Raw genomic sequence first — 72089 nt, 5'->3', positions numbered from 1 at the left:
GTGTTAAAGGACACTGTGTTGTGTTAAGGGAGCTGTGTTATGTTAGGGGCGCTGTGTTTAAAGGGGGGCAGTGATGTGAAGGGGAACTGAGGGCACTGTGGGATTTCTTTAAAGAAGGGACTGTAATGAAGGGGGACTACAGTGTGAAAGGTACGCTAAAGATGATAATGTACCGGGAGACTGTGATATGTTATATTGCTAATGAGATTCAGACCTCTGCTGGAAGGAAATTTTGTTGACCAGACCTCTGTAAATTTTGATTCAAGACCCCTGGCTTATACCATAGTGACTGATTATATTTATGATTGATAAACTGGCACTGAGTATATTTTCTATATTTTTACTATCCTGATTTACCATTACCAACATAAAGGATTTTTTTCATATATGGATGATACAACGTTTAAGTGCTGTTTGTCTGATTAAGGTGATTATTTTATCTCTCTGGGACACAATAAGGGGCTGAGGGCTGAGAGATCATTTTTGATACATATACAGACATGCTGTAATTTCTTTACTTTTTAGGCACTTTAATTGCAGAGGCCTTTATTACTATTATTATACATGATTTATATAGCGATAACAGTTTGCGCAGCGCTTTACAAAATGAAGGTAGACATTACAGTTACAATACAATTTGGTACAAGAGGAAACAGAGGGCCCTGCTGGTTAGAGCTTACAGTCTAGGCCTTTGATGGTTATTGTGTTTTTTGACACATAGCAAGATTCTGACAGTCAACTTCTTCTGTGGCCTGAGAGAGTTGATACCAGTAATCTATATATTGGCCTGAATGCAGAGATTATTAATATTTCAACTAGTTGGTTCTCATCTCTATACACAAATATACTCCATTTCCCTTGCACAGATGTGGGACTCCTTTGCCTCCCGATGTGGTTCACCTGGTGGCCATCTGCAGTTCCGGTACTATGTCTGTTCTTCTTTTCTTTGGTAGTCAATATTCCGTAATGGATGGTAATTCTCCCCAAGTGTAATTTTGTTTTATATGTTAATACATAATAGTGTTGATCTAACATGTATGTGTTCTCTAGTTCAGATAATTCCTGATCCCCCTGAGGAAGATTGTAAAGCTGTACATGAAAACTCGTTGGGGTTCCTATAGAGGCAAAAATATTATATGTGAATTTCTTTTGTGAAATTGTTATTTGTTCTCTGCTGAACAGGGTGTCTCTGTAATAATGACATTTTTTATGTACCAGAGCTCATATTTTAAGCATTTTCTATGTTTGGTGTACAAATAAAGATGTAATTTCTTTTAATACTATTTTGTGATTTTTTTTTTAAATACATATGCTGCAGTAAAAAGTCCAAGGGGAATTTATTCTTGTGTAGTTAAACATACCAGGACGTGCAGCGCATTGGTTGTCATGTGATTCCTTTCTCCAATTCTTACTAGCCACAATGATCCCCTGCTCCCCCATCTGATGTAACATTTGTCTTAGCTCATCCACATCTTTTGGTGCTATCCTCTGGGGTCTCTCTCAAAAGGGAGTAGTATCAGTTGAGTAATTTGAGAACTCTTATCACAGCCTACATCTATATCATCTGTAGAGAACACTTCTGGCAGATTTTTTGTGTCAGGTTCTTGTTCCTTCGAGTCACTCAAATCGAATTCAAGAGTAGAAGCTGTATTTCTCACTGGGACTCTGCACACTTCGGAATAGGGGTTAACATCCAGCACAGGAGCAGTGAGCTACAACTTGATGATAACCAATTAAGATGAAGAGAACATATTTTTACAGTCACCATTGTGGATCATTCCATTCTGGCTCTCTTGTCCTTTCTCTCAGGAATCAATTTTTATTCATGATAACTGCTGTGATAATCCACTGTTAGGTATCAAAGTAATCTTTAAACATTATGTCACTAATAATGACAGTGTCACTAACCTGGCAGCCAAGGCGAAATAATGCCTATGGGTTTATTTGCAGTTAGCCCAGTCACTGGATAAAGGGGTTTATCTACCCCTTCCTTAAAAGAGTTCATATACAAATAAATAAAACATGTCTTACCCTAGGTTCACACCTAAGCGTTTTCTGCAGCATTTTGCTTTTTACAGAAACACAGTACAGTCCATTTAACATGATTTCCTATGGGACAATTTCAAATCTCCGCGTTTTCACCGTGTGCGTTTTTTGGAAAGGGTCAGGGACTTTTTTTGAATGCAAAACATTGCTTCTTGGTTCTGTAGACTTCAAAAGGAATGCTGCAGAAAAACATTGCGTTTTTGCTGTGTTTTTTATGCATTTTGCGTTTAAAACCTGCCTAGCAACAAGAAAAATAAAAAAAATAAAAAAAATGCAGAAACCTGGAAAAAATGCATCAAAAATGCAAGTGCAAAAACGCAACACAATATGCAATGCAGAAACGCCTCAAACGCAACCTGCATAGGTGTGAACCTAGACTTATAGTTGCTAGCAAATATTTGCTAAGAGAGTTAACATTAGCATAGGAATCGGATGTTCTAAATGTTGCAATTTATATAAGTTGCATTACTACTTTGTTGCCAGGTTCCTTATTTGCAGATTTCTGTATAAAGGCTGCTTGTAACTGACTGCTGTACCATCTGCCAATTATATAGAGCTGCAGCATCTGTTCAGATCTATTGTTCAAAACAATTTGAGAGATCTGCCATGACTGCTTGTTGTGGGCCAAACCCAAAATTGGCCAATACCTCAAATTGTGTGCAATAAAAGAAAACTACACTACACTTTTTTTCCTAAATGCAAATCAGAAAGTAAGCATTAAGTATTTTTTATTTAAAATGATCAAAGGATGATATATTATTTTTATATGAGTTCTGCTCTTCTTTTGTAAAGGCAATATTGTGCATTTGTAACAATTATCTTCAGGTGAGACACAGTTATTTATATATGACCCAAATCAAATAATGCAGCTTGAAACATAAAGAAAATTAGCCATGGTCTCCTGAGAATATTTTGTGCTATTTTATTAATTAGACAAATGATATACAGTACTGCATACAATGGCTATACAAACAACCACATACAAAAACTAGAATGGCTTATTTTCTAATATTGAATATTGCATTTGGATCCAGGCAGAGAAAAGTGCATATCTGGTCTTGAATGTGATTCAGTGTACAAATCCACACATGCAACCTGCTTTTAAATCTTGTAACTATGACCTCAGAGGGAGCTGCTGGATTGTTGTGGACTCTCCTGCTTTCTTTACTGGTGACCTGCCTTATAGCTGCACCCAGACATTCACCGACCCTTCAGTAATGACAAACAGACTTTGAGCCTGCAATCTTCTTTTACAATATTTATTGGCTCACATATCTAGGAAGAAAGGGTTAGGTGTAAAGGATGCTGTTTTACTTCAGTTAACCACTTGCCCTCCAGAGGATTTACCCCCCTTCCTGACCAGACCATTTTTTGTGATACGGCGCTGCGTTACTTTAACTGACAATTGTGCGGTCATGCAATGCTGCACCCAAATAAAATCTGTGTCCTTTTTTCCCCACAAATAGAGCTTTCTTTTGGTGGTATTTGACTGTCTCTGTGTTTTTTTGTGTGCTGTAAATGAGAAAAAGACCAACAATTTTGAAAAAAAAAAGCAATTTTTTTACTTTTTGCTATAAAACATATCCAGTAAAAAAATGTCTAAATCAAATTTCTTCATACATTTAGGCCAAAATGTGTTCTGCTACATGTCTTTGCTAAAAAAAAAAATTCCCAATACTTGTAAATAATTGGTCTAAGTGAAAGTTATAGCGTCTACAAATGGCGGTATATATATTGGAATTTTTAAAAGAAAATTTTATACTTCATATCCTTTTTTATACATAGTGATCAGCGACTTATAGCGGGACTGCGGTGGGCATTCTAACACTTGTTGGGTTACTAACTGCCACTGACATCCCAATGAAATTAATACAGTGATCAGTGCTAATAAAAAGCACTGATACTGTACTAACGACACTGGGCAGGAAGGAGCTAACATCTGGGGCGATCAAAAGGTTAACTGTGTGCTGTGTGCTGTTTTACTGTGTGTGCTGTGTGTGATTTACTAGGGAAACATATGCTGTGTATTTCTCTGCTGTGCTGTGCAGAGAAATACACAGCAGCATGTTATTGCTGGAAGGAAAGAGACCTGTGTTGTTTACACACAGGTCTCTCCTCTGTCACTGTTCCTCGGTGATCTCGGGGTGCCAGTGAGGAATCTCTGGCCGGGACCCGGTAATCAACATCTGTAGCTGCCAATGGCAGTTGCGGGTACGGCGGTGGGGGTGACCCCTACCAGGAAATGCCAAATCATGTATATATACATGATTTTGCGGGCATTGGGGAAGCAGTTAAACATATGTCTAATATTATACGGCAAACATTAAAGAAGTAATTTACACAAAATAGCAATGGTGTAAAAAGAGTGTCTTTACTGGATTAAAGATACAAACTAGGTAAACTAAGTAAAACAGGTGCTCAAAAACAGAAAACGATCCCAGGTCTTCTATGGTCAACAATACAAAAATGGCTGGTGGCCCTAAGTAGTAGCCTCCCAGTAATCTCAAAGTTGACAATTGCTCTAGAAATGTATTGGCAGCAAGTGGATTCTTTAAAGTATATGTCAACCCTCACCTGAACAACCCATTCAGTTTAAAAAAAACAATTAAAGGCAAAACATTTGTGTATACATAAAAATAATATTACAACTAGCTTATTTCCCTTTATAAGTGATCACATACCCACTGTTCTCACCTGCATAAGCAGCTCAGTGAGCTAGGGGAAGAGAAACAGCAGCACACTGTCTTCCCAGTGAATGACTATGCAAGGGGAGCATGTCAGCAAAAGTATAATCATGGGAGGAGAGCAGGCTGGGTTTCCAGCAAAGCCAGAAAACTGACCACCCTGTGCTCTCATGCCTAGTGTGGTCACTTTTTAATAGAAAAGCAGAGAGACTAACAGGAACACCAGGGGTTTCACACAAATGAAGCAATACAAAGAGAATAGGATACTTTTTCATACAAGTACATGGTGCAATTGGCACATATCAGGGATATGACCTGTTGGATTTACATATTCTTTAAAGTTGAACTCCAGGAATGATCTGTATTCAGTGCTTTTTTTCTCAGAGAATAGGTGCAGGTCCCCCCTCCCCCCTCCCTGAGTCACACATTGTCTCTTCCCCCTACTCACCTCCCAGTACCGCCCCTTTTAAAGATTACAGAAACAAGCATCATTTTGTAGTGCCAAATAATTTGTATGGAATTTCCTAATGATAACAAGAAAAACAGTTAAACAGATCTTCTTCAGCCAGCAACAATAGATTCCCCACCAACCAGCAAAAATTGTTTCCCCAGCAACAACCGATTATCCTAGCAACAATAGTCCCCCCAGCAACAATTCATCCCCCCAGTAACAGTAGATCCCCCAACAACCATAGACCCTTACAGCAACAACAGGGTCCTAGTAGATGACAGACTCAGCAATAGCATACAATGCCAAGCTGCAACAAGCAGGGCCAGCAGACTATTATCTTACAATATATTGCCAAAGGTATAGGGACACCCCTCCAAATCATTGAATTCAGGTGTTTCAATCACCTCCATGGCAACAGGTATATAAAATCAAGCACCTAGGCATCCAGACTGCTTCTACAAACATTTGTGAAAAAATGGGTCAGGAGCTCAGTGAATTCAAGCATGGTACTGTGATAGGTTGCCACCTGTGCAATAAGTCCATCCGGGAAATTTCCTTGCTACTAAATATTCCATGGTGAACTGTTAGTGGTATTATAACAAAGTGGAAACAACTGGGAACAACTGCAACTCAACCATGAAGTGGTAGTCCACGTAAAAGTGGGGTCAGCGCATGCTGAAGTGCACAGTGCACAGAAGTCAACAACTGTCTGCAGAGTCAATAGCTAAAGTACTCCAAACTTCATGTGGCCTTCAGATTAGCACAACAACAGTGAGTAGAGAGCTTCATGGAATGGGTTTTGATGGCCGAGCAGCTGCATTCAAGCCTTATAACACCAAGTGCAATGCAAAGCGTCAGATGCAGTGGTGTAAAGCATGCAGCCACTGGACTCCAGAGCAGTGGAGATGTGTTCTCTGGAGTGACGAATCATGCTTCTCTGTCTGGCAATCCGATAGACGTGTCTGGATTTGGTGGTTGCCAGGAGAACGCTACTTGTCTGACTGCATTGTGCCAAGTGTAAAGTTTGGTGGAGGAGGGATTTTGGTGTGTGGTTGTTTTGCAGGGGCTGGACTTGGCCCTTTAGTTCCAGAGAAGGGAACTTTTGATGCATCAGCATACCAAGACATTTTGGACAATTTCATGCTCCCAACTTTGTGGGAACAGTTTGGGGATGACCTCTTCCTGTTCCAACATGACTGCACACCAGTGCACAAAGCAAGGTCCATAAAGACATGGATGAGTGAGTTTGGGGTGGAAGAACTTGACTGGCCTGCACAGAGTCCTGACCTCAACCCGATAGAACACCTTTGGGATACATTAGTGCGGAGACTGAGAGCCAGGCCTTCTCGTCCGACATCAGTGCCTGACCTTACAAATGCGCTTCTGGAAGAATGGTCAAACATTCCCATAGACACACTCCTAAACCTTGTGGACAGCCTTCCCAGAAGAGTTGAAGCTGTAAAAGCTGAAAGGGTGGGCCAACTCAATATTGAACCCTACAGACTAAGACTGGATGCCATTAAATTTCATGTGCGTGTAAAGGCAGGCGTCCCAATACTTTTGGCAATATGGTGTGTTTATATATATATAATTATCAGTGCTGTGTCTGAGCACACCCATGTGTCAGCAAATGCTGACCATTTAACCATTTCAACAGCATCTCAAAAAATGAATCAAAATCCATGAACAAAAGTTTGTATTGCAGTTCCCCGATAGATGTCTACTGGTGATCCTATCAGTATCACACTTCCTGCCGTAGGGGGACAATGTTTAAAAACAGTACTGTATCTATGGAGGAGCATCATTGTCACCTTAGGGCAGAACATGTGTTACTGGTAGGATCATGTTATATGATATGACTACAGAACACATCCCTGCTCCTCATTCCCATAACAGGGAAAGGCGTTCTTTAGTCCACAGAGAGGATAATAATGTTAATAGGTAATCCAGCAGCAGAGGTAGAGTGATACCTGTTCACTAGATTCACAGGAGGATCAACAGATATTTTTGGCACTTGTCAAATATATAGAACAAAATCCTTTCAATGATATAGTTAACAGATCAAAAGAGAGCAACTAAGGTAGGTTCATTGTTACAGTTTTGTTAACAGAGAATTAATCAATGCGACTCTTTGTTCATTTACAGACTGGCCTTTGTTGCTGATCTTCCTTGTCCTACCATTACCTGTACTTCTAGTGGTCTAACCCTATGTATAAGAGAAGTGCTGCCATGTTTAGAAATATCTCATCTAGTACCCATCCTTTAGACCAGGGGTTCCTAACCTGGGGTCCATGGACCCCTAGTTCATCCATGGATGGGTATCATGAGGGTCCATGAGGGGAAGATAAACATATACATTGCAGTATACACCCCCTTCCTTGTCCCATTGAAAGAAATTACAGAAAGTGCACCCTGCCACTGTCTATAGTGCCAACCGCTAAGCAGCTCTTGATTGGTTGTTGGTTCATGTTTACCATTTACATTTGTATCATTGTTCTCTGCACAACTGCCATCTTGTACCACTTCATTATATAGGAGAGTTTTTTGTTAAGATTGTTTACTTTATTTACGTTTTCTGTATGTCATATGTTGTATGATGCAAGCAAATTTCAATCAAATAAAGTACATACTGTATATTAATTACAGGCAAATTGTGTTCATATGAATATTTCTGGGGAGGGGGTCCATAGCTTTCTTTAGTTTCTTAAAAGGGTCCGTGACTCAAAAAAGGTTAAGAACCAATTCTGTCGACCCTTTTATAAAGTAGATAACTTGGGGGAAGAAAGCTAACCAGGCCAGTACACCTTTATCTATGTTCTATATTCTCAAGTGGACAAGGCATACTCCAACTAAGATTTTTTTATGTTTACTTTGGGACCTGTGTGTTTGAAAGAGCCATACAAATTGTAAGAACCTCAATAGGACATCCAAAAAAGATTAAAAAAACACCTGAAATGGCACTTTTCAGTATGCTGACTTTATCTATTTTCTTAATGTCTCCTCAGCCTGATTGCTTTGGGAAAAAACGGTTTTCTGGTTTGGCAATCCATTAGTAAATCAACCCCTGAACTTCTACTGTAAGATTGACTGTTGTAGTTTTGCAATACATCTGGTATATTTCATGGGGCAAATGTTGTTCAAGAACTATTTACATTTTTATAGATTTTTGTTTTTTTTTATCACTTGTAAGCTTTTAACACAGACATAAGTCAATTTTCTCACATAAAACAAGCAGAAGAAAAGCAATACACCATATAAATGGAGTGCAATTTGTAGGAACATAGTTGCAGAGTGAATCAAGCTTCATAAATATGTACCGAAGTGTAATCGTGCACATTGATCACAGGATGTACTGAATTCTAATTTGCCTATGAATGTAAATTGCTGTTATTACAAATAACCTACAAGCATTGCTCCAAAGAGAACACTTAATAGGAAGGTGTGTGCACATCATCTTGAACATTTAGTGGAAAATACTTGAAACCTGCCAAATTCTGGTTGCCTAATGACATGGAAAAGGAAGAAAATCGTTCTGAGAAATAAAAAAAAGGAGTGTGAAAGATGCTTGTTTCTAAATATTGTTTTAAATGTATAATATTTGGCAGGAACAATTGAACGATTCATTTCCATATGTAAAATGGTGCAGATAAATGCTAACCATAGCAAAATAAAAGTTATGTGGACTGATACTTAAACTAAAGGAGAACTATCTCAAAATCAATGATTCTTGATAATATTGGCAATCAGAAGTAAAATTATGTTAAACATTAAAGTGTAACTAAAGGCAAAACTATTTTTTGTTTAGTTTTGACAGAGTGAAGAAGGATTAGAACACCTATTAGGTTTTTATTGCTGTCTGTGCCCCCCAGGTGCACAATCTCTATTTGTCCTGTTTACCATTGTCATTGAAAGTGAAAGTAAAAGAAAATGCCAAATTTTGTGTTGTCCCCAGAAAAGTAAAGAATAGAAACCTTCTGTTGAGGATACTAGTTCGGGTGACATGGAGGTCCCCGAGGTAATCCCTTTTAATTTGTAGGGATTTCCTTTCAAAATGAAAAAAAAAAACCTTCCCTTACTCTATTCAAAATGAAAAAAAAAAAAGTTTTGCCTTTTATTCTACTTTAAAGTAATTTTTTTTATTCATTTTTAGATATTGTAAGGCAGGGTTACAATCCTTGTTAGGTTTTTGTGTCCATCCCATAGCCATGACAGGAAGTGGAAGGAAATCTCTCCACAGTGAGTGAAACCCTAAAAGTCACTAGGTCCCCATAAATAGTGTCCATATTAGAAAACAATTATCTCTATTCTTCTTCTGGTGACAACTTGTGGTTTTCTTCTACTTTCACTATTGATATACTGGTAAACTGGATACATAGAGAGGGTGGATCCTCCTAACATGGGGACAGCTGGCAATAAAAACTGACTGGTGTTCTAACACTGCTCTACTCTATCCAAAGCTTTAAAAAACTTAAACAAATGCCTTGATTTCACATCAGATGTGTGGTTGTGCATTAATCAACACATGTCAGCACATATACATTGTGAAAGCAATATATTTAAATAGTAGCAGTTCACACCAATGTGTTATGCTTCTGCGCACTGCCCTGAACTGAAAAAAAGAGTAGACTAGGCCCTACTTTTTAGAAAGTCCAGCACAACACAACTCATGTAAATGCATATAAGTGTGCTGCAATGTGCATAAACAGCAGTCAAAACAGTCAGTTGAAGTTTCCTTTACAGCTAATGCTTAGTGAAGTTAAAAAAAGTTAAAAAGTATTACAGCGCATGTTAAAAAGCAACACAGCATGCAAATTCATGTCAATGCCTGTACATTTACATGCTCTCAATGCACACATTGCGATTTTATTTGGACCCTAAATCTCAACTTTCATGTTTTTTTTCTGGCTACTGATGCAGTCCAATTGTAAAGTAGAACAAAATGGGGGGATAAACCTAAATTAAGGTGATCAGGAACCCATCACAAAGCCTAACAAAATACAGAACTCCACAAAAAATATTCTCCCAGAGAAAGCATTTCAAAATAATGCAACAGTGAAACTTAATCCATTTCAAATCCATACACATATGAAATAAAAGCTCCAGTACATTTTCATATACAGAGCAATATTGTTTGTCTCCCCTAAATTCAATGAGCCACTAATTTCTTGAAGTGATCTGACAACAAAATTCCTAAGCTGCAGTAAAATATCAAGCAGTGTTGTCAGTCCTGCCCAGTTCTCCTATGCTGGACTACAAAACACCTCCATCTCTCCCCATCTCCTTGACAAGGAAGGGTGCGGGTTAAGTTCTGTATTTCAGGCGTGAGAAGCTCAGGCAATCCTGGTAATGCAGCTTGGGATTTCAGTGCAGCAGAGGTAGAGTTTTCAGCTCAAACAGGAAAATTAGGAGCTCTCTGGATTTCTTTCTGGATCAACAAATATTTTTCTTTAGTTGTAGTATTTTTGCAAAAACAAAATACTATATGTGCATCTATGTGTAGTACCCTCCTAGGTAGGTGCTAGGATTAGGTAGAAAGGATTAGTTATGTTTTGGTAGGTAAATCTAGTTGTCACTCTATAGGAAGAGTGGCTGTAATTCCTGCTAGGTAAATGTATAGTTATCTCACTGTACTGGGAGAGCTGAGATCATCTAGTGAGGTCTGCTCTGTGTGCTCAAGTGCTGCTAGTCTTCCTAGCTTCCTCGTTATCCAGGAGACTGCAGAAGTTTCTGAATAATAGTTGTGGAGCTATGCAAATAGCAACATGAATATTGATACACTGGGGAGAATTACGGGCTGGTCCTTCTCCTTGAAGTCCTCTCAGCCGCTGGAGAGAAGACAGGGTGGCTGGGCCGACTCCATCATACTGTTGGGGATCTGGGACGACTGCCCAGCATCCCTGGGGTATCCAGGTGGTGACTGTAGTCTCATCCACTTTGACTTGATGGACATCCCCCAGTGTTCGCAAAGTAAGGCTGACATCCTCCTGTCCCAATGCCAGACCCTTTTCTGGGGTTATGTCAGTGGAGATCGAAGTCCCATTCACGGACATCAGCTCAAGCTGCAGTTGTGAGGTGCCGATTGCATCCTCTTCCTGTAGCTCCTGCGGTGTTGATTGTTGTGGGCAGAGGTCAACAATGCCATGCCCTGATGCCAGCTCTTCTGCTGGAAGCGCACCAGCTGGTTTCTCCTCAGCAGAAAAGTCAATCAAATCCCCAGTCTCTGGAACTGGTGTCTGGGGATAGGGGTTCACCATTTCCTGTCCGTGGAACCCAGAAGATGTTACCAGTGCTGGACAGAGTTCAGCAATATTTGGCCCTGTTGCCAGCTTCTCTGCTGGAGGCTCACCAGGTTGTTTTTCCTCAGCAGAGAAATCTATCAAATCCCCAGTCTCTGGAACTGGTGTCAGGGTAACTGTACTGTATATATTCTATGAGCACACGCTGCTCTGGGTCTTTCCTGGCTTGGATTGCCCAAGCCTGGGAGAGGGCACATTGTCCTCCCAGGCAGCTGCTGCCATAGGTCTCAGGTAGGCTACCTGAGGGCCTGAATTTCTGAGACCCAGTTTCTGTTAGGGTCCTTTCACATGGGGTGGATCCGTTTAGTGGATCTGTTTGCTCAGAGGGACTCTCACCCCACTGAGCAAGCAGAACACAGATCTGTGTCCGCTCCGCTGCTGCAGAGTGGACACAGAGCATCTCGTTCTCCTCAATGGACGGTCAGATGAAAATGAACCGCCTGTCTGTTTCCATCCGACCCAATCTGATGGATGGAAGGGAAATTGGATCCCCATCTGTCCCTTTTGTGTGGGTCAGATTGGATGTCGGCAGGTGTAAACGGACACTCCATAGAGGAGAATGGAGAATGAAAAACAGCAGGTGGACCCGATCAGCATGTCCATGTAAAAGAGGCTTTACGCTGACTAAGGGGCCATCTACCGAAGATCTGCTCTGGTATCACTGAGTAAGGTGTCCAGTTGCTCTTCGGCCTTGTGAGTATAGACATCCCTAAGGCTGCTTTCACACTGATCCGCTTTACTTTCGCTTGAGAAAAAAGCATAAGAAAAACATGGGACCATGTATTCCTATAGAACTCTTTACAATGATCAGTTGCGATATGTATTTCAAAAGTCCTGCTTGCTGCATTTTTGGTGTAGGTTTTTGTGTGGTAAAAAAACCCAAAATGCACCTCCCACTTGAAATCTATGGAAAATGCGGTAAAAATGCATCAAAATGCACCTGCTTTACGTTTTTGGTGCAGTTTTTGAGTTAAACGTCCTTTAAAAAAAATGCACCGCAAATGCAATAAAAACACAACTGTGCTAAAAGTATATCTAAACAAATGTAATATATTGGAGCTTACCAGTTCTTAGCTGTGTTGGCTGCATTAGTTTTCTTTTATCAGGCTTTTAATTTTTAATGTTCAACTGGTGATCCTGTGAGTACCCCACTTCCTCTCCTGTTGACAATGCTCACTCATTGTATTGTATCTATGAAATAGCAGCCTTGTTACCCTAGGTCAGGAAGTGTGTTAGAACTACAGAGCACCTACACCTCTTCTCCTTTCCATAAAAGTGGGGAAGTGTTCTGTAGTCCACAGAGGCATTTGGCAACACTGTAACAATTCTGTTGTTTATGTGACAGACCCACATGGAGTAATAAAATAAAAATAAAAAAAAGAGCATTATAAGGTTCACACACTTAAAGTAAAACTGTGTTTTCTTCAAGCATCTGGTCCTGACCTCAAAACATTCCTGTTTTTTGTTAACTCTTATGTACATGATATATTTGATTACATTTGATGCAAATAGAGTTTATCATCACTTATCAATTATGCAGTATATAATAACATCTCATTCCCATTTGCAAAGCTTTACTCATATCGTAGCTATCATTTGAAATGCTCTGTTCATCTTCACAAGCCTTTCCAACAACATCTCAGCATTTTAGCAATCACAGCTAAACATTTAGACAAAGAAGCCCATCATTTTCTTTCAACTTGTTCTACCAACGCTCCAATTTCGTTTTTGGCCTTGGTATGGCTAGTTCGCCACTTTACCATGGCACTTTCTTCTTCTCCATCATCTTCTCTGCCCTAAAACAAGAGGGTAAATCTGGTAAGCAACAACTACAATGTGTCTGGATTGTGGCCGAGTATTTTCTGCAGGTTTAGCTGTTCATGATTGCATAGAATATACAGGTATATGTGCATTAGAAGCATTACAACAACTCTTGTTTTTTTTTTTTTGCAGGGGGCATTATTCTTCATAAAACAACAAGGACTGCAAACAGACTGATGAACATTGACACATTGGAGTGGACAGAGCTTGTCCTGCCAGTGGCCATAGCTTACTACAATGATGTCCAAAGCTGCATTTGACAGGTTCACAAGATGCAGGAGTTGTTCAGTACTTATAGGTGGTGGTATATGATGATTAATATGATGAGAACAACAAAAACAGTTTCAAAAATATTGCACCCACCCAGTCCCTGATAAAACAAAAATTGAAATGAATATTATCTATATATGACATTGGAGCCTGTACATGGCTCCAATGTCATATATAGATAATATTCATATTTAGATAATATAGAAGTGACATCAATATGTATTTCACTACATAGAAAGGAACCCAAGTATTTTACTTGGTTGCAAGTAAAATCTGTCTCTGATCTTCTAAGGCTATCATTGTCAGCACTGTTGTGTTCAATGCAGTGGAATTAAATTTAATGAATGCCTGACATGTCAGCTATAGTTATATCTCAATTACATTGGCTACACCAGAGCCAATACTAGAAAATACATGCAAAAAGAGGCTAAAAAAAAAATTATATATATATATATATATACTGCTCAAAAAAATTAAAGGAATACTGTGAACACACATCAGATCTCAATGGGGAAAAATATCAAGCTGGATATCTATACTGATATAGACAGGGTAATGTGTTAGGAACATAAGGGTGCCCCATCATTTGATGGAAATTGAGCAGGCTAGAACTTTTGCTGAAATTTAATTGCAGCAACTCAAAATGGTCCTCAGTACTCTGTATGGTCCCCACATGCTTGTATGCATGCCTGACAATATTGGAGCATGCTCCTAATGAGACAACAGATGGTGTCCTGAGGAATTTCCTCCCAGATCTAGACCAAGGCATCACTGAGCTCCTGGACAGTCTGAGGTACAACCTGATGGCATTGGATGGACTGAAACATGATATCCCAGAGGTGTTCCACTGGATTTAGCTTAGGCGAGCGTGAGGGCCATTCAATGGCATCAATTCCTTCATCCTCCAGGAACTGCCTGCATACTCTCGCCACGTGAGGCCGGTCATTGTTATTCACCAGGAGGAACCCAGGACCCACTGCACCAGTGTAGGGTCTGACAATAGGTCCAAGGATATCATTGTGATACCTAATGGCGGTCAGGGTGCCATTGTCAAGCCTGTAGAGGTCTGTGCATCCCTCCATAGATATGCCTCCCCAGACTATCACTGACCCACCACCAAAACAGGCATGATGAATGATGTTACAGGCAACATAACATTCTCCATGGCTTCTCCAGACCCTTTCATGTTTGTCACATATGCTCAGGGTGAACCTGCTCTCACCTGTGAAAAGCACAGGGCATGCCAGTTGCGGACCTGCCAATTCTGCTGTTCAATGGCAAATCAAGCTCTATGGTGCCGTCCAGTGAGCACAGGGCTTACTAAAGGATGTTGGACCCTCAGGACACCCTCATGAAGTCTGTTTCTGATTGTTTGGTCAGAGACATTCACACCAGTGGCCTGCTGGAGGTCATTTTGTAGGGCTCTGGTAGTGCTCATCCTGTCCCTTGCACAAAGGAGCAGATACCGATCCTGCTGATGGATTAAGGACCTTCTACAGCCCTGTCCAGCTCTCCTAGAGTAACTGCCTGTCTCCTGGAATCTTTTCCATGCTCTTGAGACTGTGCTGGGAGACACAGCTAACCTTCTGGCAATGGCACATATTGATGTGCCATCCTGGAGGAGCTGGACTGCGTGTGCAACCTCTGTAGGGTCCAGTTATCGCCACATGCTACCAGTAGTAACACTGACCCTAGCCAGATGCAAAACTAGTGAAAAACAGTCCGAAAAGATGAGTAGGGAAAAAAATGTCAGTGGCCTCCACTTGTAAAACCATTCCTGTTTTAGGGGTCATCTCATTGTTGCCCATCTAGTGCACCTGTGGTTAATTTCATTACCACCAAAGCATCTGAAACTGATTTGCCCTCTGCTACTTAATTGACCGGATCAAAATCCCAGGAGTTTAACCACTTGCCTACCGGGCACTTATACCCCCTTCTTTATCAGGCCAATTTTCAGCTTTCAGCGCTGTTGCACTTTGAATGACAATTGCACGTCATGCAACATTGTACCCATATGAAATTTTTTTTCTCACAAATAGAGCTTTCTTTTGGTGGTATTTAATCGCCACTGGGCATTTTACTTTTTGCGCTATAAACAAAAAAAAAGTGCTAAAAATTTGAAAAAAAAAAAGTTTCTTTGTTTATATTATAACATTTTTCAAACAGGTAATTTTTCTCCCCACTGATGTGTGTTGATGAGGCAGCACTGATGGGCACTAATAGGCGGCACTGATAGTCCATAGGACACAGCGATCACGGAGATCGCCGGGTGCGCTCCCCCGGGGGAGCGCAGGATTGCGCGTTCTGGGAGGACATCATATGACGCCCTCCCAGAACTGGCCAGCCGCAGTGTAGCCGTCATTCAGCTATCTGCGGTCGGCAGGTGGTTAATTGACTTGATGCTATACTCTGATTAAAAAGTGTTCCTTTAATTTTTTTGAGCAGTGTATGTATATATAGTATATGTTCATCTTTCTTAACTTCCATCATAAATATTAAAATATGGTCTTAAGAAAACACAATTTTAATATGTATTAACAAGTTTGGAATTATAGAAATGAAATAAGTGACTGGCTGGGTGCTTAAGGGAAGTTTTTGGCACAGTGCATATTTGGCAGGCATTCTGAACCTTTTTAAAAGCTTCTGTAACAGAGATGCAAAAATACACAGATGCTTTAAAAGCCATTCATTGAAGAAAGATTCATATCATGCTCATGGCAAAATAGAGACATGCCTTGTGTTCAGCAGACATCCATGGTCACAGTGGTTTTAGCAGCTATGTCTGGCCACTCTAAATCCAGTACTTGTTGGAATCTAGTATCGAGCACACAATGGGTGTTCTTTACCACTGCAGCTCCAAGCGGCTACACAATCCATTAGCTGGATCCCTTTAGCTGTTTTGACTGACAAAGCTTAAACTACCACATTCTTTTGGGAAGATAGAGGTAATCAAATGACACCGTCTAACTTCTCCATAATATGTAATGAAAAATTCAGAGTGCAGTGACTGGACTGTGTAAGCCAGCAATTCATGCAAAAAGTTTGGAGTTTTTAAGATACCCTTCATTGGTGAACTTAAAGTAGTATTAAACTATCAGCTTGCAACATGGAGCAAAATAAAGTAAATATTACCACAGTAAACTATCTGTTAAAAGTTTTAGCTAAGCACTTGCAGTATACAGCGTTCAATGCTTCTGGCTCCTGCTATTAGTGCTACTTCCCTGGTCTTCAGGGGAAAGATTTAACAGTGGATATTGCAGCCTCCAGTCAGTCTGTTTGGGATAATCAGGGTAATGCTTTGCCAACATAGGCTATGGGGCTATGTGTTTCTATTGATGCACACAGTATAGGGACACACAGCTCTTGCAAGGGTGGCTTCATAGGATACTGCTAGAGAAAGGAGCCACCCTGAAGCAGGAAACTTAGACAAGAATTAAAAGATATAGAAGCTGCATACTCAGTAAGCGAATAAATCAAAACTGAGGGTTTAATATCACATTAAGTTGTTAAAGATCAAGCTTTGAGGGGTGGCTAGTAAATGGCTGAATAAATGTGTAAAGCCCAAATAAGGGATCTAGGGCATCTTGAAAGTTTGCATCTTTAATAACCTGTGCTCCTATTTATGAAATGATCTCCAACATATCTGGTAACAGTGTTTGTATATTTAACAGCTTCAATTTTGCATCATTTACAAGGTAGGCAGCACTGGTTTAATCTACAGCTAAAAGTTTCTCTATGACAGTCTAAATAAGTTTATATTGTAAAGCGCTGAGCAAACTGTTGGCACTATATAAATCTGGTATAATAATAATAAGTACCAAATCCATTTACTATGCAATGCATAACCCCCATAAGTAAATAAAAAGCTTCCTTTGCTGACCCATATCATCTTTCATATGCAACATTTTCCCATGTAGAGCAAGCAGACACAGCCTTCATAAGAGTGGCAACTCTGTTATGAATCCAAGAGCAGTGCAGTATCATTGCCACACCATCAAGGGGAGCAACATTAGACAGACTTCACTGGCATGACCAATGGGTGTTTGTGGGATCTTGCAGGGGTGCTGTAGTGAGTAGTGTGTACATCCCGACGCTTGCAGGGAGCGGAACCCAGAAGACGGATGCCGGCATCGGCCGGAGGAGATGGCTGGGGATGCTGCAGGGGGGATATCGCGGGATCACAGGACAAGGTAAGTGCTGGAGGGAATACCTGAGCAATACTGCAGGGTAATCCCGAGTGTAGCTCAGGGTTACCGCTTTTGGTACTGAAAGTTAACCCCGACACCCGGGTATTACACTTGGGAATACCGCCAGGGGGGTTAAGTGATGCGGCACATAATAGTCAAACTAAAAATGACCATACATTGATCAAAATTTGTCCAGTTCAGCAGGGACTGGAGAAATTTTGAACCATGTATGGGCAGGGTGGTTGAACAGAAGTTTATCTATTGATCGACTTCTGTACAACCCCCCCCCCCGTTGGAAAATTTCCGCTCAGTCAGTGCCTCTGGCTATAGCTGAACAGTGTATTCAGACAGTGGGGAACTCTTTCCACTGCTAAAATAAAAAGGCACAGTGGGGAGGGTTTCCCCCATCTACCATGAATATGTGGATGGGGTAATAGAATCATTTTTTGTCGTTGAACTCGCTGGTTGAACGAAAAATAGAAAAATAATGATTTATGGGCTGCCTAAGGACCCTAACCTGCCTGTCACCTATCTTCTGTACAATGTACACTGAGTTGTGTCATTTCAGCGAAGATGTCAGCAGCCAACAAGGGGGCATCACTGGAGGGACGTTATCATTCCTTTTTAATAGGAGGAGATAATTCTACTTCAATTTCAAGCAACGCTATTTAATTTGCAAAAGCAGGATAAAAATAAATGATAATACATTTTACAAAGATCTTGCACTAAAATGTAACCACAGCGAACTCTTCATCCAAGGACATAACACTGTGAGATCAAGAGCGCAAAAAATAAATAAAAGCCTTTGTGTACTTCACTTTATTCAACACAGATAAAATTGAAAGGAATTTACACTGGTTCCTGAAGAGAATGAATAAGGAGGTAATATATGATGGCCTTTTGCTTATGAATTTATATGCTTCTTGCTATAGTTTTGAAGCCTGAGGATTGTTTAGTGCTGTAGTAACATAAATGAATTTTTGGTTCAGACGCTCAGTAGTAATAAATTCATCCTGAAGTTTTATCAGTGAAGCTATTGAATAGATTGATGATGTGAGAGGACCATGATACTTTATGGCATAATATGAATTTTGTGATAGAATGACTGTGCCTCCTAGCTTGGCCACAGATGAGCTGTGCATGTTAAAATGAATAAGAGACACCTTCTGTCTATACTGGAATCCTGAACATATACAGTTCTGAATATTTGCAGGTGCTTTGTCTGTCAATCAAAATATAAATAGACACACATGTCATAATGTATTAATAAGACAACATGCAGCTCTCGACAAGCTAGAAGAAAACTTGTGTTTGTGATGCACAGAAAAGGACTGGTATGAATATTCTCTAGGTATTGACAATAAAAGTTCTATTATTTTTCTTTAATAAAGTCATCATAAAGCATTATTTATCTATGCTGGTATGTTAATTTATTAAAATTAAATATAGTAAATTATAATCACTGCAGATAAGTAAATTGTTTTGCCTGAAGCTCAATCAGGCTGTTTGCCTGAGGCAAGAACTGAAAACTTTCTGGCAGTTCACATATTGGTTGGAATCAAATGTTCAATGCCATTTTTATAGTTGTCCCTCATGCTGCCTTGTGGCCCCTCTGCTGTCCCCTGTGGTTTCTTGCTTTGTCTATAAGCCAATCAGGAGAGGTCTATCAGCCAGTCAGGAGAAGTTATGCTTATATCAGGCTTTGCAGAAGCAGGTGTTGGCCATTTAATTGGTGCACACAAATCTGAATATATCTCTATTAGCCAAATTCCTTATTATTACATAGTTACATAGTTGGTAAGGTTGAATAAAGACACCAGTTCATTCAGTTCAACCTATGTGGGGCAACACAGTGGCTAAATGGTTAGCACTTACAGCTGGCAGCACTGGGATCATCAGCTTGAATCCCAATCATGGTGTAATGGATTGTGATAGACAATCCATATTTTGTCAGTTGATCAGTAAAATGACAATTTTATAGGTTTGCTTCTTTCTGCCTCTTGCTCTTTAAATTCCTTACTCTTTTAAGTAAACAATCAGATATAGGTTAACAGAACAATGATAATTAAGATGGCGCCTTCATCCGGAGTCTCGCCCGAGGTGACTCATTAGAAGAAAAAGCACCTTTCAACGTAAACAACCCCCATAAAAGGGAATGAGCCTCATTTGTGACAATGATTGGAAGATATCAACACGGATGAAAGAACACACAGGAAACTTAGGGGACTTTTCACCCAATCATCGTATATGCTTCGCCTGCATCATAGGACCTATAAATGCTATGTTTAGTTCCTCAATAAAGTAGAAATTGGGAAGTTGAGAAACTGCAAACAGTGACAGTGTCTTACTTCTGCATGCAGCATTTCTGCATTAATTAGGCACACTGGTAGATCACGGTAGGTAGTCTGTAAGTGACCACATCCAAAACAATGGTACCGCCTGCCTGGAGTTTGCATGTTCTCCCTGTGGCTGTGTAGGTTTCTTCTGGTTTCTTACCACACTCCAAAGACATGCTGGTAGGTAAATTGACCTTAATATGTGTATGTATGAAAGTGAGTTAGGGGCCTTAGATTGTATGCTCCTTGAGGGTTAGGGACTGATGCAAATGTACAGTACTGTATATATATATATATATATATATATATTTATGCTCTGTAAATTGACAGCACTATATAAGTACCGATAATAAATGTGGATATTTATGTCAATATCATCTCCCTGTATATTGCGTTCACTAAGATGCACATCGAAGAGTTTTTTTAAACGATCAACACTTCCTGCTGATACTACCGATTGTGGAAGGGACACACACCGTTACCATTATGATGGTTATTTTTCATCAATCTCAGACCACCAGGACAACATACAGTGTTTTTTTAAACTTATTTCTAATTCCTTAGTACGCATATGGTGAACCATAGCAGCCCCATTTCAAACCTTCACCAATTACAGTCACGGCCTATGCTTTTTCTTTTCACTTCCTTTCAGCTTTGTAGTTGATTGTGAAGTTTTACCACCACAGGTGCCACATTTAACTTTTTTTTTACTTATAGTTATTGACAGGCATTTGCTAATTCTTGTTATCACTTTTTCTTACTCTTTTTAGTGGTTTAGGGGGACATTGTCATACATAGGCACAACAGAAATTAGGAAGATTTATTAATTACAGAGTGTCTTACTAGGGGTGGGACTGAACATGGAGGTAAAAGTTTAGATTTAAGAGATAGCTTTAGTTACCCAACTGTCCTGATTTCTGAAGCTCACCCAAATTGTTTCTGTTAAAGAGTGACTGCCGTCTATTCACTTTTCTTTACATTTAGTTTACTTATGCTTTAAGATATCTTACAGGTGCCCCACAGGCAGGTTTAAGACATTCTCCATACTGAATGGGATTGTTAATGTTTTTTGCATTGATACATGTCCTTCTTGGTAGTTCCCAGCACTCCATGTGATTTGTTTGACAATCCCTTGCCGATGAGATTGAAAAAAAGCCAGAATCAATTTTGAAGATTTGCCTACCATTTATCTCTGAACACCTAGCAAGATTTAGCAAGAGTCCAAAGAGTAACAACCAGGGATCCAAAGGTGTCCTTGAAATAAGCCATTGAGAAGAAATTTACAAGATTAAAAAATTGAAGGCTGTTCAAGGTAATTGGCCACATGAGATGAGGTCTTTGACACATCTCTAAAGCAGATGCTGCCTGAGGAGAAAGCATGAGGTCAAACTTTGTAATCATGAGGATGAAGCATGTAAGTTTAGTTAATGTCAGCCCCAATGCCAAGTGATACTTTGCAGTAGTTAATAGTAGGGGTAAAGCAAGTACAGAGTTCCCCAATGTAAGGTTTTCAATACAACATCTGAGAAGGTCTGTAAGTTATATCCATGAGTTTGTCCTCTTCAAATGAAACTGAAGTTCTGTTTCGATGGGCTTTTGCTTGCTTCAAATAGGTTTTGCAATCCTACATAGATCTATGGGAATGGAAAGCTTACTTGAAGCAAGGGAAATGCATGTCAAACAGAGGTAATCTGCAGGCCAAATACACCTTCGTGTGAATTTTAAATGATCTCAGGAACATCTCAAACTGACACCAAACTGATGCTAATGACACAAGCCCAAAGCTTATCGACACAGGCCCAATAGTACAGTATTGGTGATAGGGAAACAGAAACATCAAGACAGGTGGGCTGAATAGATGATACCTTTGATGGTGTAACTTTATACCTTGCTATTTTGCCTAAGGGTAGGAATATTTTGGGATATTAATGTTTCTTTTCACCAAGAGAAGCAGTCAGAGATTGGCTATGCCCACTTGTGAGCTGAATGCAGCACTATGTGCACAAAGGGGATATAACTCACAAGGAGACTAGTTGATGCAGTAAAGTATGTTAACGTGAGAACACTGAGGAGGTAGAACAGAATCTGCATATATGACTGCACCTGCCCGACAGCACTTCTGAGGAACTGAGTAGAAGATTTCTGTGAACATTGTTGATACCCAACAGCATTTGACAGAGGATGCAGCTGGAAGGCAAACTGACAACAAGGCACCTGAATGAGTAAGGGCAATTACTTGAGACACGGCAACAGTTCCTATGCTAGATAATCTGTCCATAACCAGTGTGGTCTCTGTCCCTCACCTGTTGACTCCACAAAATGAGCTCTAACCAATTTGGAACAGTGCTATTTATAAGCACTGCCCACACCAAAAAATGGCGGTGAAGGTCATCCAGGGTAACAGCATCTAATCAAGCAGCTGCTCCCCTTATGACACCTACAGAGACCTCAAATGAACATGGGTTCCCTTTGTCCTCCGCTCTCTCTGTACGATGGCTGCCGAACAGCACTACCAATGCAGGGAGGCCAAACTACACCTGCCTACACACTTACAAGATTATTTCTAAGAGATTAATTGCTATAGATTAGGTATGACTTTCACACTCATTGTTTAAAGACGTTTAGAAACCATAATGTATGCAGAAAATATCAGATCCTATTGTTAATGATTACTTTAAGATTATCATTTCTTTTAAGTCTGAATGTTTGCTTGGATAAAAATACACATTGTACATTATTAATACAGACATCATTAAATATAACATTTTGTTGCAAGAAAGATTCTAGATCCATCAGGTACATTGTGTCTTGTAAATGCCTATTCATTCTAAATGGAATAATCAAATTATTAAATATTAAGAGAATAGTTTAATGATAGTGTACTTTTTTTTAGTATAATATGAAAGCAAGCCAAATTCTGAAATGCATTTTCCACTTAAAAAATATTGAGTTTCACGCTATTTTCTAAATAATGCTAATAAAAAATATTTATGGGTATGAAGAGGTCAAGATAAAAAGGTAGAGCATGAGTGAATCAATGAAAGGCTTCCTTTCAATAGAACTGTCATGGAGGGATTCTTTTCCTGTCACCGCCTGATTAAATAGTCATAGGGCTGTCAGAAAATGCCCCTATTGGGACACAATGGGTTCATGTGGTGAGGGCCTATTATACTGTATTTAACTAGAAATAAAAGCAAAGAGGCCATCCTTTTACTAAAACAAAAAACAGACATTGGACCATTGTGCGTGGAAATTTATTCAGCCATATAGATCTGCCTCATTAGAGGATTGATGATTTGCCTTCTTTACGTCGTGTGGAGCAATGTTTATGTAAGTATTCATATATTTACTGCTTATTACCACTTTTGACAGCTGTCCTCTTGAGACTTTCATTGAGGCTAAAGAGCTTGTATAGAAGGTGGACATTATTGTTCACTGGTGTGTTACATTAAGCAAGAATTAAGTAATGTCTAACTAGTCTTGAGTCTATTTAACTTTACACAATTTCCCATCTGTATTGTGCACCACACTAAGACAAATGCATACTTTTTTTTTTTATTTGGAAGGCACTTCCATCATGTTCAACTATTGTAGGATGCTTTAAAAAGTTTGCTTTATTTATTGTGTAATACATGGATTTTATGTACACTACTTTGTGAAGGCTAGAAACGAGCTTTGGGTTCAGTCAAGGTTGAATTTGCGGTGAATGCAACCTAAGTGCAATTTGCAAAGATGGCAAAGTTATAAGGCTGTTCCCAACCATAGCAACCACTACCAATAAAGCACTTCATGGCCTCTGCCTAGCCGGGATAGGGAAAGGCTAGAGAGTGCTGCTAATAAAGTGCATAGAGACAGATAAGCACAGGGCTTGTAGGCACCAGTGTCTTGAATTAGATGTGAACCTTTTCTGAGTTTTCTTTAAGAAGAGAACTACTGAATTATGGGGAATTTAGGAGTGGGGGGGGAGGGAGCAAATTACTTTTACATCTTAAAGTGACATTATCTAACTAGTCTTAAACAACACTCGTTTCGCTTCCTAACACCTATTCAGACTAATCAGTGTAGGAAAGATCTGTATACTTACCTGTTTTCATCCCACTCTGGTCTGGTCACAAGTTCTGGCTCCTCTGTGTCAGCCAACAAGGGAGAGGAGGGAGTGCCAACAATGGATAGGCCATAGTAAGCCTATGGGTGAAGTCATCACACCCAATCCTAACTGGCCATTACGGAGTGCTATATCCTCTCCCCTGCAGCCAGTGCTGGCTGACACAGGGGAGATCATGTGACCGGACTGGAGCAGGCTAAAAATTGGTAAATATACAGATCTTTCTTATACAGGTTAGTTAGGAGGGGGAGGGAGCATTTTTAAGACTAGTTTAGGTAAAGCTCAGAATTCTATTTTAATGCTGCTCATGTGTGTCCTGCAGTCTTTTTACAGTCTCTCCACATGCACTGTCTACAGTCATACCCAACTGTGTGTGTTTGTTTAAAAGGGCATATTTCTTTTCTGACTGCAATGTATTATCTTTCACAGCCTGTCCCTGAGTCCACACACACTTCATTGCTAGCTGCAAATATATATATTTCCCAGGGCATACAGTATTTCCTAACTGTCGATGCAGGTTATTTAAAGGCCTTTTTTTAAAAAAAATTGTATATTTCAAGGCAATGTGCATTAGCACAGAAGCTTATTTCTTTTGGGAAGGCATGTGACTAAGTGATTGCAGGCAGGAGATTGTGGGTGCCAAGGGCAGAGCAATGTATCAGTATAACACAAGGTGCCCAAACAAGGAGTTTTATATCAGTTTCACCTGTTCTTATAGAGTAAATGACATTTTAGTGGTTGGATTTACATCTAGTTTAATAATTTATGCTTGCTTTTTTTTAATTGCTGGGATACATTTTCTGACTGTGCGCGCAGATCTGTACAAACAAAAATGCTTTTGAGGCCAATATTTGTTTACAAGAGAAAATTGATAGCTAGCTCTTCTATTGTCAACACCTGACATACTTTTTAAATTTTCTCGTTTTTTTTTTTTTGGATTATAACTTGGGTTGGTTAGAGAGCATCAGGGAGTTATTCCTCAGAGTCCATCCAAGTGCTTACTTTATACTCTTTACTTTTTTTTTGCACTATTTAAAAATATATAAACATTGCAAAAGGTGTGTGCAAGTAAGACACCTCACATTACATCGCTTGCATTCACTGAATCCCCTATCCCCATAGATAAAATAAATGTTAAACATACATCAGTTAGGCCTATTTTCCCTGATTTAAGCTGTCCTGCTGCTGGCCCATTTTACATTTCTGTATTGTCTGTGGTGGTCTTCATTATTTGTTTAATTTAGAAACTCTTTATGTCATTACTAATAAGTAAATGAAATAGACAATATGACGTAACAGAACAAGATGCAAAATTGTAAAAATATTTATAAACTGTAACAGTAAGTTAAACTGGCCATAAACTTTTAGAATTTCAGATGCATCAGCTGAAATTCTAACAGTGGATGGCCCTGCTGGATTACCAAAATCTGATTAAACTCGTGGGTAGTAGGAGATTCTATAATCAGAAGGACTGATAGAATAATTTGTCGCCAGGATCGTCTCAAGCGAATGGTTTGCTGTCTCCCTGGTGCCAGGGTTTGGCATGTGGTGAACCGGGTTAATAAATTAATGGGAGAGGCTGGGCATGACCCAGTTGTCTTGGTTCATGTTGGAACAATGCCAGAAGACATGGAAGGTGGAGGCTCATTAAGAATCAATTTAAAGCACTAGGCTGCAAGTTGAAGGGAAGGACCTCCAAGGTGATATTCTCTGAAATATTACCTGTGCCATGCGTAACTCGGGAATGACAGGGGGATATTAGAGAACTCAATGCATGGTTAAAGACCTGGTGTAAGAGGGAAGGATTTGGGTTTCTAGAGCACTGGGCTGACTTTTCATTGGGGTGCAAACTATATGCTAGAGATGGTTTGCACCTAAATGGAAGGGGATATGCTGTGCTGGGGAGAGGTTTATGGGAAGGCTGGAGGAGTATTTAACCTAGGATCGAGGAGGGAGGGAGAATTAGATAATAATGGGGTAGACAGATCAGACAGGGGTCAGTCCTTATTGGTGGGTGGAATGAGGAAAAATGGGGGGAGGGCTATGGCAGATGATAAGAAGGTTCCCATGTTACAAATAACCAGTGGAATTGATACCATTTGTATGAAAATAAAAAATATGCAAAATATGTGTGTACAAGGTGTCATTGGATTGAAGTGTTTGTTCACCAATGCCAGAAGTCTGCCAAGCAAAATAGGTGAGTTGGAAGCTTTGGTGCATGAAGAGAGCTATGATTTAATTGGTATTGCTGAATCTTGGCTTCATTCTTCACATGACTGGGCCATTAATATTTCTGGCTATGCTCTCTTTCGGAGAGACAGGGTACATAGGAAAGGTGGTATTGTCTGTCTCTATGTGAGAAGTGATCTCACAGCGAGTGTGAGAGGGGACATAGTTGATAGAGAGTGTGATGAGGCTGAAGCATTATGTGTGGAACTGCACATAGGGGTGTGTACTACAAAGGTAATCCTTGGAGTTTGTTATAGGCCTCCCAGTGTTAATGAGGAGATGGAGACTCAGCTCCTTGCACAGATTGAAAGGGCTGCAATAATAATAATAATGGGGGATTTTAACTACCTGGAAATTGATTGGAGTAATGTTACTGCAGGAACAGCTAAAGGGCAAACATTTTTAAACCTACTACAGATCAATTTTATGGTAAAGTTCATAGAGGCCCCTACTAGGCATGATGCTCTGCTGGACCTGGTAATCTCAAACCATGCAGAGGTTATTATGAATGTCCATATAAAAGAACATCTGGGTAGCAATGACCATAATATGATTTAATTTATTGTTAGCTGTAAACAGCAAGCACATACAGGAAAAATAAAAAAGCTCAATTTTAAGAGAGCTAATTTTCCAAGGCTGACAGCTGCTCTCCAAGACTTAGACAGGGAGGGAATATTGGCATCAATGAACACACACAGAAATGGGAGTTCTTCAAAAAGTCTGTATGTGAACACACTGCAAAACATATTCCCATGGGCAACAAGTTTAAAAGACTAAAAATCAAACCTATGTGGCTTACGGCCAAAGTTAAAAAGGCTATAGATAATAAGAAAAGAGCTTTTATTAGATATAAGAATGAAGGAATGCTATCATCATTTAAACATTACAAAGAATATAACAGAATACGCAAAAAGGAAATAAAGGCTGCAAAAATTGAAAATGAACAACAGATTGCAAAAGGTAGCAAGACCAACCCCCAAACATTCTTCAAATATATTAATAGAAAAAAGATCCGGTCCGAGCATGTAGGCCCTTTACAAAATAATCTAGAGTAGGTGATTGGGGCAAATTTATTAAATATCTCCTTCAGCTCTGTGTATACAAATGAGCATGGGGGAGCTCTTGTCCATAATGGGCATGGTATTGACACAGTTCCATATGATCCACACTGGCTCACAACTGATATGATCCAAAAATATTTAGACAGAATAAAGGTTAATAAAGTACCTGGACCAGATGGTATACAGTACACCCACAAGAATTGAGCTCTGTCATTTAAAAGCCATTGTTTCTAATTTTTAGGAACTCGTTCTTCCAAGCCAGTTGTGCGGATGGAGGAATCTGTTGGATTTCTTTGACTGAACAAAATGTATTACTGTATGGCTGACTTTATCAGTAGACCTTACACAAAAACCAGTATAAACAGAATTTATTTTGTTATTTTATTTTTCACAACAAAAAGTGATTCTTCCACAAGCATTGGATTGTTTATGCAAATTAAGTTGGTGCAGTCTCATCAAACTTTTCTTCTTTATCATGCATGGGAGTAATGTTTGCTTTGGAAATCAGGAAATATGTATGAGATTTGATCTGCTTAGCAGCCATGCAATTCCCACAACAATGTAATCTGGATAGAAGACCTTTTTCATCCATATCAATTGTCTTAGTTTTAGTAGAATATCTATGTTACAGATAGAGAGCCATAGCATCATTTCATAGGTATATACATCTATGTAGCAGAAAAAGTCCTGCATTTAGTTCAGGAGATATGATCACTTAGCATTTTAGTTTGGTTAAATAGTGGAGACAGGTGTAAAATGGCTGGGTCTGGGACAGCATTTGGCTCTCTGCACTATCAAAGGTCAAATTTCTTTGCAAGACCATTGGCTTCTCACTCCTTTACATAAAACATAATAGGGTTGATTTACTAAAACAGGTGCACTCAGAATCTGGTTCAACTGTGCAAAGTAGCCAATCGGCTTCTAACTTCAGCTTGTTCAATTAAGCTTTCACAATAAAATCTGGAAGCTGATTGGTTTCTGTGCAGAACTGCACCAGATTTTCCAAACTCCAGTTTTAGCAAATGTCTCCCAATGTGTCACAAATCAGTTACAAACCATATTTGCAGCTCATGGTTTTACTCACATGCTCTTGGACCTGGAGGTATAGGCATCGCAGAAGGCATCTACTGGTTTATATTGCACCTACAGTAGAATTCCCCATCCAACCTGTCAATTAAGCTCACTATTTAGCTATGCTCAGATCAACACCTGTTGCATGAGCATTAGGTTCAACTCCTAGCCCCAAGCAACAGTCTGTCTTACATCTCGAATTCCTGTTTTTCTGTTTACTTGGTTCAGCTTGTATCTAACTATGCTTGTTCACCACCCACTCTGACTTTTTACTTCCCTGTTTCTGATATGGCCTATTGCCTATAGATAACACTTATTCTATTCTTGGTTAGCTGCCATCTGCATAGGTGTGTATGAGGATCACACCCACCAGTAAAGCCCATCACTTCTTGCAGGGTGCTCGGATGTGTTTGTTGAAGCTCTGTGCCTCCATCATTTTAAAGGTTCACACGGTCTCCAATACACAGATACCACAGGGGGGTCCACTATCCATTAATAATTTAGTTCTCCCTGCGATTTGTAAACTGCCTTTTATACACATTAAAGTCATGCTGCAAAGCAATGGTCTATGGCCAGTTTCAAGTATTAATCTGACTCTTCCACATTACTGCTTTCTAGCAAATTCCAGCCCAGCTGACCTTTCTCTGGAAAAAAAATTCAGAGCTATCCCATGTCCTCTGCAAACTTATCCCATGTCCTCTCAAGGAAAGTAGTTAACCCTTATCCTCTTATCTTCAGACTACAGAATGATTAGCCTTTATGATGAAGAGACAAAAGAGTGAAAGAGTTTAAGTAGCTTAGCAAACTGGCAAAATCTTAACTGAAAAAATGGTGTCAATATTTCTGTCAATTATCCAGCCATGTAAAACAGGAAATTCCAGTTCACTTTGCATACACAATCATGTGCAGATGCTTTTTACATGATTGGATAATTAAAGAGAATATTCACACTATGGGAGTTATTTACTAAAATTTGAGCCTGCAAAATTTGGTGCAGCTCTACATAGAAACCAATCAGCTTCCAGGTATTATTACCAAAGCTTAACTGAACAAGCTGAAGTTAGAAGGTGATTGGCTACTAAGACCTGCTGCACCAGATTCTGAATGCTCCAGTTTTAGTAAATCTCCTCCAATGTTTTCTTTGAATATTCTAAAAAAAAAATTTTCAAGTTTGGTTCTGCATTTAATAAAATGAAACTACAAAGATCTTTCTGTAGCATTTCCTATAAAATATAAGAGAGAAGTTTACTTTCAATGCAAAACTTTTTCAACTGTTTGAATGGTGCATATCATCAACAAAAGAATCTTTTTTTTCCATTATATCCATATCTTTACATATTTTTGTAGTATAGTCATTGCCTGAATGACTGCTGTCGGCACATATTCATAATCACGGCACAGCAAAGCTCAGTAACCATTACAAACTTGGATTCTAGAACATGTTCAATGTTCTACATATCATACATGGTAGAAATGCTAATAGGTTATCTGATACAATTAAATAAGATTGATTCTCGTTGGCTAACTTGAAAGGCGACAATAAAATTGTCTCAAGACTAAAACTGTGATTCACATAATCACGCCATCAAATAAGTTAGAGAAATAATGGTAAGCTATAAAACATCCATCTGTTACCCGCGAGCTTCTGCCAGGGCTAGAAATAGTCAAATCTGGCAGAATGGGAAAAGCATTTTCTATCACGTACTTTGTTGCAGCAAAGGCTTTGATCTGTCTGATGTTAAAACAAGTTAAAATATTTGTGTCTGCTGCAAGGTCAGACGTGGCACTTGCCAGAAAAAGGGGGCAGATTGCACAACAGAGCGAATATCAAGAGTTCCCCGTACAGGAAAACATCAGCAGATGTAGACAAGATTTTAATAGCTACATAAAGAGGAATGCATGACAACCTCATTAGGAAAACCATAATAGCCTGGCAGGGTAGCTCAGTGAAGACAATATATCAATGTCTTGTTTGTTATAACATCACTAACGATGGATGCTGGCTTTTCTTATCATCTTTCATGTGTTTTCTATTGGTTTGCATTACAATACTGTCAGGCCAGTCTATATAGCCACTCTGCATGGGATCTGTCTCACACTTGCTGACATAACTCTATAAGAGCACAAGTATGATTGCTGCTGGTAAAGTGGCAGTAATAAAAAAGCAGTTAGTGGACCCCCAACTGATACCCTTGATACGGTACATTTAGAGCATTATGACCTTTTTGAAAGTCTGATGACCACTCTTCATGCTGGAAGCATCTGCAGGGGGAGGTCAGCCTGTCAGGGCACATGGAGAAGGGGGATCTCGTACCATCTGCCATCAAAAAGCCAAAAAGCTAAGATGTAAATGGTGCCCTTAGGAACATAGTTTAACAGTCATCCATCATAGGATCAGGACAATAATTATTATCAATTTCACCCACTGTGCAATTTTCCTAGGCTTTAAAAGATACCCATAGGAGCACTTTAAAATTTAATTTTTCATTGTGTCTCTTTATGGGAAAACAGCATGGAACCAAAAACGAGTTTAGTAAAGTGATTGAGCTAAGTAGATGCGGTATGCACCTTGGTTACCAAACATGCAAAAAAACAAAACATAAAATACCGTGCTGATTTTTTCTATCTTTGTTTAGTGATGATAATTAGTAGGGACATCATCATTTTACTGTGTCTCACTGTATATTTTTATATGATATATGCACAGTTTGATGCAATACAATTAGAATAATATGAAATATCATGGAGTGTTAAAAAAATACATTAAAATCAATCATTTTCACCTTAGAAAAAATTAGATGTTTCTCAACGGATTATACATTGTACAGTATTTAGATAGACCACTTCATTTTAAAATAATTTATTTTTTATAATTTAAAGGCAAACTTACTATTTCAGTGGCCAAATTCCCATGGGATCTAGCATAACCCTGATTCAGGAATACTTGTGCCTGTCCTCTTTAGTGTATCACTGGGGAATCACACTGGGTTTATTGGTTACCCTCTTTAACTGAGTTGATATTTGATAATCCTTTGCCTTTACAGGAGGTGTCAATTATACTAGGCACATTTTATGAGGCTCTGTGTTATATATGAGCAAGCTTTATTATGACATTGGGGGACTGAAGGCAACAACAAAATGATGAAACAGAGGTAAAAAAGACCAACCCTAGCCAAAATGTTTTATTTTTTTGTTTTTAGTAGGATTGTGAAATGTCTAGGTTTAATTTTCATCTGTGCCCCTGTTTGATGGGAAAACTCTCCAATGGAAATATAGAAGGACCATATTTTTTGTACAGCAAAGAGGTTTAGAAATGTCAATGTTTTTTATGATGTCCGTTTCTCCCTGCCGCTGGTTTGCACCCTTCATTTCCTGTACAAGTGTAAGAGGGACAGGAAGCAAAAAAAATCTCCCTAACAGGATCACAGACAGAAGTAAAAAAGGTACTGTTTGTAGGGAATGGTGATGGCTGGCTGGAGCAGATCTTTAAAGTTAGGTAAGATATTTAATGAGAGGTCCACTTTAAAAATAATTTGGAAATGTGTAATAAAGAAAAATAAGGAAAGGTACATTTTGGCTTATGACATATTGTGACCTCTCTGGTAAATAGACCTCACTTTATTTAAATTTTCCACTGAAGCAACTAAAGATTGCATCATATTTGTTTATTATATACAGAAAAAAACCTTTAATATTAAATTCACTAATGTCTTGTTTGCTTTAAAAATTCAGCATTCGTGTACAGCAGTGTTCTCAGGAAAGGTCAGAGATGTACTAGACTGAACTGACAGTGAACAGCTCCTTGGAGCAGAAAGAAGTTAGAAGAGCAGAAATGAGGGAGCAAATAAAAATTCATGGAAACAAATCAGGACATCGGAAAGGGTAGACGAATGGAACATTAACTGAAGACATCACTATAAACCTTTCAGACTGTGCATGTGCTGCACTCGTCTTTGTACAGGAAAATAGAATATTGAAAGTCTCATTTACCTTTTCTCTGAGAACAATAACATGTCTATGTGTTTTCTATCTAAACCTGATGAACAGATTTTACCCTGTTGCTTGCTCCAATTGCACCAGTGGGGGTTGCTTTGCAGTAGCCAGTCCCACTAAATAGAACTGTGAAAGGTCTAAGGACAAACAATGAGTTTCAGATACTACATACGGTTTTATCCTCTGGCACATTCTTTTTATACACCACAAGCTGACCTTCATCCAACAAATAATATTGTCTTGGAGGAGCAAGGGAGCCTGACCTGGTCTAACCCATATCTAAGGTAGAAACAATGCTGAGGTGCAGGGATCCTATGATACCTGATTTAGTTTTCAGATTGAATCTTATGCTGCTTTCAAGTCAATACAAAATGTTTATAAAAAGTAAAAATGCTGCAAGTAAGCAATTAAAATACTTTATTTTCTGTGCTTTTATGTGTAATATTTAAGGTTGATGTCAGGGTCTCTTTAATCTTAGCATGGACAAAGGCGAAAATCCAATGTACAGTTTTACAGCTGAATATTACCACAATTGCATGCCTGCACATCAGCAGTGTGGTTACCTTAAAATGTTTTAGGTTAGGTGTTCTTCATAGGCAGGAGATGATTGTGGCCTGATAAAGCCATTTATTTGATCCACACAATGCGTCAAAATGCTTCATGTTCATTACAAATCTACATTTGACTCAAGGCAGTATAGCATTGCTGACAATGTATGAGAGCATGACATAATTAGTAATGGGCCTGAGGCCAATGTTTACATTTCAATTTCATATAATTATGTATAGCACCCTGTATTAGCTTTTACCTTTTGTACCTAATAAAATTATTAGGTATTTTAACAGAATTTGAGTTTTTCAATTGATTGCTATACTTTAAACGTCTCATTTAGCTTGGATTTCATTTGTGGTTTTATTTTAATAACACAAAAACAGTAAAGAATCTAACTGGAGATACTGTATATGGCTTTACACTATGGCACTTTCCTTGAATATTACAAGGTGACCTTTACCCAAAAACCTACATTGTTTTGAGGGATTAAAGCCAGCCATATAATTTAGATGATTGTGGCCTGCTAAATTAATTTTCAGCCAGATTAATCAATCTACAGTCAGCTTAGCAGATATACACACTTTCGTTCATTAAAGAGGATCTGTGCCCAAAATATAAAGAGCAATGGACTTGTCACCAGCATTGCTTGTGGTTTCTTTGCAGCTGATCCTTCTCTATTACCAAACTACTGTGCCTTGCTTAGCACTATGTCTCCGTTTGGAAGTGGCCATCCTGGTAGAGGCAGGGCTTCTGCTTCCTCATGTCAAAGCTTCCAGCAAGAAGAACAGTGACATCACCAACATCACCAAATATAATGAGACTAGCGGTCAGCGGCCTAATCTCATACTGCAGATATACTGTGATGACGCCCTAGGCAAAAGAGCACTTAGGCTCACTCATTCCAGGAAATAAACTGTTCTTTTTTCAAGAGGAATTCCAGATGCATTTCTAGAAAAACATTTTTCAGGGCACTGCTTAGGCACAATTACCAGTTTAAAATTTTCCATAAAATGTAGCAAATCCCGTGTTTGAGTTCAGTTCTGCTTTAGGTACTAACTGATATTGTAATCATTGTTAGCCATGATATTGGAGTTTGTGAGTCTTGCTATTGAGTAGCAATATCAACTATTAGAATAAGTGTAAACCAACTTCTCTGGGATGCCAGTAATATAGTGTTAGCAGTTTGCTTTTTATCATGTACGGGGGTAAGAGGAATGCTCTTATATCATAAGCTACATGACCATGGTTCACCTTCAGCCTGGCATCAGGGGAAAGCAGCCATAGCTTTCCCAGTCAAAAAGGCTTTGTAACTAAACTCCAGATACAGTTACATATATATATATATATATATATTATATCATCAATTAATATAAATAAGTTTTAATTGCAATTTAAGTGCAACTAATTTACAGTAAACCTGATTGCGCAACACTGATATAGGGAAGACCAATATTAGTAGTCAATTCATTTTGCTACATGTACATATTCTGGCGAGAAATATGCTGACAAGTGGAGAAAGCAGAGCAACCACAGGTAAGAACTAGTCCACTATAAAGAAACGAAAACAACAATAAAGGTGCTACTACCCAAATATAAGTCCATCCCAGCAACTAGGCAGGCGCACATACACTGTTGCTTATTTGTTGAGCATTTTTATGGGAAAAATTGATTCTGCACGACTGCCACTGTGCTAAAATCTTCTTTTATTAAATTAACCACACAAAAAATTACATCATATGTTCAGTAGGTTGAAGCATTTCGGCCATACAGCCTTACTCATAACCCTTAATGAAACATGAAGGATATATATATATATATATATATATATATGGCGGTGAAGACACAGGTCCAACCTGTTAATTGGCCAATTAACTTAATAGAAAAATGTTCAACAGTTGACAAACGTGGCCAGCAACCTGTGTCAAAACCACTACACCAGGCAAAATGTACTAGAAAACATTAACCTAAAATAAACCAAAACAAATAAGACAAAAGCCACTAAAATATAAAAATGCATAAACACGTACATATGCCTTAGGGAAGTAGGAGAGAGAATAACCATAGACCTCTATATATAAAGATAAAGAAGGCAAGTTATTTATATCATCCATATCAAAATATAATCTAAGGGAAAGCAAAGACAGAAATTACTGCAGATGTAAATCTTGGTCCCACTTGATATTTAACCCCTGAGGGGATCTAGTCTGTAACCTAAAATTCCACCATGCTTCCCTACTATAGAGTCTCCTCGTTCTATCACCTCCTCTCAGCAAATGAGACAGCCTCTCAATGCCACTGAACCTAAAATTTGAACGGTTACCGGCGTGACAATCCCTAAAATGATGGAATACATTTGAAATGTGCTTAGCATTGGCATTATTGGTGTCGCAGAAGTGTTCTCCAATCCTTGTTCTTAGCATTCACGTAGTGCATCCTACATGTTGTAATTTGTAGGATAAACAAGTAATTAGACAAATTACACAATTAATGTATTGTTGAATGGGAAACTCCTCCCCAGAAGAGAAAGAAGAGAAAGATTTACCTGTCACAATTAAATGGCAGTATTTACACGTCTTCTTATTACAAGGATGACATTAATTATTGATATGGAGGATATAAATAACTTACCTTCTTTTTCTTTATATATAGAGGTCAATGGTTATTCTCTCTCCTCCTTCCCTGAGGCATATGCACGTGTTTATGCCTTTTTATATTTTAGTGTATTTTGTCTTATTTGTTTTGGTTTATTTTAGGTTAATGTTTTCTAGTACATTTTTCCTGGCGCTGTGGCTTTGACCTTGTTTGTCACATTTTGCTATTAAGTTAATTGGTCAATTGGACCTATGTATTCACCAATATACTGTATATATATATTTATATATATATATCCTTCATGTTTCATATTACATTAAGGTTTATGATTAAAACCGTATGGCCGAAACGCGTCAACCTACTGTATCTATGATGTAATTTTTTTGTGTGGTCAATTTAATAAAAAAAGATTTTAGCACAATGGCAGTCATGCAAATCAATTTTTCCCATAAAGAGCTCATCAGCTGAAGCTCCTTCACTGTTTAATCACAGCCTGCTAGCTGAACGGTGACCAATCTGTATTCTAAAACTGCAGTAGAGAAAAGTCAGGTCACCAATATGAAAGGTGTTATTATGCTACCCTGACCATTCCTAGATATAAATGTGAATCCACTCACTTGATTTGTCTGCTTTGGCATTAAGACAAATGGTGCTGGGAAATTTGTTGCTTGAGCAAGCAGCATACCTATGAAGCTTTGTGCTTAGTGTATCATTCCTTAAGGGACAAATCATACATCTTTCTGATCAGAAATGTAAGGAGAACATTCAAGACTCAGGTGAAAGAAACCATGATGGGCCCTCCTGACCACTGGCCTGGGCAATTCCCTCCAGCCCCTTCCTATTGATTCCCGGGGCCCTTTACACCCATTGCTGGGCTGTTTTTTTATGATCCTTCAGCAGAACCTTTTCACATGTTCTGCAGTGGACCCCCTTCCTGCCATCTTGGGACACCCCCACATTGGCAGATCACCAGGGCCCTGTCGTAGGTGCGACCTTTGCAACCCTAATAGTTCTGCCGCTGGTGTCAGTGGTGTTTTATTTTTGTTTCAGTTTTAATTATTTTTTACAATTCTATTTTATTTTTTACAATTTTATTTTTTATAATTTTTTTTGTGGTGAGATATCAGGGGATTAAACAAACTTTTGATGTTCCACCTTTGAGACACAGAAAGGAGATTGAGGACACAGCCCTCAATCTCCTTCTCTGCAGCCCCCACACTGGCAGATCACCAGGGCCCTGTCGTGGGTGCGACCTTTGCAACCCTAATAGTTCTGCCGCTGGTGTCAGTGGTGTTTTATTTTTGTTGTTTCAGTTTTAATTATTTTTTACAATTCTATTTTATTTTTTACAATTTTATTTTTTATAATTTTTTTTGTGGTGAGATATCAGGGGTTTAAACTAACTTTTGATGTTCCACCTTTGAGACAGAAAAAGGAGATTGAGGACACAGCCCTCAATCTTTTTCTCTGCAGCCTCAGCTGTACAGAATTAATAGACATGAAAAGCTCTGTACAGAGTGTCCTGTTCATTCGCAAACTGAAGCATAGTACACAGTTTATTTTGCTTCAGTTATAAATGAACAGAGTCAGTAAATGGTACCGATCACTGACTCCACTGTCCATTCAGAAAAAGAAGGGGCCTGTAAATTACAAATTTACTGGCCCCTTCCTTCCCCTGCTGTCTAGCCTGATGCCATCCCCACAGTAGCCGGTGGGAGAGGGGAGAGTGGAAGCCAGCAGAGCTGCAAGGAAAGAAGGGGGGAGGCAGAAAAGTACACAAGGGGCCCAGGAGCAGCAGGACCTGGATAGAAGAGGTGGTGGGTAAAACATAAATAGGAACAGATCCTACCAATTTTCCTTTTGCAGCTGCTGAATGCCTGTGGGAGGGAGAGATGGAGAAGCGGGGAAATAGAGAGTAATTGTTCGTCTATATGCTCCCCCCACCTCTCATATTCAGGTGTACAGGGGAGCCACAATAGCAACCCCTGCGACCCTGTAGTTACACCCCTGTTTGTGCTTATGATGCTTGAGTAGACATTTTATTGCCATTTTGCTGAGGTGCCCTAAGCATTTTTTTGTAACTCTGGACCCTGGAGCACTAAACTATTATGCCACTACTATCAGTTTATGCAACTTATGGCTTACACTTTGTACATTATGTCACTTTAAATGCTCTATTACTTTAGAAGGAAATATGTATGTTTACATGGCCTGTGTGTTCATTTTAACTTAAAACAAAAAAAAATAGCAGGAACATTTATATATATTTGCAATTTTAGAAGCAGATTCCTCAATACCTATTTTCTTGTTGTGTTTGCTTTCATTTTTACATATGCATCATTATTTTATCAAAAACAATACTGACGTTATTAAATGGTAAGTTCACCTTTTAGAAAAAAATAATAAATGCACATTTTTTGCAGGTGAAAATATGCGCCTTTTGTTATTTTTGTCTGCAGGAGCCTGTAAACCATTGCACCAGTGCTCAGCAGATCGCTGGTGCCATGAAGGTCTCCTGCAGATCGGTCAGTATATCTGTTTGCACGTACGGGATGTACGAGCAAGCAGATACATTGACAGGAAGAATGAATGAACTACCACGACGCTGTGTTCAGTAAGGACTACAAGACGATTTGTAGTCTCTCATAAGCAGATGATTGGGTGGAGTCCCGAACGGCCACGTTTTTCTTAAATTTGACAGCTAGTGAGGGGGGAGAAGATCCCCACTAGCTGTCAAAGAAGGGATTGTGGGGAAGCGGGGGCCAGTCTGATCGTAACATGTTACACCTTGAATATGGGTTTAACATGTAACATGTTACAAAAGGTGAATTTATCGTTTAATGTACAGTTCTATTGGAAACAGAGGTTAAGACTGCCAAAAAACTTGGATAATATTATGAATATGAGGTGCAGGAACTGTAGGCTCAGAAACCAACAGCATAGGACAAGTTTTTAAAGTGAAATTAAAGTCAAAAGGTGTTTTTAGTTTTAGACAAAGCGTGGAAGGGATAAAGTGGATATGATGTTTTATCTGCAATCCTTGTTCTAGCTTGAGTGGTTTCTGCACACTTACATTTGAACAGTCTTTAGATGGCATGGTTCAGTGTTGAATTAGGTGTTATGTTTAATGGTTCATGGCATCCACGGAAGCCAAAAGAACCAACCGTATTTCCTGTTGAAATGGTGCCTGCCAAAGAAGAAAGCTAATACAGTTACAAACTGGGTTCCTTTGCATATTTATTGTATTATTGTATTTTTGTGTTTGCTTGGAGTTCTCCTTTAATAACCCTATTAGCAGTATCACCACCATGTTTAACCGGATTGCTTTTTTAAAGTCCCTCTTCCAACTGAAAATTTTTACAAATGCTATCCTGTGGCATACTGTATGTTCCAGTGAAGATAAAATAATCCAAGCAAACCAAATTGGATCAATAATTTGTAGGTTTTCTACATTTTTTTATTAATTTTTTATTGAACAGTAAGAATGATTTAACAGCACGTAGCACTTCTAATTTGATAGATGTAAATTTAAATTACTGGAAATCATAATATGTAAAACATATTGTCATACAGAGTTTGTTAAAATATATACAGTAAATTATGACAACTGTGGGATAATGTCGTGCTCTATACAGTGAGCAATATTTCTAAATCTTGCGTGACTGATGAAATTTAATATGTTTTCCAAAGCTGGAAGTCACTGTGCAAAAAACATAGGCAAAAAAAGACAAAACAAAACACATAGGTAATAAAAAATAGAAAAGTATAAAATCAAAACATTTTTTGTTCTGGATAGTATAGGAGAGTGTTAAATTATTTGTCTGTGTTTGTTAGGAAGATTTCCCCCTAAAAATTTTACTTTTAGCACCTTCCTTCTAGGTAGCATGGTAAACTTACATTTTCTTCTCAGGTTCTTGGTGTATGGTGTGGGGAAAAATAAGTTGGGTTCCAGTCAGTTTAGTCTTTTTACCTTTTATTGCTGAATTCATTTCTAGAAGAGAGGATTTCAGGGGTGCAGAATACCCCAAAATAACACAAAAAAAGATCAGATATTCTGGTAATAGTAGGCCTTTTAAAAGCCTCTTGGAAATTGCTGGTTATGTGAGAGCCATCAAACAGATCTTTGCTTCTTTGAGAGCAGTCTCAGCCTTTCATGCATTGTACTGAATCTCTATCATCAGTCTGACCCTTGACCTTCAGATAGCAGCCAAAGATACCTTGATTTATGGGCAATGAATCCTTCTTACAAGCTTTATAACGGAGTGATAAATATTCATAACACAGGGCCCCTGCACACACTGGGTTGGTCTGACCCATTAAGGAGTCTGATTGCTACAAAATAAGTGCAGTTGCCCAGATTCGCCACCATCAATGAACATACTGGTCCCACATCTTCCTGTCTTTTAAGCATTATTATTATTATTATTACTACTACTAAGATGAGCTGCATACCTTCCCAGTTTCTAAGACCAGAGAATGAAAAGAGAGATGCCTTTTACTGTCATACCCCCAGCTATATAGACAAAATAATTATTATAAAAATAAAAGACTGGTTAAACACACTATTGTTTTCTTCACCACTACTGTTACTTTATACAGGCTTTTAAAATAACAAATGCAATAACTTTGAGGCTGACTGAAAGCTTTAAGATTAGAATAGTACAAGGGCGGACTGACAACTCATGGGGCCCCCGGGCGATAGGGGATCATGGGGCCCCTGTGTCATCGCCAACTCCCAAAAAAGCCTAGGAAAAAGCCAATGAAAGGTACAAGGGGCATCTTATGGGGCCCCCTACTGACCCCGGACCCTCGGGCAGTGCCCGAGTGCTCGAATGGTCAGTCCGCCCCTGGGATAGTATAACACTTCTGCTAGGTAAATAGTGCGATTTTAATAGAAGTCTATATATCAGACCAAAAACGGGTCATCTGGGAAAGAAAAAGGGACAGAAGGATTCGGTTCCAAAAGAAAGACATTCCCTCAAAGAGGGTTGGACAGTTGGGAGCTTTGAAGCAGTATTACTGATCAATAATAAGGCTTTAAAAATGGCAACAATCTGGCAAGGGGCCTAAATCGATAGACACAGGAAATGTAATTCAAAGTATCTTTGCATTCTGGGCACCAGGATGCTTACACTGAAAAAATACCTGATATGCATGCACTGGGGATGAACCTAAAGTGGTAATATTCCCCAAACCAAAAATATAATATATTGCAGTTTACCAATCATTAGATGTGGTGGCTGCATAAGTTTTCCTTTTTAAGCTTTTTCCCCTAACATTTTAACTGGTGATCTGGCCAGTAACACACCTCCTGTATTAGAGTGCCTCCACTCTGGATTAAGCTGAACTCCACCTAACATTTTAAAAGCAGTTTCAGCAAACAATTTTCCTTTTCCTTTTGGGATAAAGGTTTTACATAAATAAAAAACTGATCATTATAATCTCCCCTTCCAGGATATCTGAAAGAGAACTTGTTCTTTTTGAAAAAACAGAAAATTAATGCAGCCATCACATCTAAGAACTGGTAAGCTACAATATAATAAAATGTTTGGTTTTGGGTTTAATACCACATTGAGTTTGCACTAAACACAGAAGTTAGTCATTGTTGGGCCAAAGGGAGTGGGTGATTATGTACCCATGTTAGTTCAATCATGTCACAAGCATCCTCGCCCTTTTATGTTCTAGGAATCTCTCAGTTGCAGCTTATTGGTCCAGCAATGACAGCCAACTTCTGCTTTTGGATGTACTTGGGTTAGGACTGAACCCAAGCGCAAACTCAAGATCATCTCTAGCAGGCACCCATTTGTCCCCTATGCATGCTGAAAGTGATGGATTATGTTAATATAACACACTTGCAGGTTTGTATAGGGATTTATTCACGTGTGAATTTTTCAGCACAACACATTAACGCTGAACTCCGGGATTAACAAGTATTGTCTAAATACAAGAGTTTTGTGCATTCCTACATGAATCTTGCTGTGCTTTGTGTGTATCTTCCAGATCTGTGCTGTAATCCAGAATGAAACTTTGCCTTTCTGTATGAGCTTCCTGCTGCTCTCTCCTTGTACAGATTGACTGATCTTGTATCTGCTCCCCTCCTGTAGTTTTTAGCAGCCTGCAGTGGGTCACACCGAAATGTTATGTTTAGGTTAAGTATTAAGGTTTAGGTTAAAGATTAAGGTTAATTGTTGAGGGGATCCTAGATGTTTAAGCTGAGCTTCAAGTAAACAGCTATACAGATGAAATACATATAAGGGAGCTGTTTTACCTGCCAAAGAATTTGTATTTCTGACTATCCAGTCCTGAGATTTACACACCTCTACCACACAGACATGCCTTGCAATAGGAGAGACCTGATTTGTAATTACTACCGTTTGCTAACAGTTACAGGTCTTATCCCCTCATCCCCACCCTGTGACCAGACAATGAAAGGAGGAGCAGCAGACTGAGGTTAAAACTGAAATCTGGGCTGGATCAGGAAATGTGAAAAAAGCATGGTGCTTGAAGTTCAGCGTCGTCAGGTGCACAGGTCAGGCCTTTTCCTCTGGGCCTCAATCCTTCAAGAGTATGTTCCAGGACGTCCTCATCCCTTGAGCCTCCATATCTTCAGGATTGGTGAGTGGGCGGGGGTCCACACTGAGTACACCCTTTCCAGGACACTGCATGCAGACACCTTTATCTCATCTTTAATGATCACAAGGCCCCTTACAGGAAACACTATCTTATGTTTTAACCTATTGCTGGTCGCCATTGCACAGCAATCTCCTTTGGGCCCTAATTGCACTAGCTGAAGATTCTGGGACACGTTCCGCCCAAGACTCTCCTTCCCTTTTCTTTTTTTCTCCTTTTTGCCTTCTCTTAAAGAACTCTGTGCTACATTTTTGCGAGTGTTAGACGGTTCGGACACTCAGCAATAGTTCACTGCAATATTCTTACATTGAATAATTATAACTTGTGTTGATATTTGTCAGGCCTGTGGTATCAGGGTTTTAAGGGGAAGGATTGACACAGAAAAGTATTCCTTTCTCCTTTCATGCCTGGGTCAAAGGTTCTTTAAAAGGTCCAATTTTATTTGCTGTTTGATTCGCCTTTACTGTATATCTGATTTGAGTCCCAGGGACTAAACGGCTTATACCAAGAGTTAACCATCCTAATAATCATTGTCTTTGTTGACTTGAAAGCTCCTAGTAAACATTCCATTGCTTTACTACAATTTGGTGTCATTGTAAGTGTGGTCCTGTGTGTACCATGTCTGAACCCAGGGTGTCAGAGGTGTCAGAGAGCTTGTAAGGTCAGGGCAACCTTTGGTGACCATCATCTTTAAGCGGCCTCCACAGGGGTAGCGCTACACTTGTAAATGTCACTTTTGCTGTAGTAAATCCTACAGATGTGCTGCTTCACAGGCAAGTTTAAAACAGCCACCAAGTGTGTTATTTAAATGCATTTGCATTTTAATGTTTCACTTTAAGTCTTATTAAAAGAGTTGCTTCCCATGAAACAGTATTAAAAAAAAAATGCATTAGTACATGCCCCCTCACAGTTTTTGGCTCCTTATGCCTTTGAAGAGTATAGATTTTAAGATTCAGCTCCCATTGACTTTAATGACCCTCGAACCCCTCATGTTTTGCATTGTATTGTCACTGTACTGTCGCATGTTCTGTCCCCCTTTGTAATGTACAGCGCTGAGCGAACTGTTGGCGCTTTATAAATACTGTATAATAATAATAATGGGGTTCACATTAAAGTTTGCCATTTGCAGATTTTTGGCCTTGTTCACTGAGCCTGGCCTCAAATGGGGCCCAAGCAGATTTGCCCATAACTGCTTGTGGGTAACTTTTCCATGAATTTTTGACAACAGCTTTCATAGTCATCTGGTGTAGAAGACATTTGATAAACAAAAACCTGCAGTCTGCCAGGAGAAGAGTAGGTTTTGATGCGAGAATCTTTAGCCACAAAGAGATTTAAGATATATGGCTTAGGTGTCCGTTTATGAACCAGCGGTAAATGATTAGTTCTCTGGCATTCTCGGAGAACACAGTTCTCCTGTGAATGCCTTTTATGAAGCATATGTAGATCAGTTCTCCAAACAAAGGGAGAACGGTCTACAAACGCTGGAAAACAGCTGCTTTTACTATAATCTCGCGAGATTACAGTAAAAGATCAGTAAACTAATCAGAGGTAAATTATCTCTGCTTAGTTTTCGGTTCCTCCGATTCTCCAGCTCTGGGCTGGAGAATCTGGAGGGAGAACACAGATCTCCAGTGAAGGGCTGAACATGTTCTCCGCTGATCTCCTGAGTGTCATAAACTGTGAATGACCAGAGAATAGCTGTGATCCTCTGAATCACAGCTATTCTCTGTGTCATAAACGGACGCCTATGTCTTAAGGGAAGTGCCTGTATGAACAGAGTTGGAAGTGCAGAAGATGACCGTAAATCTCACTGATGGAAAGATGACTTGAAGTTCATTTATTACAGGTAAATCTCACAGTGAGCATGCAGAAATGACACATACAAAGACTTCAGCATTTGCCAGTTATTATTAATTTTAATTGCTGACATAATAATATGATACAAATGGTGGAATTTTCCAGCAAATATAAATTATAGCGTTTGTTATTAATTCTGTCAGTTTGCACAATTTTGTACTCTTAATATTAACAATAACTTTTGCAGAAAAAATAATAGGACAAAGAAATATTTAAGTGGAGCCCTCTTTGGGGGAGGCTATGAAAATGTACCCTCCCCAAACAGGATATTGTACTAAACCTGTAGGAAAATAACAGAACCAGAAGCTTTGTGGTTCCGATGGGAGGGTTGATAATAAAGTTGGCAGTGCCTCCACCTAGGACAGGGCCTCTGTGAACAGACTGGATTCCCTTCCTGGGAAGATAATCAGAAATTAAGTAAATCAGAAATCAAAGTAATTGGGAGCAGAGAACTACTGCAACCAGCATATACCATTAACCATAAGTATATAGATTCACACCAGTATAGAAATAATGTAAATTATATATAAGTAAAGATTAATAATAGTACATAGTCCATGTAGAGCCAGCAGGGCACAGCCATCTAGGTGAGTATTAATGTTTGGGTTTTTTTAACCCATACTTCTCTTAAGATTTGTCTTTGTGACTGTTTCTTTTACACATACATTTGTTTTCACTATATTTTGCACTAATACTATTATGTTGTTTGGGATTTGTGTCACATTTTAATTTTGTGATTACATTTCATGTTTGGGTTTCAACTATTTTACACACCATGCTTGTATTTGGAATATAATACTTTTTTTTTAGTGCAGCATGCACACATTTTTCAAAGGGGTGATTACTGGTCACTCTTGCTCGCAGCTTTTTTTAATATATTGTTTTAGCTGGTGCGCTGAATTAATTATATATTAGAACCAGGGGCGGACTGACCATTTGGAAACTTGGGCACTGCCCGAGGGCCCAGGGTCAGTAGGGGGCCCCATGAGATGCCCCTGGTACCTTTTTCATAGGCTTTTTTGAGTTTGGGCAAGGACACAGGGGCCCCATGATCCCCTATTGCCCGGGGGCCCCATGAGTTGTAAGTCCACCCCTGATTAGAACGTATCCTAACTTGCCAATTTCTCAATTTTCACAACTAGTTATCTATGACAAAAAAACTTGAAAAACAAAAATGCAAGCTTTTCTAAATAAATGTTGATAAGTGTTGTGGATTTTGTTTTTTTATCATACACATCAAATCAAATGCCTATCTCCTTGCTAGGATGTATATGGGTGAATTCAAGTAATGTGCCTGAAGACATTATACAGTATGTATCTTGTCCAGATGGCTGAATACTCTTTTACTTCATCTTAAGCAAAGTTTTAGCAGCTATTTCAGTTGGAAATGAAATAAAAGGAAGCCGTGTAAAGAATAGCAAATGCTGAAATGAAATGGGACATTAGCTGGTACGGTGCACTACACATAATTTCAAGACCAATAAAAAAGCATATTGAAGTGCTTCCATATTATTTTTGTTAATGACATAGTATCATTTTGAACTCCCCTGCAGATAATAAGCGTGCAACAGCAATCTTGTTGTAAGTATTTGTAATTTATATTGACACGAGACCATTAAATGAGAACAGGATGTGGCTCAGTTTCCAGATGACTTCTGAAACAGTTCTTTGTGACCTTAGACAGGTCATAATATCCATCCAAGTCTCAGGCTAACTAGAGAGATCACATTTCTGCTGTGTGCCTGAAAAATCATAATTAATGCTATTATAAGATGAATGTATAGGCAGCTTTATATGCTGCATAAAAATAGCAGCTATGTGTCAAACATTTGTGATGACACAAATGAACAAATTAATTACAAATGAATTGCAGGTTTAAAGTGATCCTGTCTTTAGTAAACATTCTGCTCATGCTTGCAAAATAACCAAATTAAATGCTCACTTTTATTGCTGCCCGCACCTCCAGAACACAGCTGAGTTCAGTAGAAATCATTCTCTGAAGTCTACATGGAAACTGACATTTCTGGGAGTGTCAATTTCCTGGGCCCCCTGCAGTTCTCATTGGTTTCTCTTGTTGACCTTCACATCTCTAATGGGTTCTTTAGTGGGTGAAGGTACCAGTGAGAACTGCAGACAGAAACAGCCTCAGAAAGTGTTGGCTGGCAGACGTTTGTTACAAAAAGCATATCATTTTATTTTCTTGTTAAATTAATAGCTTTCAATCTTCATATATCCAAGTATTTCCTATTTTTTCATATACATCTGTGCTCAAAAGTTTACATACCCTGGCAGAAATTGTGAAATTTTGGCATTGATATTGAAAATATGACTGATCATGCCAAAAAATGCTCTTTTATTGAAGGATGATGATCATATGAAGCCATTTATTATCAAATAGTTGTGTGGCGCCTTTTTAAATCATAATTATAACAGAAATCACCCAAATGGCCATGATCAAAAGTTTACCTACCCTGGAATGTTTGGCCTTGGTACAGACACACAAGGTGACACACACGGGTTAACATGCCAATTAGAGGTTAATGTCCCACATCTGTGGCTTTTTAAATTGCAATTAGTGTCAGTGTATAAATAGTCAATGAGTTTGTTAGCTCTTATGTGGAAGCACTGACTGGTCTAGATACTGAGCCATGGGGATCAGAAAAGAGCTGTCATAAGTCCTGTGTAACAAGGTAATGGAACTTTATAAAGATGGAAAAGGACATACAAAGATGTCCAAAGCCTTGAATATGCCAATCAGTACTGTTAAATCACCTATTAAGAAGTGGAAAGTTTGGGGATGTCTTAATACCAAGCCAAGGTCAGGTAGACCAAGAAAAATTGCAGCCACAACTGCCAGAAGAATTGTTCGGGATACAAAGGGAAACACATAGGTAACCACAAGAAAAATACAGGCTGCTCTGGAAAAAGACAGCGTGGTTGTTTTGAAGGAGTACAATATGATGACACTTGAAAAAAAATGAGCTGCATGGTCGAGGTGCCAGAAAGAAGCCTTTACTGCATCAATGACACACAAAGGCCTGGTTAGGCATGTCAAGGTGTTGTCAAGCATATTGTAACTGAGCTTTTTCATGGCATTGGTGCAGTAAAAGCTTAATTCTGTCACTTCGACCATTTTTGTTCAAGTATCACCGTATTGTACTCCTTAAAAACAACCACACCATCTTTTTCCAGAGCAGCCTGTTTTTCTTTTGAGGTTGCCTGTGGGTTTTTCTTTGAGTCCCAGACAATTCTTCTGTCAGTTATGGCTGCAATCTTTCTTGGTCTACCTGACCTTGGCGTGGTATCAAGAGATCCCCAAACTTTCCCCTTCTTAATAGGTGATTTAACAGTACTGATTGGCATAGTCAAGACTTTGGACATCTTTATATGTCCTTTCTCATCTTTCTAAAGTTCCATTACTTTTCTGATCCCCATGGCTCAGTATCTAGTAAGAGCTAACAAACTCATTAACTATTTATACACTGACACTAATTGCAATTTAAAAAGCCACAGATGTGGGACGTTAACCTCTAATTGGCATTTTAACGCGTGTGTGTCACCTTATGTGTCTGTACCAAGGCCAAACATTCCAGGGTATGTAAACTTTTGATCATGGCCATTTGGGTGATTTCTTCTATCATTATGATTTAGAAAGGAACCAAACAACTATTTGATAATAAATGGCTTCATATGATCATCATCCTTCAATAAAAGAGCATTTTTTGGCATGATCAGTCATATGTTCAATATCAATGCCAAAATTTCTGCCAGGGTATGTAAACTTTTGAGCACAACTGTATTTGCTTTAAGCTTCCTGTACACAAGCAGCTCCTAAACTCGAGTTTAGGAGCTTTTGGCATTTTTTGCCAAAGCTCCTAAAATCAATACCATAAACGCCTATGTGTTTATGTACACATAGGCTTTTAGCAGAGTTTAAGAGCTGCCGTGTTTAGGTGAAGTTAAACCTCCCTCTCCTGAATGCGGCAAAATCGCATTCAGAGTAGGAACGTTTTGACTGCCGACGGGAAAATGCAAATCACGGCAAAACGCGGCATGGCGTGGCTTTGCCACGATTTGCAGTTTCCCATGGCCCACGGTCAGGGTAGGCTCGTGTACACGGAGACTAATAATATGTCAGGTTGAATAGGTTTAATATAATTAAGTAGAGGTTTATTTCCTTAATACAGTCCGCTGCCTTCCTTCTCCTCTCCTCTACCCTATGTTTGGTGCGGCAGACTGTCAGATCATCTGTTTCCTTTGCTAAATAGGGGTTTTTCCTCCTAATTCATAATCTTTGGGTTGAATTACCAGCAAGCCTTTGTAATCTCTATAGTCTCCTATAATGCTTGGTGACCATGTGGATGGACCGCACAGCTAGTATAATCTAATACAGACCTTTTTTAACAATTGCTTCATCTGACTATAACTTGATGAAGCAGACTGCTGATCTGAGAAACGTGTTGAGATGCAAGCAAGACAATGTTGCTGGCAAGACATATAAGGAACCTGAAGTTGAATCAGTCTGGCCACAACAGTTTAGAACAGTTTGGGGTTGTGTTTTATTTTTTATTGTTGTGGTTAGTTACCTTATTATGAAATTCTTATGCTTTCCAGTAATTCTTGAATATCCAGTTGCCCACCTTGCACAGTTTTACTGCTACAGTACAAGTCAGCTGCACAGGATTACATTATATATATATATATATATACACACACACATATATACATATACACAGTGGGGATCGAAAGTTTGGGCACCCCAGCTAAAAATGTGTATTAATGTGCATAAAGAAGCCAAGGAAAGATGGAAAAATCTCCAAAAGGCATCAAATTACAGATTAGACATTTTTATAATATGTCAACAAAAGTTAGATTTTATTTCCATCATTTACACTTTCAAAATAACAGAAAACAAAAAAATGGCGTCTGCAAAAGTTTGGGCACCCTGCAGAATTTATAGCATGCACTGCCCCCTTTGCCAAGCTGAGACCTGCCAGTGTCATGGATTGTTCTCAATCATCGCCTGTGAAGACCAGGTGATGTCAATCTCAAAGGTTTTAAATGCCCAGACTCATCTGACCTTGCCCCAACAATCAGCACCATGGGTTCTTCTAAGCAGTTGTCTAGAAAACTGAAACTAGTTGACGCTCACAAAGCTGGAGAAGGCTATCAGAAGATAGGAACACGTTTTCAGATGTCAATATCCTCTGTTCGGAATGTAATTAAGAAATGGCAGTCATCAGGAACAGTGGAAGTTAAAGCAAGATCTGGAAGACCAAGAAAAATATCAGACAGAACAGCTCGCAGGATTGTGAGAAAAACAATTCAAAACCCACGTTTGACTGCACGATCCCTCCAGAAAGATCTGGCAGACACTGGAGTTGTGGTACACTATTCCACTATAAAGAGATACTTGTACAAATATGGTCTTCATGGAAGAGTCATCAGAAGAAAACCTCTTCTACGTCCTCACCACAAAAATAATCGTTTGAACTTTGCAAATGAACATATAGACAAGCCTGATGCATTTGGGAAACAAGTTCTGTGGACCGATGAGGTTAAAATTGAACTTTTTGGCCGGAATGAGCAAAGGTACGTTTGGAGAAGAAGGGGCACAGAATTTAATGAAAAGAACCTCTGTCCAACTGTTAAGCATGGGGTTGGATCAATCATGCTTTGGGGTTGTGTTGCAGCCAGTGGCACAGGGAACATCTCATGAGTAGAAGGAAAAATGGATTCAATAAAATTTCAGCAAATTTTGGATGGTAACTTAATGCCATCTGTAAAAAAGCTGAAGTTAAAGAGAGGATGGCTTCTACAAATGGATCATGATCCTAAACACACCTCGAAATCCATGGGGGATTACATCAAGAGGCGTAAACTGAAGGTTTTGCCATGGCCTTCACAATCTCCTGACCTCAACATAATTGAAAATCTATGGATAGACCTTAAAAGAGCAGTGCGTGACAGACAGCCCAGAAATCTCAAACAACTGAAAGACTTTTGTAAGGAAGAATGGGCAAAGATACCTCAAACAAGAATTGAAAGACTCTTGGCTGGCTACAAAAAGCGTTTACAAGCTGTGATACTTGCCAAAGGGGTCAGTACAAGATATTAACTCTGCAGGGTGCCCAAACTTTTGCAGACTCCATTTTTTTGTTTTCTGTTATTTTGAAAGTGTAAATGATGGAAATAAAATCTAACTTTTGTTGACATATTATAAGAATGTCTAATCTGTAATTTGATGCCTTTTGGAGATTTTTCCATCTTTCCTTGGCTTCTTTATGCACATTAATACAAATTTTTAGCTGGGGTGCCCAAACTTTCGATCCCCACTGTATATATATATACACACACACACACACACACACAGTATATATATGAGATTTTGCATTTCACTGTGGGGCAGCACAGTGGCTAAATGGTTAGCACTTCCGCCTGGCAGTACTAGGGTCGTTGGTTTGAATCCCAAACACGACACCACCTGCCTGAAGTTCTCTCCCTGTGCCTGCATGGGTTTCCTCCGGTTTCCTCCCACACTCCAAAGACATGCTGGTAGGTGAATTGGTTCCTGTCTAAATTGGCCCTAGTATGTATATGCATGAATGTGAGTTATGGACCTTAGATTGTACACCCCTTGAGGGTTAGGGACTGATGTGAATGTACAATATATATATATATATATATATATATATGTAAAGCACTGCGTAAATTGACGGCGCTATATATAAGTACCTGAAATAAATTTAAAAAAAAATACATTTCCGGGGAGGGGGCATGTGCCTGCTGACCCAGCTGTGCTGTCACTGGCTCCAGCACATTTATTTATTTTATTTATTTCAGGTACTTATATAGCGCCGTCAAAGCACATGCCGATCACCGAGTCCTGGCAAACGATTTATGGCCGGGCCCCATCGATCGGCAGATCAAGTGACAGTAGAGGACAGGAGAAAGCTCTGTGTTGGTAAACAACACAGAGCTCTCTACTAACAGTGGCAATGGGCTGCAGCAAGAAGCTCACACATCTAGAGTTTTAGAAGCTGCTTCCCAATCTTACGCCAGGTCACTAAAGATATTGGGCATTGGAGAGCTTCCGCCTATTTTCTCATATACAAGAACGAATAAAGAGATTAGCAGGTGCTATATAACAGCTGAAGGAGGGATCAATCCCTGCAGGGATAAGCAGCTTACACAGGATAACTGCATTAATCCATAAGGAAGGACCTTACAACTATTCCATATAGAAATAATTCTGGCAGGTTCCAAGGAGGGTGAACCACAAATGTGTATAGCCTAATTGTAGGCATTAAAGGAGGTGAGCATACATGTTTATCAGTTGGAGGATTCACGGAAAGTCACAAATTGATGATTAATGATCACCTTATCACTAATATTGGACTATATTGGATTGATGGGACTAATATTATTTATATAAAAAATTCCAAATTGGATTTATGTCACAATATTTTGATTGTATAACACTGTCACTTGTTATTATTGATTTTTTAATATAAATTTATGGTGTGTTATATCACAGGAGGGATATACTATTTTGGTATTTTGGCAATAAGGAGCACTACATTTATAGGTATACTGTTTTTCGTCTCCTGTTTTTCATCTCCTTATAAAGAAAAGAGTAAGAACCGGAACATCCCTTAGTAAAAGCACCACACAGTGGTGCTTTTACTAAGTGTGCCTAACAAGTGTTAATTAAGGGTTAACACTTGTTAGGCACACAGTTAACCCTTTGATTGCACCTAGGTGTTAACCCCTTCCAAGCCAGTGTCATTAGTACAGTGTCAGTGTATATTATGTGCACTGATCACTATAGTAGTGTCATTGGTGATATCAGTGTCAGTTAGTCAGTTTCTCCCCAGTGTCAGATTGCCCACCATACTACAGTGACACTATAAGTTGCTAATCACCACCATAACTTGTATAAAAAAATAAGTAAATACAAAATTCCAATATCCCATAGTTTGTAGACACTATAACTTTTACACAAACCAATTAATATAAGCTTATTGGGATTTTTTCCTAACAAAAATATGTAGCAGAATACATTTTGCCTAAATTTATGAATAAATAAGATTTTTTAATTTTTTTTCTATTGGTTATGTTTTAAAGCAGAATATAAAATATAGTTATTTTTTCAAAATTGTTGGTCTTTTTTCGTTTATATAAAAAACAAGAAAAACCTAATGGTGACCAAATACCACTAATAGAAATATCTATTTGTGTGAAAAAACTATATAAATTTCATTTTGGTTCAGCATTTCATGACCGCGCAATTGTCAGTTAAAGTAGCGCAGCGCCATATAGCAAAAAATGGCCTGGTCAGGAAGGGGGTAAAATCTTCTGAAGGTCAAGTGGATATTGTTCCAACATTCATGTATGAGCACCATGTATTCATGTATGAGCACCTTGCACAAGTTACCGAAAGTTACACAGTGCAATCATAATAAAAGCACCCTGAGTTTATATATTCTGGCCCATCGCAACAACTCACTATTTCGTTTTGAGATATATAAAGTACCAAGCAAATTTAGAAGCATCTGAAGGCCCCTGGGCATATATATATACTACATAAAGATGCGCTACTTTCTACTAGTAATAAAATATAATTGTTTTCTGTTAAGCATAACATATGGGCAATTTGTATTTCCTCAAAATGAAACAATTATATTTGTCTGTAGCCATGTATAAACCATTCCAGAAGAGCAATCTTACAAAACAACTGAACATTTATATCTATCAAACAGAAGTGCGTGCTAACCTTAGCGGTTAGGTCTGCAGAGTACTCAGCTGTGATATTTTGTTGGTGCATTTATTGGCAGCATCAAGATTTTGTTTAAGGACATTTGGTTGTGAGGTTTACAACGCCAAAAAATCTGAGTGAGTTCCACTGTAAGCATTTATGTATCACCTGTCCCTTGTGCTTAACATTAACCTAACACGAAAATAAACTTGTCATGAGAAACAGAGGGGCTGCCATCACTGATTTACGTTTAAAAGTACTTGGTGCCTGGCTGCTATGCTGACCCAACTGGATCCAAAACACAATCTGAGTCACTGACCCAGAAAGAATAAAGTGATCTGCAAATTTTTTTAATGTCAGTGACACAAAGAATGGGACAGAGAAAGTCAGAATGAAAGCCGGGCAACTACAATTTTCACAAGGTGAACTCATCAATGACAGATTTTATGGTTCTCAGCATCTCCATTCCCTGAATTTTAACAGTTAAATTACCTACTAGAAGTAATCTTTAACACTTAACCTATCCCTAACACTTAAACTTTACCCTAAAAGAATAATAATATTTAATTCTTAAAGTGAAATTCCTGGAATAAATTCCTTTCTTGATATTTGGTGTGTCCAGCTTAGTTAGCTCTAGTTCTTGGTATATTCCGTCCAGTAGGTTGCTGGTGATGCAAAAAGTATCATGCCACGTACCACTGAGTTGATCTTCCAGCTCAGGTTTTGTAAGTTCTGCTGTTCATACCGTAATGATTGGAGGTTGTTCATTATTCAACTTCTCCATTCAGAACACATTGTGTAATACAGTATTTTCACAGGATATTAGGCTCTCTGAATGGACAAAGTGGAGATCCTAATTTCTTCTGCCCTTCCCCTACACTTGTCCATAAAGAGAAAAGTTGTATTCTATAAAAAGAACTCAAAATGTTTTGTGAATGGAGAAGTTGAAGAATGAGTGACTTCCTACCATTATTGCATGAGCTACGGGACTCACACTTAAGACAGAAGATTAAAGCCGACAGTGCTTTCTGTCATAACATAACTACCATTTTAATATTCCCAATACCCCTGGATTCTATGCCAAGAATTTGTGGGAACTAAGCCTAGCCCAGCAAATTTCAAAAATCCCCCCCTCCTCCCAGAATTCCATTATAACATTTCATTCTTCACCATACCCAAGGGCGGACTGACCATTTGGAAACTCGGGCACTGCCCAAGGGCCCAGGGTCAGTAGGGGGCCCCATGAGATGCCCCTGGTACTTTTTTCATAGGCTTTTTTGATTTTGGGCAAGGACACAGGGGCCCCATGATCCCCTATTGCCTGGGGACCCCATGAGTTGTCAGTCCACCCCTGACCATACCCTTAAAATTATCCTTCTTACCCAGTTAATATAATCTTAAAATCTATCCAAATTGTTCCTCTTATCCCTTCCCAGCCCTAGCATCCCTTTTGCAGAGTCTTTATGGGGTGGAAGAACTGGCTGATCATGTGACTATGTGTGGGTGTTAACCCAATTTTCTGCTGCACATATGTGTTACATGAGCAGCAAGTGGTTAATATTATGCATTAACCAAGCCCTGAAATCTAACTCTAACTCTTGTCCATATAGTGGTAATAAACCCAAAAACACAAATGTAATATAGTGTAGCTTACCAATCATTAGATGTGGTGGCTGTATTAGTTTTATTTTTTTTAGACTCTTTTTTCTATTTTCATCTGGTGATCAGTCCAGTAAGCTTGTAATTTTTCAAAAGAACAAATTCTCTTGCATATGTATCCGTTACAGGGATGAGGCAAACCACTTAACACTGGCTGGGGTGCTTACAGTGATCCACTTTTATTTATGTACAACCTTTATCCCAAAATGAAAAACTGTCGCTGCACCTGCTTATAAAGTGCTAGCTGGAGTTTGCTTCAATTTGTTAGTATATGTAAATCTGCTAGTCCATCTAACACTCTCATCCCCCAGACTGACAATACTGCTGTCCAAAGGTGCCCTGAGCTTCTTCATCCAGAGTGGGGGAACTCTAAAGCAGGAGGTGTGTTACCAGGTGAAAACAGAGAGAAAAATGCCTAAAAAAGAAGACTAAAGCAGCACCAGATCTAATGATTGGTGTGCTACAATACATTTTTAGTTTTGGATTTATTACCACTTTAAGCCTTACTGTAGCTTAGCCCATAAAGAGAGTCAGAAATGGACATTTCTAAAAAATCTGAATTTTCACTCTTGACTTGTTACAGGACTTCAGCCTTACTTCTTATGAATAGTAATTTGTCTTGTATCTCTTGTATCCTCTCCCACTTAAAGTCAAAGTATTAGACTGGATGCTCTTACAGAAGGCTTTTTCTTGTTGAAGCACAGTGCTGATAAAAGTCACTCAGAAAACTGTCAAACAACAAAAGAGCTGATGCATTTGCTCTGAAAAGGAAAGAAATGAACAGGGAAACAGCTATTCCTGAAGAGTAAGGGTACACTATGAAAACAATTTACGATTAGTAATACAACTACATTTATTTATTTATTTATTTCAGGTACTTATATAACGTCATCAGTTTACGCAGCATTTACATATATATTGTACATTCACATCAGTCCCTAACCCTCAAGGGGTGTACAATCTAATGACCCTAACTTACATGCATACATACCCATACTAGGGCCAATTTAGACCGGATCTAAATCACCTACCAGAATGTCTTTGGAAGGTTGGAGGAAACCAGAGTACCCGGAGGAAACCCAGGCAGGCACAGGGAGAACATGCAAACTCCAGGTAGGTGGTGCCGTGGTTGGGATTCGAACCAGTGACCCTAGTACTTAGCCAATGTGCTGCCCATTAGTATCTACATTAGTAACTACAACAAATGCCCATTCTTGATTGTTTCTCATTAACCTTCCTAAAGCTAATTTAAAACCAAGACCCCTATTATTAGCCAAATACTTAAAGTAAAGTAAAGCAAGATTGTTATACTCACTGTAGAACCTGAGGGGTTAATCCTTTGCATTGAGTAAAAATGCTGCTTGATCCTATCTTCTCTGATCCTCCCCTTCTTCCAGTGCCCCCCTCTTATCTCCTGATAAGACATATGATGTGGAGACACTCTGCACATGCTCAGTTTGGTGTGTATTGCTAGATAGTTTTTTTTCCTGGGAGAGCTCATGTGATCAGCACAGGGCCAATCAGCACTGTCCAGACAGAAGTCAGGGATCCTGCATCCTCCTACAGCAGAATGAAAACTCCTCCTACAAGCTTTAACATGTGCTCGGCTGGACACTGATAGAAGTCCCAAGGCTGCTCTAACTGCTGATGAGAAAAGGTATTTAGTAGTTTATATTTACTAAATTAATTGCACTTTCATGTTGTGTGTATTGTGGGAGACCAGATATAGTGAATGCAGGGTCCTGAACTTAGTAACACTTTAACCACTTCCCGATCGGCCGTTGTATATAAACGGCCAGACGATGGCACTGCAGGGTTGGGTGGCTGTTTATAAACAGCCTCCCCACACCCTGCTTGTGCGCTCTCCCCGGGAAACACCATCGTCGGATGGGACCTCTGTACGAGGTCCCGATCATGTGATCACTGATTGGCCAATCAGTGATCACATGCAAAGTAGTAAGCAAGATGTAACTTCTGACATCATTGCTTACGTGTGAAATCTGTGAATGATCACAGAGATCACATGGTACAAGGCTATTCACAACAGCCTTGCACCATGTGACAAGCTGTGACCAATCACAGCTCACTCAGTAGTTCTCAATGGCTGCAAGAATGCAGACAGAGAGAAAGAGAAATGATTGCTTTTACATCCTATATGGGTGTAAAATCAATCAGTGTAAAAAAAAAAAATCTTCATCACCCCCCAAAAGTAGTACAGTGTCACCATGGTTTTTTTGGACATTTTAATTTACATAGCAAAAAAATAAAAATCCTAGCGGTGAATAAATACCACCAAAATAAAGTTTTATTTGTCTCAAAAAAATGGTAAAAAATTCATATGGGTACAGTGTTGCATGACCGCGCAATTGTCATTCAAAGTGTGATAGTGCTGAAAGCTGAAAATTGCCCTGGTCAGGAAGGGGGTAAAAGTGTCCAGACTGGAAGTGGTTAAAGTGGAGCTCCAGTCAAAATGTAAAAAATTAAAAGTCAGCAGCTACAAAAACTGTGACTGCTACATAGTTATAGTCTGGCTAAAAAAAAAAAAAAAAAAGTCCATCCAGTTCAACCAAAAAAAAAAAAAAAAAAATTATAATCCAATACCCAGAGGAAGGCAAAAAACCCCCAGCAAAGCATGATCCAATTTGCTCCTGCTGGGAAAAAAATTCCTTCCTGATCCCCTGAGAGGCAATCGGATATTCCCTGGATCAACTTTACCTATAAATGTTAGTATCCAGTTATATTCTGTGTATCTAAGAAAGAATCCAGGCCTTTTTTGAAGCAAAAACACTGAGGTGGCCAGAACCAGCTCTTGAGGGAGTCTATTCCACATTTTCACAGCTCTCACTGTGAAGAAACCTTTCCGTGTTTGGAGATTAAATTTCTTTTCCTCCAGATGTAAAGAGTGTCCCCTTGTCCTCTGTGATGACCTCAGGGTGAATAACTCTACACCGAGTTCACTATATGAACCACTGATGTATTTATACATGTTTATCATATCCCCCTTAATCTCCTCTTCTCAAGAGAATAAATTCAGTTCCTCTAATCTTTCCTCATAGCTGAGCTCCTCCATGCCTCTTATCAGTTTGGTTGCCCTTCTCTGTACTTTCTCCAGTTCCCCAATGTTCTTTTTTGTGAATTGGTGCCCAAAACTGAACTGCATATTCCAGATGAAGTCTTACTAATGATTTGTACAGGGGTAATATGATATCTCTCTCTCTGGAGTCTATACCTCTTTTAATACAAGAGAGGATTTTGCTCGCTTTAGAAACTGCAGCTTGGCATTGCATGCCATTATTAAACTTGTGATCTACCAGAACTCCCAGATCCTTCTCCACCATGGATTCCCCCAGTTGTACCCCCCCTAGTATGTATGATGCATGCATATTCTTAGCCCCCAAGTGTATAACCTTACATTTATCAACATTAAACCTCATTTGCCACATAGTTGCCCAATTAAACAGTGCATTGAGGTCGGCTTGTAAGTTGAAGACATCCTGTAAGGACTTTATTCTACTGCACAGCTTGGTGTCATCTGCAAAGACTGAAATGGGATTTATAATCCCAGACCCTATATCGTTTATAAATATATTACAAAGTAAGGGTCCCAACACTGAACCCAGGGGTACACTACTGATGACCCTAGATCATTCAAAGTATAAATCATTAACCACTACTCTCTGAATACGATCTTTTAGCCAGTTTTCTATCCATTTACATACAGATTTTTCCAAGCCTGTAAGACTTTACCTTACACATTAGCCGTGTATGGGGAACTGTGTCAAACGTTTTTGCAAAATCCAAGTATACCACGTCCACCGCCACCCCTCTGTCCAAGGTTTTTCTCACCTCCTCATAAAAAGAAATCAGATTTGTTTGACAACTTCTGTATTTCATGAATCCTATCTGTTGCTTAAAATATTTGTTTCCAGCAAGAAATCATCTATGTGGTCTTTTATTAAACTCTCCAGTATCTTCCCAACTATAGACATTAAACTAACAGGTAAATGGTCCTGTAGTCTTCTGGGACTTGTCAAATGACAAGAAGATTACGGGGAGGGAGGGGGGAGGACAACGTCTGCTACCGATCGCCTAGGCAGTTGCAGGGGAAGTGGGAAGGGATACCTGTCAAAATCGGGTACCCGCTCCCCAAAGGTGCCAGTTCTTAACTGTGAACAGGGGAAAAGGCCTTAAAGTGGAGCTTCCCCTTTTGGATGGAGCTGTGCTTTAACTTGTGCAGAGTGTATAAGGCTACTTTCCCACTGCTGAGTTTTCGAAGCGTTTCTGCGTTTAAAAAAGTGCCTGAAAAGCTCAAGAAAAATGCTTCCCTATGTATGTGAATGTATATCTATGTATGTTTTCACACTGAAGCATTGCACTTGTGGTGTAAAAACTCCTGCTTGCAGCATCTTTGGGTCATGTTTGGTGAGTTACAAAAAACACCCAAAAAAATGCCTCTTCCCATTGAAATCAATGGAAAACGCTTAAAAAATGCCTGAAAAGCAACTCAAAAACACCTCTGAAAAGCATTTTTGGTGCAATTTTTAAGTCACGTGTCCTTTAAAAAATGCTCAGAAAGCGCAGCAGAAGCACGGAAAAAACGCCTATGCGTTTTTGCTGTGTTTTTGCTGCAGATCAGTGTGAAAGTAGCCTTATAGTCCAATGCTAACACTCCTGGACGGAGAAACACTTGTGCTCAATAGTGGTGAGAGAACTTCATGATCTCAAACTTTCTTGTAGCATGACCTTAAGGGTTTCTATCACTATGTAAGGGAACACAAATCACACTACTTGCTACCCCTGTACGGCAAACCATGGTCCAGAAGTTTAAAGTGTTGGTCAAATCCTTACTGTGCTATTGAATAGGGGAGCATTCAGTTACAGTTACATTACCAGCAGTAAAACAGGGGTGGAAGAACATGCTAGTTAGGGAACAGGAATTACCCAAATAGAACAATTTTGTGACAGTTGTAAAGGACCCTAATAGCATTACTTGTACATACATGACCATCACTTTTGGTAAACCAGAATGGCAATAGCAACACTGTCCCATTGCCATTTTTATATAAACATAGAAAAGTGATGGCAAAAAAAGACTGAGTGGTCCATTGCGTTTGCCCTTTTTTTGTGTGTGCGTTTGTTCGGGTTTTTTTTGGGGGGGGGGGGCTTGTTAACTTTTGTCTGATTATAGATCTATATTGAATATTTGAATCTATTTACTGTTGACTGGCTCACTACCTCACCTGGAAGTGTATTCCAAGCATCAACTACTCTTTCAGTAAAATGGTACTTTCTGAGATTAGTTTTGAACTCTCCTCCAGTTAGTTTAAGGCCATGTCCCCGTGTTCTTGATTTTGGTTTCATGTTGAAAATACTTTCCTCCTGAACCTTATTCACTCCCTTGATGTATTTAAAGGTTTCAGTCATGTCTTCCCTTTCCCTTTTTTCCTCAAGACTGTACATGTTAAGTTCCTGAAGTCGCTCTTGAAATGTTTTATCCCCCAGACCGTTCACCATTTTGTTACCCGTCTCTGGACTCGCTCTATCTTATCAATATCTTTTTGTAAGTGAGGTCTCCAGAACTGGACACAGTATTCTGAATGAGGTCTAACTAAAGATCTATATAGGGGAATCAGGACCTCCTTCCTCCTTCTGGTGACCCCTCTAGTGATGCATCCTAGAATTCTATTCACTTTCCACACTGCCTGGGCACACTGTTTGCTAATTTTTTAGTGGTTTTGTCTTGAATTACATGCTGGAAATTATGACTGTAGTTTCTACAGCAGGGTAAATGGTTCTCTATGGTAGGAAGGGGTTAAATAACAGAGGGAATCTCTGTGGTAGAATCTCTGAGACCATGCAGTTTTGAACTGTGGGTGTCATGTACCTGACTGTGAAGCCTGAGATGACAAGGGTGACCTTTTGCGCAATTCCCATTCAAGCACCCTTGCTATGGCAATTAAATAATCAATTTCAATAATCAATAGGCAATGGTGCTTGGAAACACAGGGACCCTTTCAGTGGCAGTATAAAGTATGAACAAGCTATGGTCAGCAGCAGCCAGGCAAACAGGTGCAGGTCAGGAACAAGTTCAAGGTCAGAAACCGGCAGAAGTCGGTAACGCACTGCTGGTGAGGTACCAAGTCAGGATGTGGAATCATGGTCAGAAGTCCAAGCCGAGGTCTGTAACACAAGTGAGCAGCAGACATAACAGGGGCAGGGGTGATCCAAGAGAGAAGTCAGGCATAGCCAGGTCAGGAACAAGGTAAGCAGACTTCCAGGAACTAGGAATACAGGAATCAGAGCTAAAGACAATCCAGCACTGAGCCAGGCAAACCTTGGGATTAAATAGCCCAACCACACACACATGGGCGGACTGACAACTCATGGAGCCCACGGGCAATAGGGGATAATGGGGCCCCTGTGTCCTTGCCCAAACTCAAAAAAGCCTAAGAAAAAGGTATCAGGGGCATCTCATGGGGCCCCCTGCTGACCCCAGGCAGTGCCAGAGTTTCCGAATGGACACACACACACACACACACACACACACACACACACACACACACACACACACACACACACACACACACACCCCTTCAGTGAGCCACAAACAATAATCACAGCATGCTAAAAAATAACTAAAATTTAGATTTTTTCTCTGAAATTGCAAATTTGTTATATTTTGCATTATTCATTTAATATTATGCATATGCCATCTTTCCTAGTCTATTTATCTGCATTTGATAGCCAGTGCAATGCCACCATTTAAGGGAAGTGATATAACCATTTTCTCACAAGGTCTATGTAGGAACTATTATTCTTCTTTGTCAGCAATTAGGTGTGTAATAGTGAGGTTCTGCACTTCACTAATCTTCCTCCGATTCTGCTGTGATCATCCTCTTGTTATTTGTCTTATATAGATATCCACAAATGAGAAGGGAGACACAGAACTAAGAGGTGGTACACTGTTCTTTGCAGTCCTGATCGGTGCCTCTTATACAAATATGGTAGTGAAATTACATAGTAAGGCCTCATTTACATGGTACTTTAGTGCCAGCTTCGACAAACTCCGGAGGATTCCTGTGGCTGGATTCACTATGTATAGTTGTGGTCGCTCATGCTCTACAAAGTAACATATAAAGTAATGTCAGGCTCACAGAGGCTATAGTTATCCACTAACGTTCAGATATAATCACGCTTGAAGCAATCTGAGGTAAGGGACAGATGGTTGTCCGTAGACATAAGCTGTTTGCTGTCAAGCAGCTATCATCTGTCCCACCCACCGGTTATCACTCCATGCACGATTACATCTGAACACTGGTGGACAGCTGTGCCTGCTGTCAGCCTATCATTTCTTTGTACAGGCTGAGCAGCCAAAACTATCCACATCCACCTGTGAATTCAGCCACAGGAGTCAGTTGGATTTTTTTGGTGGCTGGCACTAAAATAAAATGTAAATGAGGCCTAAGATAGAAATGTTTAAAGACTATGGCCTCTGGGAACTCTGCAATGCAGTAATTGCTAATGATTTCACTGGTAGTAAATGGAAAACTACAAAACAACCTGAGGTATCCTGGGGTAGGTACCCCATTGCAGTTGTCAGTTTTAGACATGAACACACTAACATTAATACATTTCCTACATTGCCAAATTTTAAGTATATTAAATATATATCCACCTCCAAAACTGAACAGCAGCAGTACAGAGTATATAACCCAACTGCACAGTAACAGCAGCAGCTCATACCCGTGAATGCATCTTTATATCATATGGATTTTGATAATCTGATGCCTCACAGGCATTTTCTTTTAAAGAAATTCAGGCATTGGCAGAGTTAAGGTCTTTTGAGTTGTTGTGTTTTAAGTTATTTTGTGCCTGCTCAGCGGTCATGACCATTTCAAGCCTCTCACTGTGCTTTGCAAATGGTCGCACGTAGCTGTTCTAGAAGCCTGACGGAATCCATTAGCATATTAGGGCAGATCACATTACCATGACTCTATCACAATTTTAATGTGTGTTGCATATACACAGCATTTAAAGCAGCAGGACATAGGAAGTCTAAATAATTGTGTCTATGATTGTTTTCCCCTTTATTAACTGTATTCCTTTTTGAAGCAACATCCATCAGCTCATAAGTTAATATTTATCTAATGTACAGCGCTGAGCAAACCCTTTGGCGCTATATAAATACTCTATATTAATAATAATCCAAGAAGTTTATAGGAGAAGATGCCACAATCAGCCATATCATCTGCTTTTCACCTGATAGAGACATTTTAAGTATACTTGTCATATGGAAGTTATGTGCTTTTTATATACATATACTGGTAAAGAATCAGTGCACTAGGGTGAAGGGTACATTCATTTCTAGGTCTCTTTTAAAACTGAGCAGCTAGTGTGAGAAAATAAATTTACACGATAAGCAACTTCATATAGCTAATTTACAGCTTCCATGAATGAACCATGATCCATGAATGGAAGTTGGACAGGCAAGTGATAGCTCTCCCCCCCCCCCACCTTCATTTATAGATCTTGTTTTATAAATATACATGTATTTGTACTGTATATACACTCACCATCCATTTTAATAGGTACATCTTGCTAGTACTGGGTTGGACCCCCTTTTGCCTACAGAACTGCCTTAATTCTTCGTGGTATAGATTTAACAAGGTATTGGAAACAATCCTCAGAGATTTTGGTCCATATTTACATGATAGCATCATGCAGTTGCTGCAGACTTGTCGGCTACACATCCATGATGCGAATCTCCCGTTCCATCACATCCCAAAGGTGCTCCAATGGATTGAGATCTGGTGACTGTGGAGGCCATTGGAGTACAGTGTCATGCTCAAGAAACTAGTTTGAGATGATTTGAGCTTTGTGACATGTTGCATTATCCTGTTGGTAGTAGCCATCAGAAGATGGGTACATTGTAGTCACAAAGTCATGGTCAGTAACAATACTCAGGTAGGCTATGGCTTTTAAACAATGCTCAGTTGGTACTAAGGGGCTCAAAGTGTGCCAAGAAAATATCCCCAACACCATTACACCACCATCACCAGCCTGAACTTGATACAAGGCAGGATGGATCTATGCTTTCATGTTGTTTACATTCTGACCCTACCAGCTGAATTTGAGACTTATAAGGCCAGGCAATGTTTTTTCCAATCATCTATTGTCCAATTTTAGTGAGCCTTTGCAAATTGTAGCCTTGTTTCCTGTTCTTAGATGACAGGAGTGGCACCCGGAGTGGTCTTCTGCTGCTGTGGCCCATCTGCTTCAAGGTTCAACATGTTGTGCATTCAGAGATGGTATTCTGCATGCCTTGGTTGTAACGAGTGGTTATTTGAGTTACTGTTGCCTTTCTATCATCTTGAACTAGTCTGCCCATTCTCCTCTGACCTCAAACAAGTATTTTTGTCCACACAACTGCTGCTCGCTGGATATTTTTGCTTTTTTTGGACAGTTCTCTATAAACTCTAGAGATGGTTGTGCATGAAAATCCCAGTACATCAGAAGTTTTTGAAATACTCAGACCAACCCGTCTGGCACCAACAACCATGCCACATTGACATCACTTAGGTTCCTTTTCTTCCCCATTCTGATGTTCAACTTGAACTTCAGCCAGACGACTTCACCACGTCTAGATTCCTAAATGCATTGAGTTGCTGCCATGTGATTGGCTGATTAGCAATTTGTGCTACCAAGCAATTGAACAGGTGTACCTAATAAAATGGCCGGTGAGTATAGAGAATATATACAGTATACATTCACACACACAACAACTTATTCATTCCCTTGTTATCTCCCACCTTTATTACTGCAACTGCCTTCCCACTGGCCTATATCAGAATCTATAAATGGAAAAAGAGCTATCCATCATCTGCCCAACCTCCATTCATATATTGTGTTTCATTCATAGAAGCTATAGCACGACTGGTATGAGTGGAGCAGCTGGGTACAAAGGGCAGGCATAGCTGAGCTCTCTTGATGGGAGTCTGTGACAACCCCTTAGTTATATTAACCCCCATCACATCAGCAAATTATGGGGATGCAGAGGGTGGGAGGGGGCAATTACAGGTACGGAGGAAAATTTCACTTAAAAGGAAAATAATTAGCAAAAAGGACACATCCTGCAGGCTGTACGTTATATCCCTTGAGCTGTTTTTAATTCTAGCTACACTTAATCTTTAAGCTACTTGGAAATTAAATTGGCCTGCTACTGATTCCACTTTTAATGGCAAGGAATGTACTTTGCAGAAGTTTCTATTGATCTTTTCTGTCTGTTGTGTTCAAAGCACAACAAAGACCTAAACATGAACAAATAGTTTGCATAACAGATTACTAAATGAGGATGTGTATTGTCCTAATTAAAAAATAATCTTTACTTAATTAGTCAAGTGTATAATTGAATAGATTTGGTACTGAAAAATTAACTGTACACAACTAGAAGTATAACTTAATAAATAAGTTATCATAAGAGTTATCAATAAATAAACAATGGAAGAATAACAAAATAGGAACTGGCAGCCACATTTTCGACCTATGAAAATATAGACCTCAGTCTATCGATGCATATGTTTTGAACCTTTGGAAGCCAAATGGAAAATATGTGTACCACCTAAAAGTTAATTATTTAATATATAAAATGCGCTGTTTGTTACATGTCTAATGAACTTCTCAAATCATTAGCATACACTGGGTGCAAAAGTTATAGGAGAGCCCTATTGAAAATAGTGAGGAAAAAGAAAAGTAAAAGGTGCTGCCAATAGTAGCTGCTTGGTAAAACCGCTTTCTCCATTTGCTATTCTTTTTGACTATGGTTGTAATTGTCAGATCTGCTCCATATTGGACAGTACCGAGTATACTTGCATACACACTGCATTTCAAGAATGTACTAAAGGGAAAGGCCAGGTTGCTAATGACAAGTCATAATTGGACTCATGGCATGATGAAATCACATTATACCCTTAAATAAAAGGTAATTTAAAAAAATGATGTATGTAAAAGAAAAGACAACTGGGTATATGATCCATAGCAACCTATCACTTTGTTATTAAATTGGAAAGTTTCTCTTTTTTCATTAGCTTTTTTGCTAAAAGTTTTAATGAATCCGTTCCAATATGAAAATCTGAAGTTATTTAGAACTTTTCTGTGCTTATAGCATACCATATCAGTTCAAGCTATGGTGTTCACTGCACCTTGACACTTGTAGGTGAGGCCTAGGCTCACTGCCCACAGGGGAAGAGAAATCACACAGAGACTGGTTGATGCAGCAAAGTATATCATGGTAATGCTGAGCAAGAACAGCAAACTCCGCAGACATGGCCACACTGGACTGAAACACTTGCAATGAACTAGGCAAGGAGTATCGGTGCACACTGAAGAAACCTGACAGCATCCAACTAGAAGGCAAGCTGGCAATGGGGCCCTTCGCTCAGAAAGGCTAATGCTAGAGACACAGGGAAAGTCCCTACTCTGTTCCTCCTCCATAGGACCCTGACCATATGCTAATCCAACTGTCTCTAGCCAGCAGGAGATCTGTCACTGACCTACCCAGTACGTAGAATGTGTGCAAACCCAAAGGGGACAGTACTCTTTATAGGCCTCTGGAGCAATCAAGGCAGCAGCATCCAATCGGACAGCTGCTCTCCTGATGACACATATGGAGTCCTTGGAAGAACCTAGTTTCCCCCTTGTCCTCCACCTTCCTGCGCAGCGGCCACCAAACAGCACCACCCCTGGAAAGAAGTTAAACTACATCTCCCTACACACTGATACAGTTGTTTGAGTCCATGTTTGGTTGTGCTCTGTGATCCTTTTCTTTTCTACTGTGCTTCAGTATGTTGTAAATATACAGTCATGGCCACAAATATTGGCACCCCTGCATTTCTATCAGATAATGCACCACTTCACCCAGAAAACTGTTGCAATTACAAATGTTTTGACATTTTCATATTTATTTCTTTTGTTTGTATTGGTATGACACAAAAAAGTGAAGAAACAAAAAGCCAAATCTGACACACTCCACACAAAACCCCGAAAAATGGACTGGACAAAAGCTATTTGCACCTTCTCAAACTTGTAAAAATTAATTGTATTCAAAGTTTGTGATGCTCCTATAATTTGTAATTAAACTCTGTATCAATTAAAAAATCTTAATGTTCCTGTGTCCACTGTGCACAACATTGTCAAGAAGTTTATAGTCCACGGCATTGTAGCTAATCTCCTTGAACATGGATGAAAGAGAAAAACTTGATCAAAAGATTGCAATGAAGGATTGTTTGAATGGTGGATAAAAAACCTCGATCAAACTCCAGAAAAATTCAAGTTGACCTTCAGGCATAGGGTACAACTGTGTCAGCTCACACTATATGCCACAATCCAAATGAAAAGGGGTGATATGGTAGGAGACCCAGGAGGACCCCACTGCTGACACAGAAGCATAAGAATGCCAGATTGGAGTTTGCCAAAACTTACCTGAGGAAGCCAAAATCCTTTTGGAAGAATGTGCTGTGGATAAACAAAACAAAATTACAGCTTTTTGGTAAAGCCCATCATTCTATTATTTTCAGAAAAAGAAATGAGGTCTTTAAAGAAACAAATACAGTCCCTACAGTCAAGCATGGTGAAAAATCACTGATATTTTGCTGTTTCTTTGCTGCTTCGGGCACTGGATGTCTTGGCTGTGTGCATGGTATTATGAAATCTGAGGACTACCAAAGAATTCTGGGATACAATGTAGGGCCCAGTGTGAGAAAGTTGGGTCATGTCAGAAGTCATGGATCTTACAGCAGGACAATGACCCAAAGCACATGTCAAAAAGCACTCAGAAATGGTTTAGATCTCAATCTCATAGAGCACCTGTGGAGAGATCTCAAAACAGCAGTTGGGAAAAGGAACCCTTCCAATCTGAGAGACCTGGTGCAGTTGGCAAAAGAAGTGTGGTCCAAAATTCCAGTTGGGAGGTATAAAAAAACTCATTGATGGTTACAGGAAGTGATTGATTTCAGTTATTTTTTCCAAGGGGTATGCTACCAAATATTAAACTGAGGGTGCCAATAATTGTGTCCAGTCCATTTACGGGGTTTTGCTTGCAATGTATCAGATTTGGCTTTTTGTTTCTCCACTTTTTTGTGTCATACCAATACAAACAAAAGAAACAAACAGAAACATTTGTAAGTTCAACAATTTTCTGGGCAAAGTGGTACATTATCTGACAAATGCAGGGGTGCCAATATTTTTGGCCATGAATATATATATATATATATATATATATATATATATATATATATATATATATATATATATCACATTATGTTAATTTAAAAACAAATAAATAAATAAAAACAGCCGTCAATCATGTTACATACATATCTATTTTTAATTCTGCTTTCCCTAATTCTTTAAGATTAACTATCACTTCAAAAATAATGAAGGATCTTTGCATCCACAATCTTGAAAGTTTTATAAAGCAGTATAATAAGTAGGATGTTTGATAAAGTAGTATAATAACAGCATAAATTGGATTTTTAGATTAATTTAAGAAAAAAAAATGAAAATGGAGTTGGTTGGAAGCATTTATGCAAATCATATTTTTGCAGTAATTTGTATTTGCTAATCTCTAGGCTGCACACATAAAGTGCTCCCACGTTACGTCCTTCATACCGTTTAGCTAAAAAACACCATGCTGTGAGTTGGATCCAAGAAAATAAATATACATTTATACATGATTAAATCTTCCCCATAATGGACATTTGTGTTTAACAAGTAATCCTGGAATATTGTTTCAAAGTGTAAAATAATCCAATAAGGGTTCATTGGTGGGTTTATCTTCTGCAAGGCTTTCGCGAAGTACAACAGGATTTGTAAGCTTTCTCGTCAAAGAAAATGTTGGATAAATGTATTTATGTTATGGGTTTTTCAAATAAGTAGAGAAAGGAATGTCATATGTATGGCCATCAAACAGTAAATGGAAACAAACATTTGAACTTGCATACTGTGTGCTGCACGCAGTATCTGGTTGTGCCATATTTTCTTCTACATCTAAAGGCGAGTAACCTATGTATGAGGCGTGAAAACACATAACTAATGCATATGTATGCAGTAGTCATCACATGCCATGACATTATCAAATGCAGGCACAAAGGAGCCCCTGTGCCCCTTGATCCCTGTTATATCACAGAAAATCCTACAATGTGTTTTCATTCTCCAGGCATACAACTGTCACAAATGTATTCTTCTTTCCTTCCTGGGTGCTCCATCTAAGCCCTGATACATTCTTTTTTTTCTGGAACCCCTTTCCTAATGTCACCAAGCATTCACCAGGGCTTCAGATTTTTATTTTTTTTTTCAAAACACATTTTCAAAAATTTTAAACAACCCAACCTGATATTCCCTTGTTATTTTAAGTATAGTGTTATCTACAACTCAACTACTGAGTCAAAATATTTCTAGCTATTTTTTTTCAACACTGGGAAAGATGCTGGGGATACAGAAATCATTAACCACTTGCCCTCCTGAGGATTTATCCCCCTTCCTGACAAGGCCATTTTTTGCTTTACTGCACTGTGCTACTTTAACTGACAATTGTGTTGTCATGCAACACTGCACCCAAATGAAATGTATATCCTTTTTTTCCCCCACAAATAGATCTTTTTGATGGTATTTGATCACCTGTGTGGTTTTTATTTTTTGTGCTATAAAAAAAAAAAAAAGTGACAATTTTGAAAAAAAAAAAACAATATTTTTGACTTTTTGCTATTAAACATGTCCAGTAAAAAAATTTAAAAAATCAAATTTCATCATAAATTTAGGCCAAAATGTATTCTGCTACGTCTTTGCTAAAAAAAATAACAATATGTGTAAATTAATTGGTATATGTGAAAGTTATAGTGTTTACAAGTGGCTGTATGTATACTGGATTTTTTTTTTTTAATTTTCACTAGTAATTGCGGTGATCTGCGACTTATAGCAAGACTGCAGAACTGAGGCGGGCATTCTGACACTAGGGGGAACTGACTTGGTGTCACTGACATCCCCAGTGACACCGATACAGTGATCAGTGCTAATAAAAAGCACTGACACTGTACTAATGGCACTGGGCAGGAAGGGGTTAACAGATGGGGAGATCAAAGGGTTAACTGTGTGCAGTTTTACACTGTCTCCTGTGTTTGTGCTTCACTGTAAGCACACTTCTATGCACAGCCATGCAATACAGTGTGCAGGAGCTGACGGCAGAAAACTGTTTTGTTTATATACAGGTCTCTCCCCCATCGGAGATGCTCGGCAATCACATCTGCTTGCGTGCGAACCCCTGCCCGGAAATGCAAAATCACGTATATATACACACATGATTTTGCACACTTGTGCCGCCCTGTAGCAGTACTTCTGCTATAGGGCGAACGGGAAGCGGTTAATAACCTTAATTTTTCTACTGCAGCAGGATCGGCGTCCAGACAAATGACCTTGTTGGGGAAGGTGCAGTGCGGCAACAGTAAACACACGGAGACCTGGAGTGCAGAAACCGATGTATTGAAGAACTTGCAAATAGTACAACAACTCAGCGGAGGAGCTCACGCAACTGGGAACTTACAGTCAATGCTTTAGAGAGGCAGCAGTAGTAGGCCCAAACTGACTACAGCTCTTGCTGAGGGGGGTGGAATGCAGCCTGGCTGGTCCAACCCTAAAGGGAACTTGCTGAAATGCAGACGTAGGCCCTGAGCTGTCCCTTCTTTTCCGGAACCTTTCCCTACCGCTAGAGCTGTCCCTGAAAGCCAGGTATGCTCTCCCTACATTGGCCATTTTGCAAATGCTTTCCAAAACCTGGGAGAAGGGACTTAAAAAGACCCAAGATGGCCACCAGGATCACCTGGATGCAGCGTAGCCAACCAGAACACTGCTCTAGGGAACTGAGGGAACCATAGAGAAACCAAGTTATGGTTTACAGTGGAGAAAATGACTGCACCTGCCAGCAATCAGACAGGGAATAACTGTAAATTGCAGTTTACCAAACAGGTGCAAAGTTAGAAGCAATAATGCAAAACAGGGTCCAAATGGTGAAGAGCATGCATACACTGAAGAATACAAAACAGGTTATTAAAGGTTCAGAAACATGGACTTTTCACAGCAATGTCTCTGTGGCTCAATCACGGTAAAATATGTTTGTATAGCATGCTATAGATTGTGAAAGAAACTGTAAATTCTGTATATAACTGTACTCTTTTTTTTGTATGCTTTACTTATGTATTGCACACTGCACTTATTGTGCACATGGCACTAATAATGTTTTGATTACATATTTGCATTCATTCGAATCCAAATAAGAGATTTGCCTCCCTATGTAATGTCCCTTGTTATCATAAAAGTACAATTGTAATATTAATGTGATAATTACTTAAGCATGTATATAAGAAACTTCAACTGTGCCAAGTAAACAGAACACTTATTTGGAAAGATGCTGAGTGTATCACACACTGGTTTTGACAGTTGAGGGTCTTTCACTTGGCTGCAGATCACTTGCCCAGCTACCTCTGTGACATCTGGTGTGGCCTCTTTGAGCTGCTGAGGGAGGGAAGCTGAGAAACCTATTTTCCCTGGGCAAATCTAGGGAAACGGGAGCTATAGGAAAAGGAGGTAACATGGCCTGCGCCTGTATCTGACATGATGCGTAAATAAGCACTCTGTTACACTAACACTAATATTACTACTTATAAACAAGAAAACCTCAGCAAGCGCTCAACTGTAACAGCCACTAATGCACCAAAAAATGAACCACAAATCCTCTCAATAGACAAATAAAAACGGAAAATAGTGCAGCGCTTAAAAAACATGTACATATAAAACAAACATATTAGGAATATATACTGTGACGTAATCAACAGGAATCTATATTAATATGCATTACATCAAAAAACAATGTCGTGGAAAAGCCCCATAAATACATGCAGTGTATGATGGTGATATACTGAGTGCAATCTCAACGATGAACATGTGAACAGTTCTATAATCAAGTGCACATCATAAAGACCCCAGCACGAAGTAATAACAATAATAATCCGGTGGTGTGCGATGGGATAGTAGGATTGCAAACTCCCCAGAAGCGCAATCTTAATGTGCTTTGGACATATAAATCAGCCTGAGGATCTCCCCTCTCATGGAGTACCACCTGGTATAGGAACCTCCTCCTCTGTCAGTCTGAGCTTTAAATGGTGTCAGAGGACCTTTATCTGGGCTGCGTTGTAATATGGTCTGGTCACAGGAAAAATTCCCTCCTCTGGGCTGGAAAATCGCACTTGGGGTCCTGGGGGCCTTGACCTTATTAGTTTCCTGAACAGCCCAGCCACAGAGGTCCCGGATGAGGCAGCTGCTGGAGCCGATGAATTTGAGACTTGTTTTGAACCTCTCCCTCACACCACACCAGGGGAACATTTGTCATGTTTACTGCTTTTACCAAAAAGCAAGACAAAAATCAAATTCTGGGTTGTCACCAGAA

This window comes from Staurois parvus, unplaced genomic scaffold (genome assembly GCF_062004578.1).
Source record: "Staurois parvus isolate SC_StPar_1 unplaced genomic scaffold, SC_StPar_1.0 ptg000064l, whole genome shotgun sequence".
Taxonomy (NCBI): Eukaryota; Metazoa; Chordata; class Amphibia; order Anura; family Ranidae; genus Staurois; species Staurois parvus.
This window is presented reverse-complemented; position numbering follows the sequence as displayed.